This window comes from Syzygium oleosum, unplaced genomic scaffold (genome assembly GCF_021117445.2).
Source record: "Syzygium oleosum isolate NSW1041296 unplaced genomic scaffold, Sole_v2.1 Sole_v2.29, whole genome shotgun sequence".
Lineage (NCBI taxonomy): Eukaryota > Viridiplantae > Streptophyta > Magnoliopsida > Myrtales > Myrtaceae > Syzygium > Syzygium oleosum.
The window spans coordinates 3605015-3677103 of NW_026607513.1; the positions used below are offsets into that span (position 1 = coordinate 3605015).

At 39.1% G+C, this 72089-nt stretch overlaps 3 protein-coding genes and 3 pseudogenes across 5 annotated transcripts; 1 reads left to right on the forward strand and 5 right to left on the reverse strand.

The window, feature by feature from the left end:
- Nucleotides 1-436: 436 nt before the first annotated feature.
- Nucleotides 437-2244, reverse strand: LOC115693988 (uncharacterized). Its single transcript, XM_030621069.1, has 4 exons — nucleotides 1655-2244; nucleotides 1364-1482; nucleotides 642-1119; nucleotides 437-536 (listed from the first exon to the last, which is right to left on the reverse strand). The coding sequence occupies exons 1-4, from the start codon at nucleotides 2242-2244 to the stop codon at nucleotides 437-439; spliced, it is 1287 nt and encodes a 428-aa protein (XP_030476929.1).
- A 27670-nt stretch (nucleotides 2245-29914) lies between these two features.
- On the reverse strand, nucleotides 29915-32047 carry LOC115693993 (uncharacterized). The gene is made up of 4 exons (XM_030621082.2): nucleotides 31420-32047; nucleotides 31138-31256; nucleotides 30419-30905; nucleotides 29915-30318 (listed from the first exon to the last, which is right to left on the reverse strand). The coding sequence occupies exons 1-4, from the start codon at nucleotides 31956-31958 to the stop codon at nucleotides 30219-30221; spliced, it is 1245 nt and encodes a 414-aa protein (XP_030476942.2). The 5' UTR covers nucleotides 31959-32047; the 3' UTR covers nucleotides 29915-30218.
- Nucleotides 32048-34571: 2524 nt separating this feature from the next.
- On the forward strand, nucleotides 34572-40460 carry LOC115693991 (chaperonin 60 subunit alpha 2, chloroplastic-like). Of its 3 annotated transcripts, none has more exons than XM_030621071.2 (9): nucleotides 34572-34882; nucleotides 34966-35167; nucleotides 36792-36913; nucleotides 37009-37216; nucleotides 37310-37455; nucleotides 37708-38014; nucleotides 38165-38415; nucleotides 38653-38853; nucleotides 39633-40460. In XM_030621071.2, exons 1-9 carry the CDS (start codon nucleotides 34829-34831, stop codon nucleotides 39918-39920), a joined length of 1779 nt encoding a protein of 592 aa, XP_030476931.2. In that variant the 5' UTR covers nucleotides 34572-34828; the 3' UTR covers nucleotides 39921-40460. The 3 variants fall into 3 exon arrangements, with proteins under 3 accessions (XP_030476931.2, XP_030476932.2, XP_030476938.2); XM_030621072.2 differs by having other exon boundaries at nucleotides 34990-35167; XM_030621078.2 differs by lacking the exons at nucleotides 34572-34882; nucleotides 34966-35167 and having other exon boundaries at nucleotides 36790-36923.
- Nucleotides 40461-55356: 14896 nt separating this feature from the next.
- On the reverse strand, nucleotides 55357-57124 carry LOC115666620 (uncharacterized; annotated as a pseudogene).
- A 1796-nt stretch (nucleotides 57125-58920) lies between these two features.
- On the reverse strand, nucleotides 58921-60354 carry LOC115665420 (disease resistance protein Roq1-like; annotated as a pseudogene).
- Nucleotides 60355-63427: 3073 nt separating this feature from the next.
- On the reverse strand, nucleotides 63428-69744 carry LOC115693994 (uncharacterized; annotated as a pseudogene).
- Between the last annotated feature and the right edge of the window lie 2345 nt (nucleotides 69745-72089).

Genomic DNA, 72089 nt, shown 5'->3' on the forward strand with positions numbered 1-72089 from the left:
CGACTGGTTTGAAAGTTTGAGGATTTCGGTCGAGAAACTTGATCGGCTCTAGATTCCACGGTGCTCTAGGATTTGGAGGAAGGAAGCAAGGGCTTTCCAATAAGGTAGTGAATTATCATTTCCTCCGAACTTTCAGCAGTGTTTTGACTAAATTAGAATCACTATGAGGAATTTACCAACATTCTTCTTTTCATATTCTCTCTTTATTTGTAACATAATAGACTTGTCAAATCCAAACAAGAGATATTCGTTAATCGTGTCACATCTGAATCCAAAAATGACATTTTCATTGAACATATTATACAACATAACATGAGTAACATGTTACTTAACTCCAAAACAATTCCCCGCCAGTCTTTAGAAAGTCAATGCTAATGACCAATAATAAACGAGCACACGCTTAATCATCGAGGAAATTACTCTTGTAAAATAGGAATCACATACGGGAGATGTGCTTGGGGGTGGGACGTGTTTGGGGATCGTTCAACAACCTCGAAACCTCCTTGACGACCAATTTTACAAGTACCCCTTCATGCCTGTCAATTGCCAAATAAAATTAAAATAAGCTTTGAGTAGTATAAGAAGTTTCCAATAATAGGATCAGACTAAGGCTTTGGTGGGGGTTTGATGAAAGTGAGTACCCATTGTCGATATTCTGCGATACCCATACGTGGGAGGACTCAACCTCCTTGAGAGCTCGCTCCCACCCCTCATAAATATTTCCGTCGACCGACTCCTTATTTTGAGCCATGTCTTTTCGAAATTGATCTTTCACATGTGAGGTTGTCACTTTATAGAAGATGGGCAATATCTTTTGCCCCTTTCTTTTCTTGCAATCAACCAAGTGAGCTAGCTCGTCGAGGCACCATTTAGATTTGGCAAAATTTTCAGAGAGAATCGGAATGGATATCCTGCAGCAGTCGATGGCATTGCGAGTCTCATGATCAATATCTTTTCCTATGAGGAATGGATCATCATCGTTAAACACTCTGATTCCTGTAGCCATAAGGCTGATGTAGAGGTAAGCAGCCAAGCCAAATCGAGTATCAGAGCCACGAAAGGCCAAGAACACTTGCCATTTACTTTCTCTTCTTTTCTTCTGCAAAAAGTAATGACGCACTGCGATCCAACAAGACAAGCCAAAGTGATGATGATAAGATGAAGCCAATGCGAATCATAAGAACATCTAAAAAAACCAAGGTAACTTTTAAAAGACACGAAATCGTTCTAGATCACAAACCACGCGAACTTTACATGCCTTACTCTATGTGGGAATTGAAGCAAGGCCAAAACTCTCAGATGATGAACACGGAGAATGTCTACTAATGGTAGGCACTTTGTTCAAATTTGAATTGGGCGATACCTGATCTTACGCAATAATTAGACATCAATATAGGAAACATGGGGAGCCGTTCGATCCATGTCATCTTCAATTCACTCGAAACCTTTGCCACCACCATATTCACCAGTTCTCCTTCGTGCCTACCCAGATATATGTGTAAAACCAAAGTTAGGCGTACAGTTTTATCCTTTCTTCCCCTGACCCTGCGGTTCTGGATCAGTCATTCCCATCAAGCGCACAGGGGTTTGGATATAGAGTTTCCACAGATATAGATTTGTAAATACAAACATACATACATACATACAAACATACCCATTAGCAACGGTGTTTGATATCCATCCTCTAATCCTTGCTACAGCAGTCAACGCTTCCCGCCATTTTAGCACTTCTCTTGAGCTGAACCGCTCCTTATGTTTACGTAGAGCCTCTTCAAAGTTACCGCGTTGGAGTCTAACATGATCAACATCCACCTTATAGAATATAGGGTAGACTGATTTGCCATAATATGCGTGGCAATCCATAATCTCAGCAAGCTCGCGGAGGCACCATTTACTCTCCGCATATTGTTCGGAGAGGATTGGGATCGCGATCCCACAACTCCTGATGGCCCAGAAAAGCTCTGGGCCTAGCTGCTTTCCGACCGGGAGCGCGTTGTCATCCCTGAACACGTGGACCCCAGCGGCTACCAGGCTGTTGTAGAGGAAATCGGCGAAGCCGGTGCGAGTGTCTCCGCCTCTGAAGCTCAAGAACACGTCGTAGTTCCAACGGACCGCCCTTGCTGAGGCATCCATCTTCTTCTTTGTTCGAAACTTCTCTTTTCTTTCGATGTGTTCTTTGAATGCTCTCTTATTCAAGACTGTGATGCTTTCAAGACTCAAGTCAATGTTTTTGTTTATCCGCATATGCCAAGGGCCCCATCGTGAAAAGGTGGAGTATTTTAATTGGTCTTCTTGACTTTTCAAAGGGTGGATAGTATAATATTCTGCCCCTTAAATTTGAGGTTTGTCATAATTTGACTTGTGGTTTTAATTTTTCCTGATCTTTATCTTAAATGGAAAACAACACCGATAAGATCTTTCACAGTGTACGCATCTTGCTTACACCTCCTCATCAAAGCATTCGAAGATCTTTCAATTCAACATGATGAATCCACCTCAAACAAAATTCTCTCATCTTATACTTCATTGTGGTAACACCTGTTTTTTCCTGGATAGATTCATTTGCAATTTTATTCTTTATCTCGCATATACACAAATCAAATGAACCTTTCTCATCTCCGTTGTCTAAACTCATTTTTTGTGCATGTCAACATTTATTTGCCCCACAGTCAATGCCATAGCACTTCGCTGGCCTTATAGTCGTCCTACGAAATTTTTCCTTCATCTAATTAATTGGCATTCCATAGTCACTCAAACCCCCAATCATACTTCTCCACTTCACACATCCTGAACTCCACGATGAGATCTCCATCGATTTTCAATTTTTTTCTTTGGCAAAGTAAATTCGAGATATTGCTACCTATGTGTCGTTCGAGTTTCTTCAGTTATTGAACTTACTCATTATATATTTCATCTTGTATTGACTTAGACGAAAACCTTTGATTATGAGGGTGTACAGAACTTTTTAATGGAGGAAAATGTTTTCCGTGAAAATCATCTTCCAAGAAAATGACTTGTTTTCAGTTGTTTGATAGTGTACTGGAAAGTGACACGGAATTTTTTTTTTTGATATTTAGGTTCTGTTTGTTTTGCGGAAAATATTTTTCTCATTTTCCAGTGTTTGGATCCCTTAGTGTCGCGACCTACCTCATGAGGAGGGCCAAATTCGATGAAGTGGGTTTAGAGGTAAATGTTCATGAAACAGTCCGTACGGCACATAAAAGACGGCTTACTAAAACATCAATCTTTTGGTCATCCGTACAGCTCATTGATCATGAACATGGATCTTCCCTAATCCATGCCTCGTGCGACAGCGGATCAATTTTATCTTTTTTCAGGTGTCACCACTAGCCTAGGTTGGGGGTCTGGTAGAATACCCAACCAATATGCGGGGAATTTCGTATTGATTTCTACGAGAACCAGAGATCATGGATTCGAGGACTAGTTTACGTTAATATTTCTATTAACGCCCTTTCATTACCGCTAAACTTATCATGGTTGTTATCCAAATTGTCATGCATTTGTTCTTACCATTTTCATGCCAAAGTCTTAGTCCACTAGGTGATCATGCATCTTGTTTTTGTATTTTCATTTAAGATTCTAAACTAATCCTATTTTAGTCTAGAAAGGAAAGAAACAAACAATTGTATTGAAAAATATTGCGTAAAGTAAACACTCAAGGTATTAAAAGGACGAGCTAACTCTAAGTGCGAGAAAGTAAAACCGGCAACTCGTTAGGTGTTTATTACAACACAAATTGAAACCCGAGACATGATCGGGAACGAATGAATTGAATACAAATTGAAACCGAATCAGACATCGGTCTATCTCCACCGTTGAGTGAATACAAATTGAGATCGGATTGGACATCGGTCTATTGCCTTGGTCTTTTACAATTTTGGACTATCCTCTCCATGGACTGCCTCTCGGGTGTCAGTGTTTACATTCATGAGATACATTCACGACAAACAATGCACAAAGGAACAACCAAAGAAAGGCAATGATGCAAACAATTCACTAATCAAACACGGGCCTCGGGATTGGCCTTTGCTTTACATGCATTTCGATTCATCCACCCACTTAATCATCTAACATTGTTTGATTAATGGTTAACGATAACGAGCTACTATTTGCATTCGCAAAATGACAACTCATATCGATTAACCCCTAAAGTCGGGTTCTAAGTGACCATAATGGGCTACCCGCCGAACATGCACCGGGCCTAACATACATCTATCAAACACATGTATAGTAATGAGTAAAACATGCATTCAGGCTCATGGGCCTTGTTTCTCAACCAATCAAGCAATGGGAAGTGGGCCTCATAAGAGGACCACTTAATCAATTATTAGTTATTAAATTCGGATCCATTTTGTTTGAGTATGATTAATTAACCTAATAATGTCAAAATGAAGTGATTCAGGTGTCATTACAAAGCTTATGTCATGAGGATAAAAAGTCAAGAGACCACTTTTTCTAATTCCCCACCGATTTTTACGAAAAAAGACAATTCTACCCTTGGTGACAGTCTAGACCTGGTTTACATTTGAATTAAAAAAAAACGCGGAAAAAATAGTGACCTTTATCAAAATCTGACCAAAATTTTTAGACAGTTAGGATTCTCCGTGTGTGACAACTTTTATGTTTTGAGGTTTTGATAAAAAGTCCCCCAAATTTTTATGAAATTCGGTCTTCACCAAGGACTCGTTTGCAAATCATTTTTGAGGCCGGGAAGACCTTATCTGAGATTTTTAGTCAATTGACCCTCTAGACATTGCTATTAGGCCCCAAAAATTTTTAGTCTACATAATAAGACCCTAATGGACAACTTTGTAGTTTTGAGGTTTTGCAAAAAAGGACTCAAAGTTTATCAAATTCGGAGAAACATATTTTGGATTTTAGAGAAAGGAAAACCAGATCTGAACACAGATATTGAATAAATCATAAAAATTCCTTTGAAAATCAAAATGAACTCATATTTTGATAAAATTGGTGTCACTGGAAAGATATAGATCTCAATATGAACTTTTATGAAGAAATTTGTTTCATATTTTGAATATAAGAATTTATAAAAATCGAAGAACACATGAAGGTCATTCAGAAATTCATCTGTCACAAGAACTGAGCCTAGATGACGTTGCTAATCGTCCTAACCTAATATGATTATAATTTTATGAAATTTTTACAATGAACATATCTGAATGGGCTCGACAACTTTCATGGAGGAAGTTTTCTCAAATAATGAACACAGAAAATCAGAAAAATCATCCAATCGAGAAAGGTCATTCAGTCTCACAGAAGAATAGGACTCAACATTATCATTCCAGATTCTGATCTCGACTTTCAAAGGAGTTTTGACCTAGCAAACGAAGTCCAATTGGGGCATGCGACATATCAAATCGAAGCTCACGACATATCCTGTGACTTTCTAATTGATCACTTCTTCAGATTTCGACATTTACAAGATGAAATCAACATTTTAAAGCATGCAAACCTCTCTGTGCACGATTTCATCCAAGTATACTTACCTTGTTCAATGATATTGCTGAGCTCAAATGAGCTATTTTGGTCACCAATGAACTCCGGAATGGCGCCAAATATAGCTTCCGATATCTATGTCGCAAGGTAAGAAAATCGACGTAAGATTGCTATCCAAAGTAGAAGAAGTAAAATCAAGCTTAAAGTGAAACTCCGATGGCTTTTCCGATGGAAGCCGGCCACCACAACTTTGAGATGAAGTTGAGGATGCTGATCGCAAGCCTCGAACCGCCTAGGAAGAATGCCGGGATGCCGGAATCACCACGGAAGCTAGCTGGATCAATCACCGGCTCGGTTGCCAGTGATGTAACCGAGAGGAAGATGGAGCTGATCGGAGGTGTTTTGGCTACCAGTAGCCATGGCCAGCCTTGCAACTGGCTCTAGGATGTCCGGAGGACTGTCGGAGTGGCAGCGGTGTGCCGAAAATCAGCCGGCAAGTGGCCGGCATGAGCAAGGAAAGCTCACGGCCAAGAGAAGAAAGGGAGAGAACGTGAGATAGAGAGAGAGGGAGAGAGATGAGAGAGAAAATAGATCTAGAAAAATGAGAGTCCCTATCAAATTTTGGAGGGAAAAAGCTTATATACCCCCCTCAACTTTGAATCTTAGCCCTTAAATTGATTTAATGGCCTAGAATACATCATTAATGATTTAAAATATTCCTTAAGGGCTAAGGATATGTGACATGACATTATGGATGGCCATGATAAATTCTAAATGAATGGCCATGATTGATTTGCTTAATTCTTAAGTAATTTGCTTAATCCATAATGAAGGGCATTTTGGTAATTTCACTTAGGGGCATTTGTGTAATTTTTATTTAAGGGCATTTTTGTCATTTTGGGCTCAAAGGGATGTGGCCAACCTTGGCTGGTCGGAATGGACCGCTGGCCACCAGATTTTTGATCGGAAAATGGTCAGTCCAATCGGGCCGGTTCAATTCGGGTCAAACCGGGTTGAACCGGTAGGACCGGTTTAACCCGAGTTTGACCGGGTTGAACAGATTCAATTCTCGGCCCAATTTGTTCCAACTTTGTGCAATTTAATTCCTATCATGATTGATTGATCCAATTAATATTGAATTTGATTAAATTGGATCGAACCAATTTGAAATTCATGCACAAATTGATCCAATTTAACCTGTTTAGCCCAATTGTTCTTTGATTTGAGTTAAATTGCATGGCCAAGCTAAACTAACGAATTTAATTGAAGTCTAATTAGCCAAATTGAACCTCAATTCATCAAACTGGATGTTAGTCTAGATTGTGTCAAGTTGAATTTCACTAATTGGATCAATTACTCTTAGATTTCTCAATCATTGAATCACTAAATTGATCAAATTAGCTCAAATTCATGTGAATCTTCCAAAATTGATTTCGAATTTGGATTTCACATAAGAAATTAGGCTCATTCGTGTCTTAATTGCGCAAATCATGAAAAATTGATCAAAATCACTAATTAGGGCCTAAATTGAGGGTTTTTGCACTTGGCTTGGAATTACAAAATTGGTTCCAAAATTGAATGTAATACAACCTCTAGATCAAATGTCGTGAAGGAAACTAACCTAAAAAATGACTAGAAATGAAGTAATTTCATTTTTGGCCGATTTGAACCAAATTCCGCAAATTGAAAAAAAGTTGATTCTAAACCGATTTTTGTAAAATTTCAAATGCCAAAGTGAAATTAAGCTAAAAATGAGTTGATTTAGGGATTTTTAATTTTTTGAATTTTTTTAGACAAAGTGTTGACCAAAAGTCAACATTTTAGTATTTATGTACTAAAATGTCAATTAATGGGTCAAACTTTAAATTTTTTGAAAATTGAGGATGCAAAAGTGAAATTGACACTATTTTGGGGTTTTTCTAATGCAAAAAACCAAATTTTGACTGTGGGTTGACTTTTGGTCAAAGTTTAATAAAAAAGCCAACTCGAAAGTCAACTCGAAAGTCAACTCTTTGACTTTTTGAAATTGAAATGCAAAAAGCTAGAAAATAAGTGGCTAATACTAATTTAAATGCTAAATGACTCTTTTTGATTGAGGATTGGGTTCTATCACGATCAGAAACCCTAATCTCAAGTTTTTACCTTTACGATGTGTCGGTTAAAAATCAGGTGTCAACGCTTAGAAAAATGAGTAAACGGAAAATGTTTTCCTATCAAAGCTTAAATTCAGAAAAAATGATTACCTCTTTAAAAAATCGGAAATCATTTTCTAAATATGATTAGGTATTGGCGTTTGGACCAGAAACTCTGCACTTGAGCATGGGAACCCCAATGCTCGTTCTTGGGCCTTTGTCAGCGAGGCTAGGCCGAGTCCATCTAGGCAGCACCCAAGACCCTGGCTACCGCGGCCGAATCCATCAAGGTCAAGCTCGGGACACCGGCGCCCGTGCCCAGGGCGTCAGTGCCTAATAATATCGACGCCAAGCTTGGGTCCTCGACTAACGTGCCTTGGTCCATCGAGGCCAAATTTTATAAAGAAAATTTCAAATTTTTAATTTTATTCTTTTCGTTTCTTTTACATTTTCTTTTTTTCTTTTCTTTTTTTTTTCTTTTTCCTTCTTCCTCCGCTAGTCGCGGTCCTCGGTGACGGCCGGCGACCAACCAAAGGTGTGGGTCAGTGAGAGCCGACCTTGAGCAAGGCTCGAGCTTGCCCAAGGCTAGCAAGCTCCAGCCTCTCCATCCTCAGGCGAGGCTCGACCTCACTGGACCTCGCCTGTAGCCTGTCGCCAGCCGTCATTGAGGCCGGCGACTGGCGGAGGAGGGAGAATAAAAAAGAAAAAAATTAAAATTTAAAAAATTCGAGAGTAACAATTTCAGAAAGTGTTTTCATCTCTTTAGATATAGGAATTTACATTCCTAAATTAATGCATGAATATTTTCGTTGACCGGATAGTGTTTTCGGTTGGCTCGTCATTTTTCGCAACCCAAACAGGTGAAAGTTCAGAAAATCAATTCCCAGAAAACACTTTCTCCCAAACAAACGCACCCTTAGCTTTTAAAAATTGGTCTCTCCGCTATAATTGAATTTTGTACTCAATTAAAGATATTAAGATAATATCAAAACCCTTGTCTAAGATATTGCTGATATATGAATAGAATTTTAAGTTATTAATATCAAAATTTAGCAACACAAAAAAAGATTGTCATAAAATAGAAAATGCAAATAATTAACAAATATGATCTCTTCGTATTCATAAAACTTTAGGTGAGAGCGGTTCTCCATTCTGTCTGATCGTGCGTGTGGAAAAAGAACTTGGGAAGACGGTTTTTTATTTTTATGATGGAGCAATCATTTTCTTCAATTTTAACTACGATTATTTTCCTTGACCATAAAGTCTTTTCAGTCGATTATCCACTTTTAGGAAAACAAACACATTAAAGTTTGGAAAATCATTTCGTGAAAATCATTTTTATAAAATAAATACACCCTAAAATCTCTTACCAAATTAAAGTGTCTAGCTAACTCCCTCTTGGATTTAATCTCCGAGTACCATATCGTCCAAGACAAAAAGAAAAACATACACTAGTAGGGAAAATTTGTCACTTGCCCAAGAAAAAGCCAATTGATTCAGCCCAGGGCGTAGGGGCGAACTGTTACTAGTAGTATTGCCAGGATCAAGTTGATTCCTCGTACTTACCATTGTATCTCCTCGAATCAATGTTGACACTTGATTTTTAACTTATTTTTCTAATTTTTCCAAAAATCTCAAAATTAGGATTAGGAATCTTGGCCAAGCCTAGAAACTTATTTCTAGACCAATTTTTTTTTATAGAATTTTCCTGAATTTTTTCTCAATTTCTTTTAAACAAAATAAGAGAGAAAATCAAGAAAAATAGCAAATGGAATCCAAAAATTCCATAAAAATATTCATTAGTCTTCTTTTAAATCCAATTTCATTAATACATCATCAATTTTGGAAAATCTCATGTGGGAATGTGTTTTTCCCAAAATTGGTCAAAACTAAGCCTAAATTGAGTAAAAAATTCAATTGAGTCATTTCTATTCAATTTTAGTCCATAGTGTCTTCACAACAAATGATTTTGGGACCTTGAATTACATATTGGTCAGTCCAATTGCACAATTTACCAAAGAAATCAAAAATTTTCAAAATTCAATACCCAAAATTGGGGATCATAATCAATTTGAAATTGTTGAACCTTGAGACCATCATTTCTAAGGTTAATCAGGAGTGGGTAATCCAATTTTGGCACCAATTTTGCCCAATTAGGTCATCAAAGTATCGAATTAGACAAAAACCCCAATGACCCGAATTTGTAATTTGAAAATCTTGGGTCTAATTGTGATAAAAATTAGGGCAAATCACATATTTGGGTGTGAAATGTGATGGGGAATCCAATTTTGAAATTGTCGAACCTTGAGACCATCATTTCTAAGGTTAATCAGGAGTGGGTAATCCAATTTTGGCACCAATTTTGCCCAATTAGGTCATCAAAGTATCGAATTAGACAAAAACCCCAATGACCCGAATTTGTAATTTGAAAATCTTGGGTCTAATTGTGATAAAAATTAGGGCAAATCACATATTTGGGTGTGAAATGTGATGGGGAATCCAATTTTGGGGTTAAATTTGAAAATTTGGGTTAAAATTAGGTTGAATTTGTGAATTTGGACCAACCCGGGTCTGCTAGGTCGGTCAGATCGACCCGACTCGACCCGAGTCGGTCTTCTTCCTTACCCGGTTTGCCTAGAACGTTCCAAAACCCATAAAAAAAGTTTCCCGCACCCGTGACTTTGTCGACTTGCCCAAGCCGATTGAGCATGTGTTTAGCTTGACTAACAGTTGGAGAATCTCCAGCTGTCGTCGGAGAATCGTTACAACCGATTCGGAGGTCGGTGGCAACTGATTTTGGGCGGGAAATCGATCAATAAAAAGGAGAAAAACATTATGACTATGCATAGAAGGTGCTCGAGAGAATTTCAGAGAGAGAAGAGAGATAAAGTTGGAGGGAGAGAGTGATTTCTAGAGAGAGACAAAGTTGAGGCTTCCCGAACCGAGCGATCGGCGTTTTTCGGACAGAAAAGCATCGGCAAATCAGTCCAGATTGTAAGCCTCCTCACCTAAAACGATCAGTGTAGGTCTGATTGTCGTCGCCAGAAAACCGTGATCGGCCAGTGCGTCCAGAGCTCTTCTGGCGAAGCTGAGACCACTTGCTAGAAGTCCGAGTGTTGAAGAACAACTCCACGGCACGGATTAGTTTGACGATTTCTTCTGATTATCGAACGAAGCAGGTAAACTTCGATCCTCGTCATGGTTTAGATGAAATCCCAGAAAACGTGATTATGTTCAATCCTGTTGTTCATGCCATTTTAAACGTAATTTTGGCTTTCTAAATGTTCAAAACTTGTTTCTGATCACATTTTATGTTTTTTGATTGCATTTGGGTCATTAAATCTGCATAAACCACCTCGGCCGCCATTGTTGAACTTTGCCGGAGCTCGGGAAACTTCGCCGGAGTGTTCCCCGTGGACATAGGTCACCCAAGTTAGCATTTTCTGACCTTGCTTTGATGATTTGGAGCTTATTTGGAGCGATTTAGATGGCTAGGGTGATTAGAATTAGGATATGTATTCTGGAAAAGCTTGTCAAGAACAGTTTGCAAGTTAGGATATTTGGATCGGTTTTTTGCCAATCGGCGGTGGTCTGGCGGCGAACTAGTGAGGTTAGGCTAATAAAAAGTGATATCAACTTTTCATTAAACTAAACAGAATGGTAAAAAGCTCGTCGGAAGGTTGCCGGAGGAGGGCTTGAACAGGCGGCCTTAATAATGTTTGAATCGAAGCCATGCATACCATGTGCTCGGCGAAATGCCGAAGAGAAGAAGAGGAGGAAACGGCGCTGTTTGGCGTCGTACCCGTAGGAGCGCCGGCCGTACCCGTAGGAGCGCCGGCCGGCGCCAACGATGCCCGGTTCGGCTTGGCCGAACCGGGTTGAATCGGCCGATCCGGTTCGCTATCCAGGCAAGAAAATTTAAAAAAAAAATCAAAAAATAAAAAAAAATCAAAAAATTATAAAAAATTCTAAAAAACTCAGAAAATTTTAGAAAACTCTAAAAAATTTAAAAAATTGAAATATTCATTAAAAAATTCATATTTTTTAGAAATTCAAAAGATCCATAAAACCTTAAAAATTCAAAAAAATAAAAAAATTCAAAAAAATTCGAAAATTCGAAAATTCATAAAAATTCTAAAAAATTATAAAAATCAACTCTCGGAAAAGTTAATTCCTCAAAAATCAATTTCCAAAAAAAATAAAAAATTTCAAAAATTCACAGAATGATTCAAAAACACTGTGGCTAACCTTTGCAAGTGAAATTAGAATTTTTTTAAGTGCCCAAGTGATATTTTTAGAAAATCTTAAGTTTAGGGGTTTTAACCCCTAAAAAACCCTAAAAACCTAAAATGACATAAATCATGGAATGAACAAGCCTTTAAGGCTTTACTAGCGTTTAGGTATTTTAAATTGGCTTTCCTTAGTGACAACTTAGGATTGCTTTGCTTGAGTGACATTGATTATGTTATTATTGATTGGTTGATTGATTTGATTGATTTTCTAGGATTAGAATGGTTATGATTAGTGGATAGGCCTAGGAAACTTGTGTGACACGTTAGACACATCGTATCGTTTTAGGTAGCGAAAGGGCGTTAGGGATCTCGATTCGGGATCATTAGTGTAACCAAGTCCCTGTATTCAGAATATCTGGTTTGTAAAATCATGGTATTTCTCCCGTACCCCGACTTCAAATAGGAAGATAGGAAATTACTACCCGCTGTCAAGTGAGGTATGGTCCGGGAGAGACCTTTGTATGGAAATACCTCCTTAGCCCGCACCCCTCGAAGCAAAAGCGCGGCGCGACAGGCTTGGCGACTTCGTTAGGGACTCTTTAGGTTTCTAAGTGGACTTAGGCCTAGATAGAATGATACGCATGTGTTCTGTGCAAGCAAGGATCCCAAGTACGTCCCGCTAATGATCGTGTTAGATGGTTTTGCAGGTGGGAGATATAAGGGGTGTAGTCTTTGCTGACTTTTGTTTTACAGGATGGCATTGGGATTGAATGTGGTTTGATTGAACTTTAGAAGTGCTGTTTGGTTATTACTTGCTATGCATGCTTTTAAATTGCTTTAGCACTACACTATTCGTACACACCACTCATGGCCTAACCTTGGCTACATTTAGGATCACCCTTAGGAGGTGTGTGTTTAGGCGAAACTGTGAGCTGATTGCTTATGGGATCGTTTAAATGCAATACCGATCACTGAGGTGGAATAATATTTCATTACTTGAGGTTGATTGCTTATTAGAATGGAATCCCTTATCCATCAAGGTGGTAACCTTGAGCCTTTAGTATACCCTACCATTTTAGGCGTTAAAACCTCACTTGTTGCATCCGCTTGTCTTTGTGGTTGGTATACCTAAAACCAAACAAAAACGTTTTGGTAAGCAAGTATCGTTCCATTCCTTTCTTTTTCAATTATGCAAGTTAGTTGACACATTTCTAAAAAAATGCCTAAATAACAATCAATGCTTGGTCTAAATGCCCTTTCATATTAGAATGAATGATTAGGGTGTCATACTCCATTTGACCATTCTTTCATTTTTAGATGGAATGTATAGGTCCATGGCAGATTTTCGATGTAATTCAATTGGTTACATGCTCATTTTGATGTATTCAAAGTTGTAAATCATAGGTTAGGACTTTATGATCTAAATGGAGTATGACAAAATAGCATTTATATCAAACATTGGTGTCATCCTCATTTTCAAATATATGCTCTCTTAAGGCATAAATGGACTAAAGATGACACTTGTATCACTTTCTAAGTATGCAAATGTACTTTACCTCCATTTTACCATAAAAGGACATATAATTGAAATAGGGGCATTAAAATTGATTTGTAATACATGGTGATTAATGATAAATCTTGTTGCATGATTACACTCAATGGGAAAGCTAGGCATCCAAGTAATTTCCATTCCTCGGAAGGAGCTCGTTGCTTGGTGGAAGAGCATGTCTAAGAACAACCAAACTTATGTCTAAGAAAAGCTTGGATATCTTCTCGAGTTAATGCATTTAGAACATCAAATCAGCCTAGTCCAAGCTTTGGCGCATTTTTGAGAGGTTTCTACTGCCACCTTCCAATTTGGAGAACATGAATTGATACCAACTTTAGAGGAATATCAAGCTGCCATTGGAATCAATTCTAAACCTAGGATCGTAGAGCCACCCATTGGACTTAATCCTGTAAGCATTCTAGCTGAATTCCTTAACCTCAAAACTTTCAAAATCGAAAAGCTAATCAAGTCAAATACGGGTAGATTTCCATTATCTTTCCTAGTAGTCAACTTTTCAAAACTTCCTAGGGAAATGGGAAACACTTGAGCTCGGGTATTCATTTTAGCCTTCTTTGGCTTCATTCTATTCCATGTATCTAGAACAGGATTAGACCCTTTAGTTGCTGTGATTGCAAGACAAGCATGTCTCAAGTGGGACTTTTCAAATATACTTCTTGCCCAAACTATCCTTTCCTTAAACACAAACCAAAATCATGAGAGGGGTGTCTTCTAAGCTTCTACTAGTCTTCTTTTACTACGGTTCATCTCACACATTCGACCATGGTGTCGTTTCATGAACCTTCGTGAAATCTGTTTAGCGACAAATCCAATTGAGCGATACATTCGTCTTCAAAGCAAATTATCCAAACAATCTTTCTTAGATTGAGCCAATTTCATTAAGGCCCTAACTCTCGATTGAATCCAACGGCGGATCAATTGGCCAAAGATTGACAAGGCGAGGATTACAAGCCAAGAAGGGAATGTGATACCATTGCTCGATTTGAGTGGAGGAGCTGCTTATTGCCCTCTAAGAGTTGTTAGACAATTTGGGATGCTTCAGCAAGTTCTACCAACTTGGAATCCCGTAGAGTTTGCCTTTGACATCCCAAGTGGGACTATACCTGAAGAAGAGAAGAACAGCCTTCAAACCAAGATTCACAAGATCATCCTATCTTTGGATAACCCACTTAAACAAGTAATCGAGTGGCCGAAAAACTTAGAAGGGGATATGAAGATTTATATGGCATCCAAAGAATACATCACATGGATAGAAAGCAAACGTCCAATTAATGTCGAGCCATATGTCCCATTGAGCATCACACCGATCCTAAAGACGAGTATGTCTCGGAATATATTGTTCCAAATGTGCCTGAAGTGGAACCCCAAGTCCCCGAAGAGGTCGTGATCGATGTTGAAGAATAGGAATCTCGAGCCAAGGAATGAGAGGAATATCAAAAGGCGGAAGCTGCCTTAGCTAGCAAGAAGCCTAGGATTGGATGATTTAGATTCCCATTTGAGTTTATGATTATGATGTCAAACAATTACAAGTCTTATATGCAATGATGAATTGATCATTTTCTAGATGTACTTTGACAAGTTCAAAACATGATTTCAAAAATCTAAAAGAATCACCATGGATTACAATTCTTTGAATCGTATGATAGCTTGAAAAAGACATTGATGATGAATTTTATACAAGGCTAAGGCTTGTATAAAAGTTCTTATCATTGTCAATCATAAGAAGCCATACAATTGAAAGAATGTAGGGTTTCATGATTGTTTTACTATTCTAACCCTGAGTCTTTTTACGAAGCAGGTTTTCTAGCAACGGAAGGCAAAAGACTCCGAACTCGTTTACAAGTTAGAATGGCAAAAGAAGAAACCCGTGCTCGACTAGCTGAAGTTGAGAACCAAATGACCAAAATGGCCGCCAAGATGGCAGAAATGAAGGCTTTCATCCTTGCCTCTAGGGGATCTTATCCCACAGTTCCAAATGCGGGAACTTCAGATACTGCTGAAGCACCTACTGAAGAACCAACTAGAAACAAAGAACCAGTACAAGAAAACTCTCCAAAGGCTACACCTGAAGTAGTAAATTTGGAAGAAGATGATCAAGCCAAGAAAACATCCAAAGCAAATGATGAAGAAGAAGCCAAGAGATTGGCCAAAATTGAAAAATGCTTAGCCAGTCAGGGATATGAACTTCAGAGGTTCGATAAGTTCTCGTCATATGCAAAAGTGGTTGTTCCGAAAAATTATAAAGAACCAAAGTTCTTGAGCAAGTATGATAGAATTAGTGTTCCAAAAGCCATTTGAAGTATTATCTCCACAAGATGGCGAGGTATTCAGATAACACGCTACTTCTTATTAGCACATTTCAAGACAGTTTGAGAGGAGCGGCCCTGGCATGGTACACTACTCTCGACATAGAAGACTTCACGGAATGAGACCATTTGGCGGGAGAATTCCTCTATTAATACAAGTTTAATGTTGAGATACTCCCAACTAGAGAAGACCTCGTCAGAACTGAGAAACGGAAAAACGAAGGATTCCGAGCTTATGCTCAGAGGTGGAAAGCTGTCGCCTCACAAGTAAAACCCACCATAAATGAGGATGAGCTCATTGAGCTCTTCCTAAAATCATTGCCAATCGAATATTACGACAAGCTACATGTGTCAGGCTATCAAACATTCACCATGGTGGTAAAAGTTAGCGAGAGAATTGAATGGGGGTTGAAAGAGAAGAAAGCCCAAGAAGCAACAACATGGAGGCCTTATCCCGGGAGAAAAGACAAGGAGCCCATTCGTGAGGTGGCTATGGTGTCTAGCCCGAACACTCATCAGACGTCATTTCCAAAGTAATCCAACATTGCTTGAAAAAACCCGAGGCAGTTCGAACCAAAGAAAAGGCCTGTGAGGCAATACACGCCGTTGCCCCAACCTCTGTCAAAGTTATAACCAATGCCTTTAGAAAGGCATTTGGTGACCAAAGAAGTACCAAGAGATAATCCTGCAAGATTTCCATGGTACGATGAATCAAAAACCTGTGCGTACCACATGGGATAAAGGGGACATGATGTAGATAACTGTCCCACTCCAAAATATAAGGTTCAACACCTCATTGACAAGAAGATATTGAACTTCCAAGAGCCCGAGCCGAACATACATCATAATCCTCTCCCTGAGCACAATGTGGTAAATATGATCAAGGGTGAAGAAGGAATGATGGGGCCTGATGATGAAGATGAATACTAGGCCAAGCTGAAAGCTTCTCGATTAGAAGATGCTCGTTTTCGTCAAGAAGCACTTTTGAAGGGCGAAATTGTAGACAACTTGAGAGAAGATTCTGAAAAATATAATTTCCAAGTGAAGTATACCCCACCACCTTAGGCATCCAAGGATTAAGTAATTGTGCCCATTGGTTGGGGTAGTATGGATGATGAAGTTAGCTTAAAGGAGAAAATTTCGTCCGGAAAACAAATGTGCCAAGATGAGATGGATGAGGATGAAAAAGGGAAAGATAGAGTCCGACAGGGTGAAAGACATTTTACCCGAGAATCGTTCAAGCAGGGTGAAATCGTGGACCTACTCGGTCAAGATAGTGGTAAATATAATTACCGTGTCAAGTACACCCCTCCTCCATGGGCATTCAAAAATGAAGTTATCGTGCATGATGGATTTGGCGGCATGGATGAGATTCCAATTAACAAATTAAGTCTCGAGGAGAAAGAAGATCGAGAGGAAAAAAAGAAGAAAAAGACTCGCTGAGGCGATAGACGGTTCATTCGTAAAGCACAGAAACAAGGTGAAGTCGTTGATTTCTTGAGTCAGGATAGTAGCTGGTACAATTACTGTGTCAAATACACACCTCCCCCGTGGGCATTCAAGAATGAAATAATCACACCTGATAGATGGGGTGGAATGGATATTGATGAGGCTGATAGAAGCATGGTGTCTATGGTTACACCTTTTCTGATCGAGCTTGATGAAGTGGATAAGTATAAGGAGGAAGAAGGTCCCGTCGAACCAATTACCATTCAACTTCCAATTGATCAATTAAAAATTGAGGAAAAAGAGACAGCCTGTGATTATCACTCTCCCTTCAAAAGAAAAGTTTGACACTAAGTGCGTACCCTGGGATTATGCACCTAAAGAAGTTGATGCTATAACCCGATCGGGTAGATGTTATGTTCCAAAGGAGGGTGATCATGAAAAGAAGGGAGTGACCGAAGAAGATGTGAAACAGTTACTGTCAATTATGAAGACAATCGAATATGAGGTAATTGAACAGCTAGGAAAGATGCCGGCATAAGTTTCTTTGCTAGATCTTTTCAAGACATCAGAAAGCCACAAAATGATGCTTATGAAACTTCTCAATGAAGTGCACATCCTAGAAATAATCAATGAAGTGCAACTCGAGGATTTTGTTGGCGCTATTCTTTTCAAAGATTAGATTGTCTTCTCTGATGAAGATTTCCCAATTGACGGACGTTCACACAATAAGGCTCTATACATTGCCGTTAAATGCCGAGGCAAAGAAGTGTCACACGTGCTGATCGATAATGGCTCCGCGCTTAATTTGTGTCCGTTAGACACGCTACATCGCTTGGGGATCAGTGAAGAGCTCATTAAACCTTCTAAGGTGACTGTGCGTTCGTTCGACCAAATGAAGAAGGACATTATTGGCAATATCGAGCTCGAGGTAAACATAGGCCCTGTGCCTTTTTTAATTGACTTTCAAGTGGTGGATATTCCGAGGACTTTGAATTCACATGGCTGGTGCTATCCCTTCAAGCCTTCATTAGAAGGTTAGATTCATCATTAATAGCAAGATGATCACCGTACATGGAGAGATAGATTTCACCACTTACAAGGAGAGTGCAATACCATATATCGAACATGAGGTGAAAGAAGAACCAAGTTACCATTCCTTCGAGATGATCTCGTTGGTACAAATCTCCGCTGGTAACATAATGAAATCACCAGAATTCTCAACATCATCCATCATGTCTGGGAGGATATTATGCTAATATGGATTCACTCCCGATGGTGGACTTGGGTCAAAAGCCCAAGGAATCAAGGAATCCATTACTCCACTTTCCACAAAGAAAAGACATGGAGTAGGATATATCACAGAAAGCTGTAATAATCATCATGGAGGCCAAGGCTGAGGTTCAAAGAACTATGGAGGCTATGGAAGCTGAGGTGATCGCATCATTAACCCATCAGTGTGAAAGGGTAAAGCTAAAGAGCTTCCCTATCATCAGATTCACATCAAGGAAACCTTTCCTGGACCTTCCAAGCTACTGCAAGAAGAAGATCTACATATAAAGGAAGAACCTGTGTTACCTGGCTTATTCGAGGAGAATGCTATCAACGTCATCATAACTAAAGCAGAAGATATCTACACATTAGAGTAGGAAGATTCTCTCGAACTTTTGCTTGTCTTTTCCATTGCATTGTTGTTTTTACAGTTTCAAGTTTCTTGTTGATTTTGTTTGCAATTTCAATTTAGTTACAATTTCCATTTCTGTTGATATGGATGTAATCACATTTTTCAATTCAATAAAGGGGTTCAAATGTTTTGTTAAGGACATATAGAAACAAAATCAAATCTATGATGAACATTGCCCTCATTCGTGAGGCTTGAGGCTTTAGATTTTTATATTGCTCCTCGTTGCGAAAATGGTTTTAAGAATAAGAAAGTCCAAGGATATGAGGACTAGCTCTGTTTTTCTATTCTTTTAAAATTAATTTCAAAATGAATTCCCAAAAGGGCTTTTCATAAAACCACATGCATTGTTATACTTTGTATGCGGTCACTAACCATGTTTGTTGCATGTCAGGTATGAGCATTCGCATATTCATAATAAGTTCATATGTGGCCCAAATCTTTCCGAGGAGATCGCTTGTGATATCGAAGAGTATAACGAGGATAAAGAATGGGTCAAGAAAGAATGGATCCGTCACGAAGAATCAAAGCCACTTACATTAGAGAAAACGATTACCGTTAATCTAGGCGATAAGGAGAATCCCAAAGAAGTTAAGATCAGAGAAAGTTTTTCCTCAACAGAAGTAGAAAGAATTATTGATCTACTCAGAGAATATCAAGATATTTTCGCATGGTCCTACGTCGACATGCCAGGTCTTGATCCGAACATAGTTGAACATGCTTTACCCATCGATCCGAGCACCCCTCCGAAAAAATAGAAACTTCAGCGAACAAAACTGGAATTGGCAAAGAAGATAGAGGAGGAAGTCATGAAACTACTTAAAGTTGGATTTATTGAAGTGGTACCATATCCAGAATGGGTTGCCAACATTATACCCGTATTGAAGAAAGACGGGCGGGTTCGGGTTTGCATTGATTATCGTGACCTAAATAAAGCAAGCCTTAAAGATGACTTCCCGCTTCCACATATCAATGTTCTAGTGGACATCACTGCTGGATTCGAAACATTTTCATTCATGGATAGTTTCTTAGGATATAATCAAATCCTTATGAAGAAGGAGGATATGGTGAAGACATCCTTCATTACACCATAGGGCACATTCTGTTACAAAGTGATGCCTTTCGGTTTGAAAAATACTGGTGCCACATATCAGAGGGTAATAGTAACTTTGTTCCATGATATAATGCATAAAGAAATCGAAGTATATATAGATGACATGATTGCAAAATCCAGACAAGAAGAAGATCATGTTGAAGTGCTTCGCAAATTGTTTGAAAGACTCAAGAAATACAAATTGCGACTAAACCCCAATAAATGTGTATTTGGGGCAAAACTTGGCAAGTTGCTAGGATTTATGGTCAGTAGTAGGGGTATCGAAATAGATCCTACCAAGATGAAGGCAATATACGACTTGAAGACTCCCTCCATAGTAAAAGAGGTGAGAAGTCTATTGGGGAGATTGAACTACATTGCCCGGTTCATCTATCAGCTTTCTGAAACTGCTAAACCATTCTTTAAACTGCTGAAAAAAAAAGCCAAAGTGAAATAGGATGCCGAATGTCATCAAGTCTTTGACAGGATAAAAAAATATCTAGTATGCTCGCTAGTGTTGTTACCACCAGTCCCCGGGATCTCGCTGATCTTATACTTAACGATTCACCACAAGTCATCAGGAGCGGTGCTTGTCCAAAGAAGACCAAATGATGGTAAGGAGCAAGCCATTTATTACCTGAGCAAGAAGTTCACAATATTCGAGACGAATTACCCAGCAGTTGAGAAGACATGTGTTGCATTGATATGGGTATTGCACAAATTAAGACAATATACCCTTCATCACCAAATTTTGCTAGTAATCAAGAATGACCCGATCAAGTATCTCCTTGGTCGGGAAATTAGCAAAATGGCAGGTCCTGTTATCTAAATTTGATATTAGAAGTTTACCACAAAAGTCAGTCAAGGGACGAGCAATAGCAGATATGTTAGCGGAAAATTCACAGAACATCGCCAATCCTGAAGAGGAACAATTTGATGACTATATATCAACATTGGTCGATAATAAATGGACCATGTATTTTAATGGAGCAACCAACTTATCTGGATCAGGAACTGGAGCAGTATTGATTTTCCTGGAAGGTCAACATTATCCAGTATCTGTAAAAATGATATTTTCATGCACCAATAACATCGCTGAATATGAAGCATGCATTCTCGACTTACAATTAGCCCTCTCAATGAAGGTAAAAAGATTGTAAGTATATGAAAATTCTATGTTCATCATATTACAAACAACTGGTGCATGGCAAACTCGAGACGCCAAGTTGATACCCTATCACAGATACTTAGAAGCGATGGTGGAAGAGTTCGAAGAAAAAACATTTGATTATCTTCCAAGAGTTCAGAATCATTTTACAAATGCTCTTGCAACTTTGTCATCCCTACTGCAAGCAGAAGACGATATGGATGTAAAACCATTAAGAATTGACATTCTCGAACAACCGGCTCATTGTATGGTGATCCAAGCAGAGTTTCACAACGAACCATGGTTTCACGACATCAAAAAGTATCTTCAAACTGGGAAATTTCCTGAAGGAAGCCAATCAGGCGACAGAAAATTTGTAAGGAAGATAGCCAACAAATTCTTCCTCAGTGGTCAAGCCCTTTACAAGAAATCATTTGATTCAACCATATTAAGATATGTGGATGCTACAGAAGCTGAATAGATCATAAAAGAAATTCATGAGGGTGAGCGTGGGCCGCACATGAATGGGCATCTCCTAGCCTGAAAGATTATGAGGTTAGGATACTATTGGATGACAATGGAGACGGATTGCATCCAATATGTGCGATGTTGTCACCAATGTCAAGTTTATGGAGACAGAATCAACGCATCGCCAAACGAGCTGCATCAAATGTTAGAGCCATGGCCATTTTCAATGTGGGGCATTGATATGATCGGTCCAATCAATCCCAAGGCCTCAAATGGGTATCGCTTCTTCTTAGTTGCAATTGATTATTTCGCCAAGTGGATCGAAGCAAATTCCTACACAAATGTTACCGCTAAGAATGTTGCAAGTTTCATTAGGCGGGATATCATTGCTAGATATAGAGTCCCATAAGCAATAATTATAGATAACGGCTCAAATCTAAACAACAAAATTATGGATGATCTACTCAAACATTTCCACATTCGACATTTGAACTCGTCTCCATATCTCTCATAAATGAATGGAGCAGTGGAAGCAGCAAACAAAAATATTAAGAAGATTTTGGCCAAGACAGTTGAAAATTATTGTGACTGGCATGAAAGGTTGCCATATGCTCTAATGGTATATCGAACTTCAATTCGAACATCAACTAGGACAACTCCATTTTCCTTGATTTATGGAAGGGAAGCGGTGTTACCTGTTGAAGTAGAAATTCCTTCATTAAGGATACTATCTCAATTGAAGCTTTCAGAAGCTGAACGGATTCAACAAAGATATGAACAACACAATATGATTGATGAGAAGAAATAAAGGGCAACATGTCATGGGTAAGCCTATCAGAAAAGAGTTGCTAAATCCTTTAACCGAAAAGTGAAACCAAGGCATTTCAAGGCAGAAGATTTGGTGGTGAAGAAAGTCATTCCTAATAATTCAGATTCTCGTGAGAAATTCACTCCGAACTATGAAGGTCCATGATAACTCTATAAAAATAGAGTTATTTTATCTACTCTAGGCAATAAATAATGCAATATTTGTTAGAATATATTTGGATTTCCTTTTATTTACTTAATTTTCCTTGTTTATGCAGAATATTGAGATTTGGAGAAAATAAAGAAAATATGGCAAAAAGAAGGAAAGGAATATGCGACCCAGAGAAGAGTTAGAAGGTGGATATCACATTGGGAATTCTACGATTTATTCACTAATTTTATGCGAAAAGAAGCAATTGCCTTGTGAAATGAGTCTTGGATGTTATCATATAAATAGGATAATTTGGGGGAACATGGAGTTTTTCTTCCTTTTAGATCGTTTTTATTTTCAGTGTTATGAGAGTTTTTTAAGTATTTTGAAGAGAAGACAAAAGTGGTGACAGAATTCTTGTTCTTTGATTCAAGATGTGTGACATTCTGAAATCCGACCCATTTGGAATTTATGAAATGAGTAGTTTATGGATGTGCTTGTAGTTAGATCTCGCCCGGAATTGATCACTTAGGGAATACTAACTATTAGGGAAAGGCTAATTAGGGATTTAAATTCGCGCGACCAAAGAACTCGATCGTGAACCGACTTTCGACCATGAAAATTGTCGAGGTGACATTTTGAGCCACTGTAGGCCGATCCAAGGATAGCCAGGGATCAGTTCGCCACTGTCATATTAGTGGATCGCGGGTGATTCCGCTGGACCACGAAATGAATTGACGAATGACCCTAAACCTATACCAAACGATCGTGCCCGTCGGATCTAGCGATCGATCCTCGCGATTAAGTGACAATCGAAGTCGGCACAACCCGAGTAAACTTGTACGTGGCATGATTCAATATCGGCCACGGGTCAAATGTGCGAATTTCCCTAAAAGCCACCCGTTAGTTTGAGATTTGCTCAAGTTGAGTTATGTAAAATTTAGTCATTAAATTAGAGACCGAGTTGGGCATTGGAAATTTAGAAAGTCACGACAGGGCATTTGGACGATGTTGTCATTTACTCGGGTAGCCTCGGTTTTGTCCGAATCCTTCAAAAAAATTGAATTTTGACGAGAAATGAAAAATGACCATTTTACCCCTGGACATTTGTTAAGGCCAATGTAATTTGAGAAGGACATTTTGGTAATTTTGCCCTAGCCTTAGAATTAGAGATTTTTGGACAATTTTGCCCTTGGACTTTTTGAGAAATTCTCAAATTGCCCTTGGATATTTTAGAAAAGATTCGATCCGGACCGTCGATCTCAAGATAAGAACAAATCTCGGCCGTTGATTGGATTTGTGAGAGAAGGGCGAGATGGTCATTGGGACATCAATTATTGGCCTTAGGTTATTTAAACCCAATTTCTCTCTCTCTCTCTCTCTCTCTCTCTCTCTCTCTCTCTCTCTCTCTCTCTCTCTCTCTCTCTCCTCACTCTCTCTACTCACGGCAAACCCCCCTCTCTCACTCCTCACTCTCTCTACTCACGGCAAACCCCCCTCTCTCACCGACCGATCGCCACTCCCCCCTTGCCGCGCCGCTACTCGCTGGCCACCGTCCGCCCGATCGCCGCCGCTCGGTCACTGAGCCACGCCCTCACGCCACCGTCCCTCTCTCTCTCTTCCTCTCGGTGATCTCTCTCTCCCCTTGTGGCCGTGAACGACGGCCAAGGAAGCCGCTCGCCGCTACCCGCCGTTCAGCCGCTCACCGCCGCCGAGTGCCACCGTGAGGCCGTCGATCAGCCGCCCCCTTCCCACTCTAGCCGAGCCAGTCTAGAGTTCGGGTAAGTCGCGCCCTAAACTCTACTTAGGATTTCAGGTATCGACGGACGAGTTAGGGCTGAATCAGGTTAATTAGGGGCCTTTTAGGGGTTATTAGGGGCTGTTTAGGGATTAATTGAGTGGACTGATTTAGGGGCTGATATTGACTGATTTTAGATGGTGAAATGATGATGTTTCGGGGCTGAGATGATGTGAAATTGGGTGCTGGAAATTGGGCTCGTAGTGACGAGCGTATGGTTCGATTTCGGGGCAAACGGTATCGATTTGGTGCGTTGATTTATGGCTGAATTGTGGTGACGATTCGGGCTAAAAGTGGATGAGGAAATGTTGAATTTCGTGCCTATGTAGTGGCTGTGCTTGTAGGCCCGTTAATGGCCTTGTATGTTTGTTGTACCGTGACTTGATTGATTGAAATGTGCTTCGTTATGTGCACGCTTGGGCTGAATTGAAATTGACTGTTAATTGGACGTGTTGGGTGTTTATTGAGCTTGAGAAATGTGTGGGTTGATGCGTGCACGGGCCAAGTGTGATTGGCCAATATGTTGGCATGTGGGTGTTGAATGTGTGAATGAGTGCGTAAGCGAATGTGATACGATACGTGTGATAATGGAAATCCCTGAGGCGGTATCATTACGCGGGGAATTGATTCGTCTTGATGCGGTACGACTACGCGGGACGATGCTCGGTATTACCGGAGGACGACCAACCTAAGGCGGTACTATTACGCGGGTTGTGTCGTAGGTGGTAGGTGTTGAGCTTGAGGCGGTACCACTACGCGGGCAAGATGCACGGCCTGAGGCGGTACCATTACGTGGGCCCTAAAGTGTTGTTATGAGGTAGTCGTAGTGAACCTTTAGCAATTTTACAAAAGGCTGAAACCGTTGCTACAACCTAGACCTGTGAGATGATACTTGTTGATGAATGTAATTTACCTAATACTGTGGCGTCTAGTCGCATATTCCAAACCTGTGGGGTGTGATACCTATCGGTAGAAGTAATTTGCCTAATATTGTAGCTTCTGTTGGTACAATCTAGACCTGTGGGGTGATACTTGTCGGTGGAAGTAATTTGCCTAATGCTGCGGGTTCCGTTGGTACAACCCATACCTATGGGGTGATACCTATCGATGTAAGTAACTTGTCCCATATTGCGGCTTCCAAGTATGTTTTTCTAACTCTTAATCAATTGAACGGTGGAAATAATTTAGGCCAAGTAATCCCACCACCAGTGAGTATTTTACAAAGGCCTGAAAATCCTATCTACCCTGAACTTAGGGGGCAAGAAATGTGTCAACTTGCGAATCCTTATCAAGTGGCTGAACTTGTAGAGCTCATAATGTATATTTGATAAAGTGTTCGATCACGTCCATCTTTCATTTTATGCAGGTACAAAAGGCTTCACACACGTAAGAAACTTCAAGACTTGAAAGCATGAATTCGGGCATGTCTCTTTAGATACGATACGTGCCGCCATGAAATTGGAGCTTCCACCAATTCACATTTTTCCTAATTATTTTGGATAAAGTTATACATGTATTAGATATATTTATTTATGTATGGATTAACTGAGAATCCTCAAAGCCTCCAAAACTCCTTTTCCACAACTTCTTTGTGCACTGTGATCGATTGGCTTCATTCATCTTCTTTTATTCTTTTATTCTGTCCTTTCTGTCTTTTTTATCTTGGAATTATTCGGTTATTTGATTATTCATATACTTCGGGGGGGTTCCGATGGAATTGGATTAATGTAGTGGCCTTTTTCCTTTGTCAAAGAAATATTTTATTCATTTCCACGGATATACAATAGGATACGCAGTCCAACTGCAAATCAAGACAACAACACAAGTTCCAGATAAGAAGATGAATCATCAGAACAAGGTTATGGATCACACGCTCAAAGAGCAGATATGAGACTTCTCCGACTTTGGTTTGTAGTGGCCGTTTGGACAGAGTGAGAAATGTTGTGTTTTTTTTAGGGATAAATGCACTAAAAATCCTAAAACTTTTCATGAAAGTATAATTGAGTCATAAAACTTTCAAAAAAATGCAATCAAGTTTTAAAACTTGTCACAAAAGTGCAATCAAGTCTTAAAACTTTCAAAAAGTTTAATCAACGGAAGGACTTGATTGAATAAATTCGACAAGTTTTAAGACTCGATTACACTTTTTAAAAGTTTTAGGACTCAATTGTACCTTTATGATAAGTTTTAGGACTTAATTGCTCTTTTTAAAAATTTTAAAACTTAATTGCACTTTCATAACAAGTTTCAAAACTTCCAATGTACTTATTTTTTTTTATTAGTTACAAGGGAGGTGGCTAATCTAGTTTTGTGCAACATTGAAGTTGAGAGTTATCTTGAGCGCGAATCTGCAAAGCTAGGCTCTTTTAGCTTGAATTTTGCGTATTGAGCTTTTCCTTTATGTAGATGATCCGTCTAATTTCGAGCTACATCCACCGGGTATCGTAGTTCGGAAAGTGTGAAGAACCCGAGTTCACATGCCTCCACTGACAGCTGTTTTACTCAGGGCCCAAGTTATCTTTGGGTTAAATGAACTTAATGGACAAACCATACCGCGACTACATGGGCCTGTAGTGGGTACTTGGGGCTCTAAGAATGCTGAATCTTTCGTACTTCATACCGTTGGCAAGAAATACACAACTCTTGGTTGGGAATTTGGCAATTAGGAATTACATTCTTTACTCTGATTCTAGTGCTATGTATAGTGACTTCAGAACCGCTTCCTCCTCCAATTATGTTGCAGCCATTTATTTCATACACATTTGGAACCACTAAGAGTCAATTTGAATTTTTTTTTTTGCTACGTCCTCTATGCTTATTTCCAATGATACAACACTGAAGTGAGTTATCAGTATTATTTCCAATGATATATATGAGCGATCTGACTTTATGCGGATGAGAGGCTTATACTGTGGGTGATAATTCTGTGGGTACACATTTGGACATTGTGACCGTTGCTGTTCGGGGAATGAATTGGATGGGAGTGGATTTGGTACAAGAGTGGCAGCGAGTCAGTACACGTCCGATACCATTCATCTGAGGAACTTATAGTTGCACATTTACAAGAGTATCAAAGCCAAGCTTCATCCTAGCACCAGGAGGAAGCTATAATGCACTTCATTCAAGGAATACTTGGACAAGACCAAAAATCCTCAGATGCAATTACACTTCACATCTACAATCACGGTTCAGTTACCTTTTTTAGTTACTTTTCGACTACTTAATCATCTTGGATCTGAGACAATTTTTCCTGCTTGTAGGGGCATGATCAGCACCTTGTCGAAAGGATACTTAATCTGAAATATCCGACGGCATAGCTAAGACATTTACAAAGCTGCAAAACACAATTAAGTGTTCTTCTTGAAGCAGGAGGAGCTATCAACAAAAGTCCGATACCTTCATTTGAGAATATCGCTGAGAGGAAGTCCAAGTCTGAGCTCGTCAACATATGTAATTGAACCCACATTTACTCAAAAACTTAAGTCAATGAATTATGAGCCTAAAGTTCTACTAATTTCTTTGGTAAATTCAAAATATACCATTGGTAATTTTGTAATGTCTTGACATTATCTGGAATCGTTCATTGAGCGAGTTAATAAATTAACAACTACTGAGCCTTAGTAACCTTCTCTAACTTTTTTCACATTTTGTGCAATCGGTTTCTAGGAGACACATAAATGTTTGCATCAATCTCTGAAAGTATCTTAGGTTAGGCTAAAATTATCCTTCCCACGATACTTTTGTTTTAGGGTGACTACAACTCGAGCACGTGCTAATCTTGCACGTTTTAAGCACCTATAGAAAACCAAACCTCATCAGGCTAAATGGAGTTGGTTATCTGGATTTCATTACATCATTATTTTCCTGGCGTGCCCATCACATATTAGATCCTCAATGGGCTAAATGGAGTTAGTTTAGCAAATGATTGGAAACATGAATGCAGATTGACAAATTTGCCTTGGATGCCTTGCATGATGATGCCGAAATTCATCTGCAAAATTTGGAACCATGGATTCAGGTCGGACATCTTTATATTTCATTTTACGTTTGTGTCCAAAATTGGGAAGATAAAGATGTTTTTCTTATTGTAACTATGATAGTTTTTATACCCACGATGCCTTATGCTTTATCCATAGTGTATGCCATCTCTAAGAGTCGGCACTTCTCTACACCGAGTCTGTTAAGCTTGTTTACCTAATCTCTCCATTGAACCATGACACAAGGTCTTGCCACTGTGCATTGTTCTGTGAAGAGCTCGAGCTCTATCATTGATAGCTGTGGAATTCCTACTAAAACACTGTCGAAAGATCTGTTAGTTTGTTATTAGAGATAGCTTACACGGCAATTTTTGTTATTTAGCTCCTTTTGGACTTGATGGCATATCAAGAACAAGCCCTGCGACTTATTCTGGATCTCAGCAGTGCAGCCATTACCCTGCCAGTATGGTGCTGAGCTGGTTTTTCCTTCCAATTATCACAAATCAATTGTTGGGTTTTGTTCAATAGTGGTCTTTTGCAGTCTCATCCAGAGTTTGTATGGAGTAAAAAAAATTACAAGACTAAAAAGTAACAATTGCTGCTGACATTAGATACGGAAGGTGTTGCGGAAGTCAAGCGATCGAACAATAAATTTAACAGAACAAGAAAATAAATCGGACACCGGATTTATGTGATTCGGTCGTACTGACTTATGTCCACGGGGAGAGCAATACGGAATTTCACTGTAGATCAAGCGATACAACGAAGATTACAACCACACTCGAGTCACTCAAACACTCTAAGTATTTTCCAAGCCTCAATTACGCCCAATAGCTCACGCAGTGTTTAGCCCCATAATTCTTCACGAAATAATCTCTCAATCTCACGAAGGAATTGTATACAAATCTTACCATAAAATTTAATCGCTACTAACACTTGAATTCTTGATGTAATTCCACGAACAAAATCATGAACTCAATGCCAAGCACCCAGCACCTATGAATGATCCATGGCACTCAGAGAGAAAACGGCACTTCAAGAGGACTTATTCGTCAACAACGACGCACCCCCTCTGTGCGGCCAAAAACAGAACAGCCCGTATTTATGCTTAGGTTCCACGATCAATGTAGACTCCATGCAAATATACTTATTTCCTTTTTCGAATCCAACTTTCTCTGACGCACACGGCAAGAAGTCCCACAATTCCCTCTTTCACAGTCAAAGTCTTCCAGGCCAACGTTGGACTCAATTCTGCTGATTTCTTCCCGACTTCTACGGATAATCGTTGACCTTTTATTTTGCACTCATGTTGACCGAGACAAAGAAGAAGACTCTCTTAGACTTTCCTTTTTCAGTGGACAAATACTCCAACTCACGTTCGGAAAGCTAATTTCCAAAACTTGCCTTGAATTCTTCTTTTTTTTCATTTCTAAAATTTAGATTTTCGCTTCGAGCTCAAACTCGAGACATATTTTATCAGAAAGTCTCTTCAAAAAAGAGAAAGATGAGTGCGTATGGAGTAAAATGCATATTCAGACCTTCGAATTGACTCCGCAGCTCTGCATTCTGTGACTTTTGTAAAGCCAGTTTCATCGATAATTTGTGCATCTGCAAGCCGGATAACGGTGGACAAACAAGTAAATTAGCCTGAACATCTTATTCTCGAAATAGTTCGACAGAACCCGTATGCCCCATAGCTTCTCACAGGCGAGTGTTTACAGCTTTTGTGAACATTTTCATTGAACAGGTTACACAACACAACATCACATGCGTGACATGTTTGTTAACTCCAAAAGAATTCCTTGCCAGTCTCTAGAAAAGTAATGCAAACGATGAACAATATATAATTACATTGTTTGATTGTCAAGGAAAATTCTCTTGTAAAACAGGAATCATAGATGCTAAAAATGAGTTGTTACTAACTCCAGGATTGAGTCAATATTCAGTGGATGGGAATGGGGGATCATGCGTTTGGGTATTCCTCAACAACCTCGAAACCTCCTTGACGACCTGTTTCACAAGTACCCCTTCATGCCTGCCAGTTTCCAAATAACATTGAAGTAAGCTATGAGTAGTATGAGTTTCCAGTAATGGGATCAAATTAAGATTCTGATGGGAATGATGGAAGTAAGTACCCATTGGCGATTTTCTCCGATACCCATCCTTTGGAGCACCCAACCTCCTTGAGAGCATGCTCCCACCGCTCATAAGTACTTCCGTCGACAAGATCCCTATGCCGAAGCATCTTCTCACCAAAACAACCTGAGACGTGTTGCACAAGCGAGGGCTCCACTTTATAGAAGATGGGCAATATCTTTTGCCCCTTTGTTCTCTTGCATGCAACCATTTGAGCTAGCTCCTCCAGGCACCAAGGAGAGAAGGCAAAATTTTCAGAGAAAATTGGAATCGATATCTTACAGTGGTCAATAGCGTTGCTAATCTCGTCAGCAACACCTTTACCTACGAGGGACTGATCATCATCGTTAAACACTCTAATTCCGGCAGCCGCAAGGCTGATGTAGAGGTAAGCAGCGAGGCCGTATCGAGTATCAGGGCCACGAAAAGCCATGAACACTTGGCATTTATTTTCTCTTCTTTTCTCCACTAAATACTTAAAATACACTGCGATTCAACAAGACAAACCAAGTGATGATGATGAGATGTAACCAATACAAATCATATGAAATTTTCAAAAGACCAAGGTAAATTTTAAAAGCCACGAAGTCGATCTAGTTCATAAAACATGCGAACCTGACGTGCCTCCCCTTTAAAGGGAGGCGAAAGCTCTCACAGGATGAACATAGAGAATAATTATATACGAGAGGCGCTGAGCTCAAATGGAATGAGGACATACCTGATCTTATGGGGTAATTAGACGCCAATATAGGAGATAGAGGGAGCCATTCGATCCACGTCGTCTTCAATTCACTCGAAACCTTTGCGACCACCAATTTCACAAGCTCTCCTTCATGCCTGCCCGCATATATGTAAAACCAAAGTTAGGTATACAATTCGATTCCTTCTTCCCCTAACTCTGCTATCATTCCCATCCAAGTGCACAGAGGGTCAAATTCAGATTTGTGATGGATATCGATTCATAGATTCGTAACTAATTGCATATCACATACATACTTACCCATTAGCAATGGCGTAGGATATCCATCCTCTAATCCACGTAACAAAAAACAGCGATGTCACCCATTTCTGCAATTCTTCCGAGCTGCACTGCCTCTCGTGTTCGCTTAGAGCCTTTTTAAAGTTACCAAGTTGGCGACGTACGTCATAAACATTTACCTTATAGAATACAGGGAAGACTGATTGGCCTTGCTTTCTGTGGCATTCCATAATCTCGGCGAGCTCACGGAGGCACGATTTACTCTGCGCATACTGTTCGGAGATGATGGGGATCGCAATCCTACAACTCCTGATGGCCCGGAGAAGCTCCGGGCCTATCTCCTCGCCGACAGGGAGCGCATCGTCGTCCCTGAACACGTGGACCCCAGCAGCAACCAGACTGTTGTAGAGGAAATCGGTGAAGCCGGTGCGAGTGTCTCCGCCTCTGAAGCTCAAGAACACATCGTAGCTCCGAGGGGCTTCCCTTGCTTTCTCCTGCAGGAATCTGAAAGCGTACACGGCCAGAAGGGCTAGAAGTAGAACAATTGCTAAGTCATACATTTTCTCTCAGTTCGTAACGTTCCTAACTATGTCTTCTTTCAGAGCTTTATCTCATTCAGGACTCGATGCTTTCAATATTCAAGTCATTGCTTTCGTCCACCTTCACAAATCTCAAAAGAGCCTCACCGTCAAAGTTGACCATATCGCACAATTTTTTTTAATTCGTCTTCTTGACTATTTCAAAGGCTGTATATACTATTCTTCCCTAGAATTTGAGGCTTGTCATAAGTTGACTTGGTTTAAATTTTCCCTGATCGTTTTGTTTAAAAGAAAACAACGATGATAAGGGCAACTTTTGAGAGCAAAAATGAATTTGCATGAGATAAGCTAACTGGATATATAATTATCCAAAAAGGATACCACAGTGAGCTGGTTTTGGTGGCTAAAATGGTTTTGCTAGTGATGCTCTGATCATACTAAGTTGATTTGATGGATAAATTTGTATAGGTCATGGTGATTTTCTGAATGTGGTTGTAATTTCTTTAGTAAATTCAAAATCATTTCATTAGTAACTTCGTAAATGTCCTAACGACTCGCGGATTACTTAAAATCGTCCATTGAGCAAGTTAATATTCAATCAAAACACCTATAGCTCACGAGCCATAGTAACATTCTGTAACTTCGTCAATATGTATCCTTCTTCTTAACCGGTGAGGCATTGAAAAATGATATAAAAAATAAATGTTTGCATCAACTTCTGAAAACATCCTAAGTTAGACTGAAATCATCCTTCCCACATTTTCTTTGTTTCCTGATACATAATTTATTATTGCCTTAAAAGAAATGCTTGCACGTCCCCTGATTGCATAATGGTGATTATAATATATAGTGCATTAGAGTTCAATTGAATAATGCCACGACCTTTGCGTTACCCTTATCTTACAAAACCATGAATGCACCACATTCCCATCAATGGTATTCTACTTCCTTGTTAAATTCACCAAATGGGTACTATCTTAGTGAATTTCATTTATAATTGGATAACTGAGAGTCATAGGAGCACATGATCTTGAAAGTCATCTCTATTCGAGGATGACTTGAGAATATTGGCTTCGGTTTCTTTTTTCCCTTTTTTTGTGGATTTTGTTGGATATGTTCGATTTAGGATGTATCCGACAAAAGAGTGATTATATGATGCGGACGGAAAAGAGTGAATATATGTTTAGGAGCATATTATACTAATGTTGCTATGAAATGCAAGAATATTTACTAAATCGGTCCTAAATCTATTATATAAATGTCAATTCGATATTAAAATTTTCAATTTTGTCAATGTAGTCTTCAACATTTACGTAAAATTTTAATGTAATCCTCTTAGACAATTGCAGTTGGAATTGGACTGGGTGTCTAGCTATCGCCGGCCATCTTACGTGGCAACTGACATGGACAACTTTACTTGAAATGACATTCTGCGTGGATAGCTGTGTCAGCGATTTCTAGCGGTAAGTTACGAGGACTACATTGGTAAATTGGATAGCTAAGAATTAAATTGATATTCAACGGTCCCTAAACTTTTGCCCGATGTATAATGTGATTCTTGAACTTTTAATTTGTTTAATGTCATCGCTGAAATTTTGATACATGTTCAATGTAGTCCCTCAACTATGTATCAAAAGTCTAGAGACAACAATGATCATTAGTGTAAAGTTCAGGGACTACATTGAACAAATTAAAAGTTCATAGATCAAATTAAAATTCATGGATTATTTGTGTCATTATTTCTAATTTAATCAAGAGTGAGAGGTGAAATTCGGGAAAGTTGGGAAAAAAATTTGGTCAAAAGAAATTTGAAAATTGAGTTCAGAAAATTTTGGACAAAAAATGCTCCTGTTCGTGAGAGGTGAAATTCGGGAAAGTTGGGAAAAAAAATTGGTCAAAAGAAATTTGAAAATTGAGCTCAGAAAATTTTGGACCAAAAATGCTCCTATTTATGGCACGGCACATGCACGCGGTCTTGTACGGTGAAGATTTGTATCCACGGATTAATTGAGACGAAATCACCAACATCAGGCGCTTATTTGAGACGCATACTATTCTCGAAGTTATTTTGCGAAAAATGTCCTGATTGATTATGTTGCCCCTCTTTTTTTGTTTTTAAGATGGTCTTCTTGACTATTCAAAGGGTGGATGCTCGTCATAATTTGACTCATGATTTTTTAAGAGCAACTCTTGAGAGCAAAATTAATTTGCACGAAGTAAAGTCAAAATTATAATGTCAGTAACTCTATAAATGTCATAACAACTCATTGATTATTTGAAATCAGTCTTATTGAGCAAGTCAACGTTGGATCGAAACAACTTACAACTAACGAGTCCTAGTAACATTTTCAAAATTTATCAACAACGCTTTTGCATCATTCTGCCTGATCGGATTCTACTTCTTAATTGGAGAGACATCGAAACATGACGTAGAAAATAAATGTCTATATCGATTTTTTTAAAAAAATATCCCTGAGTTAAACCAAATCTTACCACACTAAATAATGTTGGCTACATGAATCTAACCCTCATATTGATTGAACCGGCGCATCTCGTGTGTCTTTTTCTCCGGTCCATCTTGATTGAACCGGCGGTTGTTATGAACATCCAAGTGGGTCCCCACTTCTCTGTTTCCCCGCATTACGCCGGCATAAACTCCGCCTGTCTCTCCCTCTCTCCTCCTCGCCGCCGGCCGGTCCTCGGAGCGCTTCATCATCCTCCTCGCCGGAGCTTGCTTCGCCGGCCACGCGATCATTCTCCGCCTCGCGGCTTATCCTCTCGGTGGGGGGCGACGGCGACGGCGGCTGTAAGCAGATGGAGGGGTGGAAATAGCGGCCCCGACAGTAAAGTCTAAACCCCTCGAAAAACCCAGGAAGGAGCCGCCCCTGAGAATGTCTGCCTCCTTCACAGCATCTTCAATCCTCCCTCAGAATCTGCTCTTTCCGGTAAAGTTCCTCTTTTTCTTTTGTTTTCCCTCAATTTCTTCATGCCCTTTTACGAATTATACCTCTTTGGATTGAGATTTAAGAATTGGGCGCTGCTCACTGCTCAGAATCTGAGTGGAAATAGGAGGAGGGAGTTGGGTCTATGGAGAAACGGGCAAACAGTTGGGAACTTTGTGGTAAGAGCAGGTCCAAAGAAGATATCTTTTGGCAAGGAATGCAGAGAGGCTCTTCAATCTGGGATTGATAAATTAGCTGATGCTGTTTCTGTTACTATCGGACCTAGAGGTGTGTGGACTCTTCTCTTTCTTCTTCTTCCGAAACTCCTGTTTCAGTCATTTTAATCTTGGAACTATTTGTTCATCTGATTAGTTATGTATTATGGGGATTGAGATGGAATTGGTCTTAATGTAGTGGCCGTTTGGACAGAGTGAGAGATATTGTGTTTTTGCTTATTAGTAGTGAGGGTGCTGGCTGGTCTAGTTTTGTGCAACATTGGAGTTGAGAACTATCTTGAAGGCGTATGTGCAGAATTGTGCTCATCCAGCTCGAGTTTAGCGTATGAACTTTTCCTTTTGTCAAGGGGGCAATGCTAGATGCTCCGAACTTTTCATTCCTACATTCGAAGCTGACTGACCTGTCTTGCTTTCCAGATTCCATTGTAATTCTTTTCTTCATTTTCCTTTTTGTTGCTTCAGTGCTTATTCTTCACCATGATCTATTATATATCCTATTCACAGAAGATAGTTATTTGACAAAGCACGCACACAATTGAGTTGTTTTGATTGTGATGGGAAATAATTATAGATAGAACGCAGTCCCCTTGTTAGAAAATGTAATTTCTTGAATATATGGATACTTTACAGTACCATACATAAGATCTATGAAAATTACTTTTAGGGCATGCTAATCTAGAGGCACAACAAGTGTTTCTATAATCTTTTTCTGGAAGTACACTTACAAACTCATGCATATTTAATATGCATTTAGGGTCAATTTGACATAGTCTATTTACTTATTTTTACTGTCCAAAATGTTGAACCCAGCAATATAACTAATTAGACAAGCTCTGTTGATTGTTCTATAGCATGTCGTGGAAAACAGTTTTTAGGAAAATATTTCAGCATTTAGCATTTGTACTCATTAAAATAATTGACAACTCTCATGTTCATGGCATAATAGTGTGATGCTACATATAATCCTATTGCAACTTTGAAACTCGAAGATGACATGTTTTTAAGCATGAACCATGACATGTTTGACAAGTTTTGAAAATAGGTTCTTGTAAATAAATTTGTAAAATTTTTTATTATGTGCATCAATATGTCACACATCAATATGTAAATGTGTATAATGTGTCATGTTGATAGTAGATTATTGACTTTTTCACCAACATTCCCAAATGTGTTTAAATGGGTTGGCCCACTATGACACTCATTCTTTTGTCTAATCCAACCCCATTTGACATAATGCATTTTAAACACTTTGTAGTATGGAGGAGAAAGTTCAAAATGAAGAGAGACAATGGATGCCAAAAAGTAGAAGTCTGATGTTAGTCTTCCATAGGACAACCAAGGTTACACTTATAAAAGTGCTTAGTCAGTTTCGGCTTATGGAGCCAGATGATTTATCAATTTTCTTCTCAATGAAATATGCTTAGTCAAGAATTATAAAGAATATCAATACAATTCTGGTGGATTTTGTTTTTCTTTTATGTTATTGATATATTTAGTGGTACAAGAAAGCGCTTTTAAAGGAAAATTCCTCACAACGAAAAAATATAAATTTGTCTGATCAGTTATTCCTCTACCAACTGGAGTATAGATTTACGTTTTTTCCAGTTATGTTCAGATTAGTGGATCGATTCTACTATTATGGCCTAATTGATTTATTTAATTTCTCTTTACTTCAGGACGTAATGTTGTCCTCTCGGAGTCCGAATCTCTGAAAGTAATAAATGACGGTGTCACGATTGCCCGAGCAATAGAACTTTCAGATGCAACCGAGAATGCCGGGGCAATGTTAGTCCAAGAGGTCATTCATGGTTGATATTTAATTCTCTCCAGAAGCTTGCTCTCATGCTTAACTCTTCAAATTCTGTTTTTATGCTCAAATGTATATATTTCCAGGTAGCTGGCCGCATGAATGACTTGGCTGGTGATGGCACAACCACCGCAATCATCTTGGCTCGAGCAATGATTAAATCTGGGTTGTTGGCAGTTTCATTTGGGGCTAATCCAATCTCTATAAGGAAAGGAATGGATAAGACTGTAAAAGAATTGGTCAGGATTTTGAAGGAAAAGAGCTTTCCTGTAAGAGGGAGTGATCATATTAAAGGTTAGTGATGATTTTTATTTTTATTTTTTTGTGCTTTGTCCAATACATGAGCTATTCATGATGAAATTCTGAAATTTTCTCACCGTTTTGCAGCTGTGGCGTCAATCTCTGCTGGAAACGATGACTTTGTTGGAAGGATAATTGCTGATGCTATAGAAAGGATTGGACATGATGGAGTAATCTCTATCGAGTCATCCTCATCTTCTGAAACCTTTGTTCTAGTCGAAGAAGGAATGAAGGTGGTGAATTTTGCTTTAGGTTTGAAATATTAAGGAGGTGGATGATTGTCTCCTTGCAAAAATTGGACTGAGTTATTCATTTCTTATGCTCTTTCGTGAGCTCTCTATGTTCTAAACTCTGTCTCGTAAAGGGATAAAGTCTTCCAATTGGATGCATCAATAGATCCTGAGCTTATTGAATGCATACACAACTTTCAATAATAAATTCCCCTTTGATGATTTTTTCACTTAAGTCACATTTTTTTCTGCCAGATTGATAAGGGCTATATGTCGCCTCATTTCATTACAAACCAGGATAGATCTCTCGTGGAGTTTGAGAATGCCAAAGTCCTCGTAACTGATCAGAAGATCTCAGATGTCAAGGAAATGATTCCTTTGCTGGAGAAGGCAACTCAATTAAGTGTCCCCTTGCTAATTATTGCTGAGGATATTTCAAGTCAAGTACTGGAAACACTTCTTGTGAACAAAATGCAAGGCTTGCTTAATGTAGCTGTCGTGCAATGTCCAGGATTTGGAGAAGGAAAGAAAGGTGTCTTGCAGGACATTGCTTTATTGACAGGTGAACTTGTATGGTGTGGCAACCTTTGTTTGTATGCTGTCTTAAGTTCCTTAAAGAAGTTCTCTTATTCAAACCGCATGAGTATTCCCATCATTACAGCACATTTTCTGCTATTTTTTCGTTCCATTAACATTGTAATAACAACATCAGGTGCTGATTTCCTCTCTGGAGACTTGGGTCTAACTCTCAATGGTGTGACATCCGATCAGCTTGGCATTGCTAGAAAAATAACCATCAGTAGTAACTCAACAATCATTGTTGCTGATCTTTCTACTAAAGCTGAAATCCAGGCAAGGATTTCACAGATTAAGAAGGATTTAGCTGAAACTGACAGTGCATACCATTCCCGAAAGCTTGCAGAAAGAATTGCCAAACTCACTGGTGGGGTTGCTGTAATTAAGGTTTGCAAGATACCACATTCTTTTGGAGGCAATTTCCACTCACACATAGTCCATTTAAGCTCCTTGTTTGAAGAACTAAAGATGTGCAAAGCTCATGGATTTGAGATCCCCTCAAATGTCCTCAAAGACAAAATAATTGCACTTATTCATCAGACTCGTAATTCTGCATTGCCTATGAGTCTGAAAGCGATTTAGTGTTGTCTCTATTTCATATTAAGCAATGTGCATTCAATTTAGGTGGGAGCACACACCGAGGTGGAACTTGAAGACCGGAAACTTAGAATAGAGGATGCAAAGCAGGCTACATTTGCTGCAATGGATGAGGGAATGGTACCTGGTGGTGGTGCAGCTTATATACATCTTTCTGAGTATATTTCTGTGATAAAGAGCAAGATGGAAGATCAAGAGGAGCAGATTGGTTCTGACGTCGTAGCAACAGTATGATTCCTACTTTTTTGCTTCATCTCTTTGTGCACATCGTTTTGCGTGTAATTTAAATTTCAGCAAGTAGTTTAAAGGAAACTGAGGTGGTTGATGCTTGACCAAATGTTGTTCATGCATACCTAGTTTGGTCAACGAGCATCTTCTGGTGCCTTTGTTCTCTTGCAAATCGTCACTCCTGCGCGGTGATAATGGCGGCTTTGAGTATATACAGGGACAAACCATGGCCAAGTTAATTAAGCTGATTGTGCTCTATATATTTGTAATAGAACATGCGCAGGCAGATCTATCGATTAGTCTATACTTTATTTATCAATAGCTCGAGACAACATTGTGCCTTGAAAATAAACATGTCTTAATTTTCTAATGTTCAGTAAGACTTGGGAATGGTGGTGTTGCATGTCGAATGGAAATTTTAAATTGGCAGGAGTAGTTGCCCTTGCCAAATCAATAAATGGGAGACAAAATAGACAAGGCCGGAAGCTGGCATTACCTGATATAGGGGTGTGTGCAATGGTTCTGGAGTGGATATGCTTTCTCTCTGTTGATCATCGAATTCTTTACATCTCAGTTGACCAGTGTAACAACCTCTCATGTGGGCTTGAGGAAACTATGTTCTACTTTTTCTTTTGAATGATAACCTGCCTTATGTCTTCAATAATTGCTTGGGCATTCTAAGTGGAATGCATCAAGTGGAAGATAGTTTCTAGCATCTTGCTGTTGTTCTGGAGGTGTCTTTGTTCTTATAGGTGGCTAACTGTGGATTGCGATTGCAGGCACTCCTTGCTCCAGCGAAAGCCATTGCAACTAATGCAGGAGCAGATGGCGATGCTGTAGTGGAGAAAACCCGAACATGTGGTTGGGAAATCGGTTACAATGCAATGACGGGCAAATATGAAGATCTTCTCAGTGCTGGAGTCATAGATCCATGTAAGGTTTCAAGGTGCGCACTACAAAGCGCAGTCTCCATTGCGGGCACAGTCCTGACAACCCAAGCGATATTGGTGGAGAAAACAAAGAAGCCCAAGCCACCCATTCCACTTGTGCCTGGAATCTCCCCTTAAAGTAAAAAGAACGAGTGGATGCTTCATTGCTTGGGATAAATGCCGAGTCAGAGCTCTCCTTGATTAAAAAATATCCGTGCTTCAAGGATTCGTACTTTTCTAAATGAAGATGGGTATTACATGTTTCGAGGAACTAGAGAGGTGTAATCTCACTTATCTGGCGGGTCTTCAAGTTCGGGCACCGCCATAATTGAAGAAACTGAGGTTGGATATCGAAAGCTGGATAGTTTCTCCGATTTGCTTAATGGCGGTCACATTTCTGCAATCTGTGCAACATGTGAAAAAATCTCTCGCACACATATTGTTCGAACAAGCATTGTTCAGCCGATTGTCTCCGGTGTCTAATACCTTGCTACTTTCTTTTAGACTGAACAATGCAATGCCTTGTACTTTGGGATGGCATTTTCCTTTCTCTCAAGAAAGTTAATCAAAGGTTGACCAGCGGGAAAAAGTTTCTCTGTAAGGTTTAACATTCACTTTCATCTCAAGAAGGTGAAAACTTGGTAAGTTGGTATCATTCGATGCACGCATTTGTTTTCACCCACTTTGTCACCACGCCAATTTGCAATTGATGCAAGAGGGATGTCATCAGTTGCATGAGATCAGTAATCAATTTAACTTTCTTCATTAAGGCAATTGATATCTTGAGGCTCAACTCTGAGATTACACATTAAAAGAAAACAGATAAATGAAACAGGTTCCCTAGGACAGAAAGAACAAATGGAACAAGTAAGCCTTTGGTTGATGCAGCAGACTTCTGCGGCATTATCCCCATTGAAGATTAGATTGGGCGGCTCCTTACAATACAAGGTCTCATATGCCACCGACCGTCTTAAACAACCCTGCACTCAACTTGCTAAAGACCCCAAACTAATGTTTGGATTCACGGAGGACTGCCTTGTTATGGCTTAATGGGATCAATTCAATGCGTTTTTCACGCAGACCGGGTATAAATTAGCGTCTAAATTAATCACAAGAATTTTACTGTATTCATGCTTATGGTGATCTGTTTCCACTATTCAGATGCAGAGGGGCAAGCAGACCGGTTTCTTCAAGATTCTGAATGCTTGAGAAATAGAAGATACTAAGAACACCTGAAATTTTTTATTTCCAGATCATGGCAGAAGAAGATATAAAGAGCTGACTCTTCTATTGGTAGATCACACTAATAGAAATTTTCTGCTATGAACAGGATAACAAGCTGAGAAATGCAAATATGAGTCATGGATCATGATTGAACAGGTTTAAAAAAACAAAGCGGATCTCGTGGACTGATGAGGATAGCTCATCTTTTGTGGGTTCAAGAGAGAGTGCATAGAATAGTTGTAGTGCAGTTAAGTGGCATTGGCTTGAAGAATTTGAAACAGAAAAGTGAAAAAATCAAGTTCCTGTACAATTAAGGACAAAATTTAATTTCACACCCAAACCAAACTTGGACGGAATATGCCGAGTCAACTCCAGCAAATAGACACGTGACGCTACATGTACGAGTTTCTATAAAAAAAAAATTACAACTTTAGGCTTGTAATTTGTTTTTTTTTTTTTTTTTAAAACTAGTCGTTATACTATCTTTCAACGGAAACTTAATTTCCTTTATCATTTTTTTATCTGAAACTTTACGAAGATGTCTAATTAAATCAAGTATTAATATGCAATTCCTATATTTTACAAACGTGCTCGATCATATCAGAAGTCCTGTTAAGATTAATCTCATCGTACGCAATAACCTAACATCTCATCTTAAACATAGATCTACATAAATAAGACAATTATTAGATAAAAAAAAAGCAAATAATTTTTTTACATGTTTTAACTAGAGCCTTAACTCACTACTTTATGCTCCAAATATTTTAGACAAATTATAAAGAATCCTCAAATTATAGTATTATTTACAAGTCCCCATCGTATTGATTGTAAGACATGTTCAAGTTATGGGGAGGCTGTTGGTATCGAGTGCCAATCTCAAATCTCGTTATTAAGCAATTTTAAAAAATTTCATTTAATTATTATTATTAACAAAGCCATCAACATCGACTCTAAAACCCAACACATACATACAATCTAAATTGCACACGTTTGATAGACTCGATCTCCTCCGTTAGATCAAATGGCAATGATCGATATCCATCGCGGTTAGATCAAGCCGATCTCTACCGTCGGATCGATTATACGGGGATTGACATTATCTACCGTTGGATCACATGGAAATCAACGGCTGTCGTAACGAAGAGGACAATACAATAACAACAGACCACACTCCATCGTCCATTTTCATCACTCACACACACACACAAACAAACTCACACTCTCTCTCTCTACAGTTTCCACGGTCGCCGCCGCTCTAGTGTCTCCGGCGACCACCATTCGTGTGCCCGCTTGGCCACTGCTCGCCTCTGTTCAGCACACTTCGCTCAGCTGAGTGAGCAAGTGCAGTTCGTCTCTCTCAGCGTCCCATCTCGCAGTTCGACGAGCTGTGGTTGCGCTAAGGAAAAACCCCTGCCTCTTTTTCTTTTGGTCTTTTCTGCTTAGTGCTGTGGTGGCCGGTGCGCGTCTCTCCCGGCGCGCCGCCGCCGGCGTCTCCTCCGCAGCGCCCCATGTCCACTGTCACCAGATTCCCTCTCTCTCTTGTCTGCTCAACACGGCCCCCTCTCGCCTCGCCGTGACCGCTCGTGCCGCCGTCTGCCGCCGCCCGCCGCTGGTCGGTCGGTCGGTCTTCCCTCGCGCTCTCTCTTTTTGACGGACATCTCTCTCTTGGTCCTCAGCCCTGCCTGCTCGTCGGGCTCATCGTTTGCCAAGCTGGCCTACGCTGCCCTGACCACTGTTTGGCTGTGCCAGACAGTGGCCAAGCCGGCCACCAGCTCGGCCATCGATGAGTGACCTGCGAGTACTGCAAGGATGAGGGATGAACTGAGAGGAATTCGTCAAAAACAGGGGTGGGGAGGGGAGAGACAGGCCCTTACCTGAGACGGGCTGTGCAATGGCGGGCAGCGAGTGGTTGCCGCAAGGGTAGAGCAGCGGGTGAGTGCTGAGCTGACAGCAGTCTATGACTTCCGGTGGCACGGGACATGGATCGCAAGGGACGGCGTGGGAAGCGAGAAATGTACGCTGACCACAGTTTTAGGGGAGAGAAAAAGGGGCAGAGATCTCCCTTAGCGGAGCCAGTTTGGCAAACAAGGAGGACTGCTAGAACGGGAGCTTAAGAGAAACGTCCCTTACTGGACGGACGCAAGCAGTGGCAGGCGGAACACAACACCTCAAAAAACCCAGAAAGAATCTCCTGAGAAGTGAGAGTGCCTGCCTCCTTCAGTCCAAGTTCCTCCTTTTCTTTACTTTTAGCTCCATTTCTTGATACCCTTTCACGAACTATACTCTTTGGTTTGAGATTTAAGGATTGGGTGCTTTTCAGTGTTCAGAATCTGAGTGGAAATAGTGTAGTGTATTGGATCTGTGGAGAAACGGGCAAAAAGTTGGAAACTTTGTAGTAAAGGCAGGTCTAAAAAAGATATCTTTTGACAAAAGTATGCAGAGAGGGTCTTCAATCTGGGATTTTGATAAATTAGCTGATTCTGTTTCTTATAAGATTCCTGTTTCTGTCATTATTATAATCTTGGAACTATCTGTTTGTTTGATTATTTATTTGTTGTGGAGGGTTGACTGGAATTAGATAATAGATTTTGTTGTTTTGCTTATTAGTTATGAGGGAGTTGGCTGGTCTAACTTTGTGCAACATTGGGGCTGAGAGTTTATCTTGAAGGCGCATGTGCAGAGCTATGCTCTTTTAGCTTGAGTTTTTCAAATTCTTCATTTTGGTCAAGAGGACAATGCTTAAGATGTTCCAAACTTTTTATTCCGGCATTCCAAGCCGACTGGCGTGTCTTGGTTTCCTGATTCGATTGTTCTTTATTTCGTTTTCTGTTTTGTTGCTTCAGTCTTTACTCTTCACCATGGACCTGATGTAATTCATGGAGTAATTCCTCGTTATCTTACTCACAGAAGGTAGTTATTTGACATGGCACACGCACGGTGGAGTTTTTGTTTGCGATGGGAAATGATTACAGACAGGAGAAGAAATTTCTTTAGTATATGAACGTTTTGAAGTACCATGCATAAGATCTATACAAATTATGTTTAGGGTACACGCTAATCTAGAGGCATGAAAAGTGTTTCTCAAATGCTTTTCTGGAAGTACACTTACAAACTTGCACTCATTTAACATGCGTTTGTGGTCATTTTGAACGGCAACCGCTTCTTGAAGGAGCTTAAGACAGCAGATCAACGAAGGTTGCCACGCTTTACAAGTTCACCTGTCGATAAAGCAATGTCCTGCACGACACCCTTTCTTTCCTTCTCCAAATCCTGAACATTGCACGACGGCTACATTAAGCAAAGCCTTGCATTTTGTCCAGGGACAGTATTTCCAGGATTAGCAAGGGGACACATAATTGAGTTGCCTTCTCATTTCCTTGTCATCTGAAATCTTCTCAACAGTTACAAGGACTTTGGCCTTCTTGACCTCCGCGAGAGAGATTTATTAGAATTGAATGACGCTCTTTCCACATTTTGAATGAGTTGATCATCCAACTCCAAATTATCTCAAACATAAAGCAAAATTCGCCGCCTTCAATTAGATCAACGGTTTCAGAAGATGGGAGTAAATTCACCAGCTACGACTCTAAATTATCTCCAACCTAAAGCAAAATAGACCATGACTTTGTTGGTCTGCTGTCTTAAGCTTCTTCAACAAGAACATTTTCTGCTTTTTACCCTTTGGGTCCATAAACTTTGTAATAATATCATCAAATGCTGATGTTCTCTCTCGAGACTTGGGTCTAGCTCTCGATTGTGTGACCTCCGATCTGCTTGGCATTGCTAGAAAAGTAACCATCTGTTGCAGCTCAACTACCATTGTTACTGTTCCTTATGCTAAAGCTGAAATCCAGGCAAGGATTTCACAGATTTAAACCAACAAAGCAAACCATTCACGAAAGCATGCGGAAAGAAATCCCAATCTCTCCCTGGTGGAGTTGCTATAATCAAGGTTTGCAAGATCCCAAAATCTTTTGTGTTCATCACCTTGTTTGAAGAGCTAAAGATGTACAAAGCCCTTGAAATTTGAGATCCCCCAATGTCGTCGGAGATACGATAATTGTACTCATTCATCGAAATCAAAATTCTGTAGTGTCCGCTAGTCCATCAGAAAGTTCTACGAAAGCGACTCACTTTTGTCGTTACATATAAATATCTTAGAATAGAGGATGCAAAGTATGGTTAAGGGAATTGTGCCTGTTGGTGTTGCAGCTTATGTACATTATTTCTGAGTATATCCCTGTGATGAGGAGCAAGATGGAAGATCAAGAGGAGCAGATTGGTTTTAATGTCATAGCAAAAGCATGATGTCTACTCTTTTTCATTTCTTTGTGCGCATCATGTTGTGTGTAATTTAAATTCCAAGTATTTTGAAGGAAACTGGGGTCATGGGCGCTCGACCAAATGTTGTTCCTGCATACCTATTTTGGTCGCATAAGGATCCTCTGGCAATTGTCAATATAGGTGTGCAGTGATATTTATGCCTTTGAGGATGTACTGTGACAAGCCATGCCGAGTTAACTAAGTTGATTGTGCTCTATATACTTGTAAGAGAACAGGAGCAGATAGGTCTATCTATTAGGCTTCATTTGTTTTGTAAAAAATGTGACATTATTGGAAAATGTCTGGAAAGTTATTTTCCAGGAAAAAGAGGTGTTTTGGCTCAAACTTGAGAATAAACTAGAAAATATTTTATGTTATTTCGTCAAAAAAATATGCCGAGTGGGAAGCAGATGCATGTTGAATTCCACAAATAAAAAAGCTGACATATTATGTCTCTATGTTCTTGGAAATTGCTGAGAAAGGCAACCGACACAAATTCACCAAGTCTTTATAGAATACCTTCAGCTTTTCTAACGTTGAACAAGTCAGTCTAGAGAATATCCAGGTAATTTACGTGATTTGTGATGGTTTTGGTATAGCGTGATTTGAGGTTTTTGTAAGCCTCCCTTCGTTTCGCGAAAAAGTGGCAATTTTGGAAAATGTTTTCAGGAAAATGACTCAATATTTCGTTGTTTGGCTGAAATTTGAAAAAGATCTAGAAAATATCTCTTCGTTTGGTATGGATAATTTGACTTAATTTTCCTCCATGCATTGCTTTTGATATTCTTTATTTTTATTTTTATTTTTATTTTTATTTTTTAAATTGACTTTTTTAATTATTTTTAATTTTCTTTTCCTTTTCTTCCTTTTCTTTTTCTTTTTTTCCCTTCTTTTTCGGCCAGTCGCTAGCCACGGCAACGGTCGGTGATCGGCCACGGTTGAGCTCGAGCCTCGCCATAGGCCAGCCAGGTCCAGCGAGCTCGCGAGTTGTGATCAGGCGAGCTCGCTTGTCTCACCAAATCTGGCAAGGCTCCACCTAGTCTGAGGCTGGCGAGAGAAAGAAGAAAAGAAAAATAAAAAATAAAAAATTCAAAAAAGAATGGAAAAATAAAAAGAAAAGAAATGTAAAGGAGTGTAGGGAGGAAAGAGAAAGGAAAATGATTTCCTCTTTCTACTTTTGAAGGTGTTTTTTTCCATTGAGGGAAAATATTTTCCTTGACTAATTCATTTTTTGTGAACCGAAGGCCGGAGAACATTTTCTTAGAAGTTATTTTCTACGAGACGAACGAAGCCTAAGTGTTGTATAACTACATTTCGGTCGTTAGTTTAGTGGAATCTATTATAGGAGGACTTTTTCATACGACGATGGTAAAATTTAAGAGAAGTTGGTAGTTTACATGTAACAATGACAAAATTTAAGAAGAGTTATTAATTTATTATTTCATTGGATTATCGGTAAAAAAATTTATAGTGTTGGTAATTTACTACCAATTTTACCTGACAAGCAAATAATTGGTCATGTTTTCATTTTACCAACACGATTGGAATATTATCGGTCCCCTAAAATTTGATGCTCGTGATAGTTTGACTCGGTTTGAATTTTCCCTAATCGTTCGGTTAAAAAGAAAACATCACTGAGAAGAGCAACGCAGGCTTAATGTTGGGACTCAGACGGTTCATCCACCGAAGTGGGCCACTCTTTGCGGTTCTTGCCAAGCCTGATGATAATCACTAGGGTTAAGGATTATGTCATGAAATTTTCAATAAAATCTTGATTCACCACCGCTCTAGGGTTTCTATCCATATACACGCCACTCAATTACTTGACTCTTAGGCTGCGTTTGGTCGACCGGATAAAAGTCAGGATATGATATGTTTTATCCTATCCTGTGTTTGGTGGTGGTCCTGATAAGATAAGGTCGGATATAGGACAGGATATAACCAGGATAAAAAAATCCTAGGGGGTGGAATAGGACTGAATAGGATTTTAATGCCTATTTTTCCGAAACCCTACGCTCCACTCGCCGTCATCTTCATCCCCACACCTTGTGCGCTTTCACCAAAAAAATTTCTCAGCTTTTTTTCCTTCACCGACTCCTCCGGACCCGTGAATAGCAAAAAAAAAAAAAAATTATCCTATCCGACTTTAAATCCGTAGTCCACCAAACAGTGGATAGGATATGAAGAAATCTTAGGATTTCTTATCCTATCATATCCAGTCCTATCCTGTTTAGAAATCCGGACAACCAAACGCAGCCTTAAAGATGATGAAGTCTTGAATCAAGAAGATCCAATTACACATAAAACTCGCTTATTGAAAAGAAATTAGATCGAGAAAATAAAATATTTTAATACATCGCGAACATGCCCGGCGGGTTTTGCCATGTGGGAAAATAAAATAGCGAATTCAGGAAAATGCTTTTAATTGAAAGGAGTGATTTAGCATGAAAATAAATTATCATACAACTTGTTTTTGCATGAACAATAAATAAGCAGATAATTTTAAGGGAAATTGGGTACTTGCTCTTCGTGGAAGCACCATAACTTGTTCATGTTTAGCATTCAATAAAAACCTCGGATGAGTCCAATTGTTTAAAGAGTAGGTTTAACATCACGAAAAATCATAAACTGGTACATCTGTGATAAATTACCCAAAATTAATCTTTTGACCACCAAACACCACAAACTAGTACACCCGTGATAAATTTATCACAAACTAATTTTTTTACCACCAAAAACCCCAAACTGGTACATTTGTGACAAATTTACCCTCCGTTAAATTAGTTAAAACCAAGAAAAACCAAAAATTGGTATACATGTGACAAACGGAGCGTAAATCCCCAAATTGGTATACCCATCAACTGTCACGTGTCATTTAACTCAGAAATTTGATAGTAAAAAATTTAACAGAAACTAACGGAGGGTAAAATTGTCATAAGTGTACCAGTTTAAGATTTTATGTGATCAAAAAATTAATTCGGGATAAATTTATCACGAATATACTAATTTGAAGTTTTTCGTGGTATCAACTCTAAAGAATATGTCCACTGAGAAACAGATGTATGTTGAATTGGACAAATAACAAAGCTGACATATTATGTCTCTATGTTCTTGGAAATTGCTGAGAAAGGCAACCGACACAAATTCACCAAGTCTTTATGCGGTGTGACAAAGAACTTTTCCGATGGGGTCGGCCAATAATAAAAAAAAATTGATTAAATGAAGTAAATGGAAATCGAAAAGGAAAAGAAATGAAGTGAACGGAAAGGTAGCAGCGAAGTCAATAGCGCATCGTGCAAAGTAATGCCTGAATAAGAGGGCTATACAACTTCGTAGAATACCTTTAGCTTTTCTAACGTTGAACAAGTCGGCCTGGAGATTATCCAGGTAATTTACGTGATTTGTGATGGGTTTGGTATAGCGTGATTTGAGGTTATTTAAGTGTTCTATTACTATTATTCGTTCGTTATTTTAGTGGAATCTATGATAGGAGGACTTCCTCGCACAACAATGAAATAATAAATTAAGACTCTTCTTATTAATTTATTATTTCATTGGATTATTGGTCAATTTTTTTTATAGTGTTGGTATTTTGCTACCAATTTACCCGACAAGCAAATTACTAGTCATGTTTTTATTTTACCTATGAAATTTTGTGGGGCCACTGTCAACTATTTTAAAAATTTAAGCTATTAGATGAAGGTATTGTTTAATATTTAACTATTCTAATATTACCAACATGATTGAAAAATTGCCAGCAACTTTTCTACCAACACAGAATTTTTGCAGTTTTTGACCGGACAAGATGCCAAGATGGTAGAATAATCCGCATAACCGAATTCCCGGTGGGCCGCATAGCCCACTCCCTTTTTAAGACTCTGATTTTTTAGAAATTCGAGTAGAGATTTCTTTTTTCCATGACATTGGTGTCATTTTTCAGATCCAGATTTCTCAATCTATATCTATACTAATTGAAAATAGGGTATTGGTGAAGTGAGTCAGGTATGTAAAACTCGTGTCTCCTGTAGTCTGTCATCTAAGGTTTGGCATTGCAGTAAATAGTTTTGCTTCGCACACCGGCTTGGTTGTCTTGAATGCATATGCCACATTCCTTTCTTGTGAAATTCTTCAGACTACTGAAAGCCTTGAGGACATGGTTCAGCGATAAAGTAGAAGATGAAGATGGGCAAAGGTCTAATTTCACCATCGAGCGTTTCTGTGATTCCTCTAGCACTTGAATATTTCTCACCTGTTCGTTTTCGTTTTCTTGTGATGGTGCGCTTCTAAGGCAAGAGTGCAGATGATGGAACCGCTTGGAGTGCTTGCTTTCGATCCAGGGCCAGCGATTGCTTGTCCACCATCTGGGATTTCCCTTAGCTAAAAGGCTAAACAAAGGAGATGTTCTCTTACAGTGATCGAGCACATTGTAGAATTTCTCAAGCTATGGTAATGCAAATTGCAACTGTCTTATTTTCAATTTCCCATCTTGTTTTACGCCGGAACTGGCTGAGTTTTCAACTAGTTATAGAAAGGAAGACGTGCTAGATTTGATTTGAAGGCAACGTGTATTTCGGGAGATCACATTTTACTTCAACTCCACAGCAACTCCTTTAAAATCGCCACTTCAATGTACCAAATAAAAGTCCATAAAATTAGAGGAAAAAAGTCGAAAGTAAGGGGGGGCGTATCACCCAAAGAGAGGACCAAAACAAGTCAGTCAGAGGAAAAAAGTTGAAATTAGGGGGGACGTATCACCCAAAGGGAGGACTAAACAAGTCAGCTCTTCTTAGACTTCTCCCAAGTGCATCGAAATATATATGTTGTTACTTATAGCATGTTTGGTAAGTTGCCAAATAGTGAAAATTTCTATTCTTTTATTTTCAGAATCAGTTTGGGAACAGAAATCTGTTTGTTAAATTTTTTGTTCCTAGGCACAAATTTGCAAAAAATTGTTCCCAAAATCAGTTTGGGAACAATATTTCCATTTTTGATTCTTCTTGGTTTTTTTCTTCCTTCTTGGATTGTTTTTCTTCCTTCTTGGTTTGTTCTTCTTCTTCTTCCTAGCCTGCTGTTGGTCGGCCGACGGCCGCCGACCACCGGCCATAGGCTAGGGCCGGCAAGGGCGTTGCGGCCGCGACGGCAAGGCCTCGCCCAGCCATGGCGAGGCCGACCTTGTTGTCGCGACCGGCGAGGCCCAGTGGCGAGGGCTGCGAGGCCCTCGCCGACCCTGGGCGCCGGCGACCGGCCATGGCTAAAGGAGGGAAGGGAAAGAAAGAAAAAAAAAAGAAATATTAAAAAATTTAAAATATTATTAATAAAAAAAATTTGTGTAGTTACCAAACGCATTTCTGTTCTTTTTCTATTCCAAGAATAGAAATTTTGGGCAATTACCAAATATTTTCGAATGCTTAGAAATTATTTCCGAGCACGAAATAAAAAAAAATTATTTCTAAGGAGAATCAGTTTTTCGATACAAAATCATTGTCACGGGCGCCCTTAGATTACAAGTTAGATGGTTAAGTGAGGTTGCTTGCTATGATTATACTCATCCTCGAAGGTGGTTTTATTAGTCTAGACGTCAATGTCGACGTCAATATTGAGAGCCAATATAATGAAACTGCGCTTTCTGACAAGTGAGCCTGTTTATATCAGTGCTCCTTAGATTCTTATATGGTGTAGACGAAGGCTTTTGGCTGGCTCTTGCCAATGATAAATGAGCTTACTCATCATTTAATACTTTATTAAGACTTTATTTTTTATAAGTTGACCTGGAAAGTGATGGTCTTTTTTTTTTTTTTTTTTTGGTCAGCTAAAGTGATGGTCTTCGTCTGTCGCGTTTCGACGAAGATACTTATTTACATGCTGGCTCTAATATTGATAGCCTTAAATGATCCAGTGGCCATTTTAAAAGCAAAACCCAATTGCTTAACCGATCGACGGATTCCTTGATAGTAACTTCCATCTTTTCTCTAAGACTTTACCAACCTATAATTCATCTATAGAATCATAATTTATATGATTTATAATAGAGACTATCAAACGTTGGTGATTATACTTAATTACCAATACCAATGTAAACATACTATCAATAAATTTATATACAGATTTTGTAGCTTTAGCCTTTCCCATATATGACATAGTCAGCTTATAAATTCTTCGAGAGTTACTGCAAATGGTTGCGATGACATTTTTTCACATGTCGAGTTACGAATTCATTATAATAATAAATACCGTGATGTACATTATTATTCCAATTACCACCATGACGGATTAAGTTTCCAAGTTTTTAGGCATTGCCGGTGATAGTTCATATATATATATATATATTTCACTATTACCTCATATATATATTGAACTAAGAAGAACATATTTCTTGCATAAAACTGGATTGAGTGTTTAATACTTTTTAATTATTGTGAGATGGTTTGATAAACTTTTCTTGAAAGATTATTTGTACTACTTTGTTAATCTAATTTATAAGATAACTTCTAAAAAGATTCAAAAAATACTTTACAAATGGGGATTCTGCCTAGTGAACTGAATTCCAAAAGATTATATGTTTTAATTTATGAAACTGATTTGTGAAATAGACTATGGATTCACTTTGTGGATTTTGAAGGATGGTGTTGTGGGTTTGTGGGTATGCAAACTACTTTTAGGATATCTTTGTGGGCCGGCCACCGGTAACATAGGTAATGACCTAGCCAAGGGGGAATCTTGATTGCCTTTGTCATGGGACGTTAAGCATGATCATGATTAGATATTTGAGTGTGAGATTGACCAATAGAATGGACTATTGATTTCTGATTTGATGAGATTGATCAGTGGACTAGGCCATTGATAATTGTTTAGATATTAATGATAAAATAGGTAATTTTGATATGATATAGTTATGTTAAAGTAATATTTAACTCATTTTGATATGTAAGTTTGTTATCTTCTAGATTTGGTGTAAATGAGTTCCGTTTTTTTTTTTCTTTTTGTTTTAATCGCACATAGTTGATGTTCAATCTGCTTAGAAGAGATTTGTGCTATTCACTAGATGTGGTTGTTCATTTTATTCGTCTTACTTGTTTTTTAGGTTCTTCAGGTAACCGCAAATAAGACGAGAGCATTTACATTTTCAGGAGGACTTTTTAATAGTGGGATTTTTTAGTATAAGTTGTTTACTCCTAAGATTAGTTGTATATATCTCTTTTATGGATTATAGAAACTCTGATCCTATAATCATATGACTTTTTATCAAATATATGGATGTATATAGTTCGATATCAAGTTGAGTTATATTTACGTTTAAGGCCGTGTCCTTTAGGAGAATGACAACCGTGTCATTCCCTATTTTTATTGGAGTTGGGATGTGACAGTTACTTAGATCATTATCGTACTATTGTTAACTTACCAATCTTTTGACCTTGCTAGCAATGGTTCAATCACATGTACTCATTAATAGATGGAGCTAGTAACTCCATACAACAATTACTACCAACCCCTCCTAAAATTACTACCCATCAACGATTATTAACTTCTTCCTAAATTATAGGGAAAATGACATAAACAGTCCATAAACTTTGATCTAATGTGCAATTTGGTCACTGAACTTTTAATATGTTCATAGTATAGTTTACTATGATTGAATAAAAATGTGCTAGTGAGTATCAATAACTGAGTTATGATATAGCTAATTTAAGGTGAGATCGGTGATAAATGATCTTTCTAGGGCCGTGGTGAGGTCGCTCAATTTGGAAGAGAACAGATTCATGAACCAGTTCGAAGACCGGCCGGTGATGCTAGTGAGTTTCATCTCCTGACCGCTCTGTTCCAGGACTGAAGTCTCTGGTGTCAAATCTCATTCAGACAGATCGCATGAAAAGCTGGAAACTTTCCGATTGTAGGTAAATTTATGAAGCAAATGGTAAATTTCAAATAAAATTGGTAACTTATTACGAACTTACCAACGAGTAGTAAATTCCAATTCCTGTGAAATTTAATAGGTGTTGTAAGTCTAATCCCCCTAAAAATAAAGTGTTGTAAGTAAATCACTAGCACTATCATAAATTTACCAATATTTTAATGGAGTAGTAAATCATCAACTCTTTTTAAATTTTCTCAGTGCGGTAAGTAAATTATCGACGCCGTTTTAAATTTTCCAACATTCCAACAAGTATTAGTTTATCAACTCCTCTACAATATTACCAATGAGTCAAGTAAATTCAAAGCAATATCACAAATTTTACCAACATTCCAATGGAGTAGTAAATCACCAACTATTTTGAAATTTTACTGAGTAAATTACCAACACCATTGGGAATTTGCCAGCATTCAAATAAAGTAGTATATTATCAATTCCTTCAAAATTTTACCAAGTGTTATATGTAATTTGCAATCACTATGAGGAATTTGCCAACATTCTTCTTTTCATATCCTCTCTTTATCTGAAACAAAACAGACTTCTCAATACGAACACAAGATATCCATTAATCGTGTCGGGTTTGAATCCAGAAACAACATTTTTATTGAGCAAGTTACTCAACACAACATAACATGTGTGACATGTTTGTCAACTCCAAAAGAATTCCTTGGCAGTCATTAGAAAAGTAATGCAAATGACGAACAAAATATAATTACATTGATCGTCGAGGAAAATCCTCTTGTAAAACAAGAATCACAGATGCTAGGGCGCGCATGATAACTTGCCAAATAGTGATAATTTCTATTTTTCTGTTCTCAAAAATAGGTTTGGAACAGAAATCCGTTTGTTAACGCAATTTCATTTTTCTATTTCTAGAACAAATTTATATTCCAGAAATAGATTTGGAACAGAAATAAGTCAAAAAAATCTACTTTTCTATTTCTGGAACAAAAATGAGAAATAAAAATTCTTCTCTTCGCTCGCCCTCGCTACTAGCCAGCCACCCCCGCCGCTGCTCCCTATTGCCGCCGGCCGCCTCCCACCACCGCCAACCACCGGCCACCGGCTGCCTCCCGCCACCGTCGGCCGCCCACCACTGGCCGCCTCCCATCCTCGGCGGCCGGCCGCCGCCCAAAAAAAAATTCCGAAAAAGCCATAAAAATTGAAAATTTTCAGAAAAATTCTTAAAAATCTCCGGAAAATAAAAAAAAAAAGTCAGATTTCAGGAAAATAGGAAATTTGTTGAATTTTTTCCAAAAAAATCAAAAAAGTTCAAAACTTCACAAAATAGCTTAGAATACATGTGACCACCCACTTTGAGTGAAATTTAAATTTTTCGAGGTGCCCAAAAAAAATTAAAAAATAAAAAATTTCAAAACTTCACATAATGGCTTAGAATACTTGTGGCCACCCGCTTTGAGTAAAATTTAAATTTTTTGAGGTGCCCAAAAAAAAGTAAAAAACTTCAAAACTTCATATAATGACTTAGAATACATGTGCCCATCCACTTTGAGTGAAATTTAAATTTTTTGGGTGCCCAAAAAAAATTTAAAAATCAAAAATTTCAAAACCTCACAGAATGGCTTAGAATACATGTGGCCATCCACTTTGAGTGAAATTTAAATATTTTGAGATGCCCAAAAAAAATCAAAAAATCAAAAAATTTAAATTTCACTCAAAGTGGGTAACCACAGGTATTCTAAGCCATTCTGCAAAGTTTTGAAATTTTTTATTTTTTATTTTTAAAAAAATTCAACAAATTTCCTAATTTTCCGAAATCTGACTTTTTTATTTTCTGGAAATTTTTGTGAATTTTTCTGAAATTTTTCAATTTTTATGGATTTTCTGAAATTTTTTTAGATTTTTATGAATTTTCCAAATTTTCTAATTTTTTGTATTCCATTTCTAAAAGAATAGATTTATGTTCCGGAAAATAGAAATTTGTATTGTTATCAAACGGATTTCTGTTTCAGAAATAAAAAATTTTTATCGTTATCAAATGGGTTTCTTTTATCAGAAACTCGTCCTGAAAACAGAAATAGAAAAATCAATTTTTGGTCAGAAATTTTATCATTCGCGCCCTAAAGTGAGTTGTTACTGAGTCCGGGATTGAGTCAATCAATATTCAGTGGATGAGGATGGGGGATCATGCGTTTGGGTATTCTTCAACAACCTCGAAACCTCCTTGACAACCTATTTCACAAGCATCCCTTCATGCGTGCCAGTTGCCAAATAACATTGAAGTAAGCTTTGTGTAGTATAAGGATTTTCCAGTAATGGGATCAAATTAAGGTTCTGATGGGAATGATGTAAGTAAGTACCCATGGAGGACCCAACCTCCTTGAAAGCGTGCTCCCCCACTCATAAGTACTTTCGTCAAAGAGATCCTTATGCTGAAGCATCTTCTCACCAAAACAATCCGAGACATGTCGCACGTGCGAGGGCTCCACTTTATAGAAAATGGGCAATATCTTTTGCCCTTTTGCTCTCTTGCATTCAACCATTTGAGCTAGCTCCTCTAGGCACCAAAGAGAGGAGGCATAATTTTCAGAGATGATTGGAATCGCTATCTTGCAGTGGTCGATAGCATTCCAAATCTTATGAGCAACACCTTTACCAACGAGGGACAGATCATCACCGTCAAACACTCTAATTCCGGCAGCCACAAGGCTGATGTAGAGGTAAGCAGCAAGGTTGTATCGAGTATGGGGGTCACGAAAGGCCACGAACGCTAGGCATTTACCCTCCCTTCTTTTCTTCTCTGAAAAGTTAAGATAAACCGCTATGCAGCAAGACAAATCAAAGTGATTATGATGACATGTACCCAATGCGAATCATATGAAATTTTCAAAAGACGAAGGTAATTTTAAAAGCCACGAAATCGATCTAGGTCATAAAACACGCGAACCTTACATGCCTTCGGTTTAAAGGGAGGCAAAAGCTCTCACATGATGAACATAGGGAATACTTACGTACGATAAATGATAGGTGCTTGGCTCAAATGGAACTAGGAGACACCTGATCTTATGGGGTAATTAGACCTCAATATAGGAAAAAGAGGGAGCCATTCAATCCATGTCGTCTTCAATTCACTCGAAACCTTTGTGACCACCAATTTCACCAGCTCTCCTTCATTTCTGCCCACACACACACACACACACACATATATATATATGTGTGTGTGTGTGTGTGTGTGTGTGTAAAACGAAAGTTAGGCATACAATTTGATATTTTCCTGCCCCTAACTCTGCAATTCCGGATCAGTCATTCCCATCCAATTGCACAGGGTTTCAAATCAAATTTGTGACGGATGTTGATTCATAGATTCGTAAATAAATACAAATTACATACATACCTACCCATTAGCAATGGCGTAGGATATCCATCCTCTAATCCACGCAACATCGCCCATTTTTGCAATTCTTCCGAGCTGCACTGCCTGTCGTGTTCACTTAGAGCCTTTTTTGAAGTTACCGCGTTGGTGACGTACATCATCAACATTTACGTTATAGAACACATGAAAGACCGATTGGCCTTGCTTTCTGTGGCATTCCATAATCTCTGTGAGATCGCGGAGGCACGATTTACTCTGTGCATATTGTTCGGAGATGATGGGGATCGCAATCCTACAACTCCTGATGGCCTGGAGAAGCGCTGGGGCGATCTCCTCGCCGACCCGGAGTGCGTTGTCGTCCGTGAACACCTGGACCCCAGCAGCAACCAGACTGTTGTAGAGGAAATCGGTGAAGCCGGTGCGAGTGTCTCCGCCTCTGAAGCTCAAGAACACATCGTACTTACGAGGAACCGCTCTTGCTTTCTCCTGCAAGAATCTGAAAGCGTACGCGGCCAGAAAGGCTAGTAGTAGAACAATTGCTAAGTCATACATTTTCTTCTTAGTTCGTAACTTGGCTTTCTCTTTTCAAATCTAACCATGTCTTCTTTCAAAGCTTTCTCTCATTCAGGACTTGATGCTTTCAATATTCAAGTCATTGCATTTCTTTTCTTATTTCTTCTTCTTGACTATTTCAAAGGGTAAATATACTACTCTTCCCTAAAATTTGAGGCTTGTCATAATTTAACTTGGTTTAAATTTTCCCCGATCATTCTGTTTAAAAGAAAATAGCGATGATAAGAGCAACTTTTGAGAGCAAAAATGAATTCGCATGAGATAAGCTAACTGGACATATAGTTATCCAAAATGGATACTGCAGTCAATATTCAGTGGGTGGGGGATGGGGCGGGGGTGTGGGGTACCTCGAAACCTCCTTGACGACCTGTTTTCACAAGTACCCCTTTATGCCTGCAAGTTGTCAACAAAATTGAAGTAAGCTTTGAGTAGTGTAAAAAGTTTTTCAATAATAGAATCAAATTAAGGCTCTGGTGGGAACGCGAGTACCCATTGGCGCTTTTCTTTAATTCCCATCCTTTGGAGGATCACCTCCCGGAGAGCTCACTCCCAACGCTCGTAGTTGACTAGTTTCTTATTATTGACAATAACTCACAATATGTTTTGAAAATTGACAAAACATTCCATAATATCTATTGAGTCTGACGAAAGTATTTTCAGGTGATGAAGAAACAATACTCAGACTCTGGTTATTGCTATCTAACTATTGTGTCTGAAGTTCTATTACTTCGCGAAGATCAAATAAGCTCTGGAGTTATATGCAGACATCGGCGAGTCTTGGACTTGAATATTGTCAAAATGTTCGAATCTTCAGATTCTATACAAAGTTTGTTCAGACTTAGGGAATATTCAGACTCAAACTCAAACTATAACATCTGATCTAGAAGTCTATTCAGACTCATAATACAGCTTATATAAATATTGCAACGGCTAGTAATTTTGCTTGGATTTTTCTTTTTTGAGAACATATCGATCTGCAATCCTAAATAATGTTTTGCAACGAACTTTTTAAAAGCAAAACATCGGTGATTGTTTGACATTCGATCAGAGACTATTCTTATGAAACGAAGAACTCTACTTATGGAAACTCCGATTTGGTTGTATGGGCGACTAAATTAAATGAGAGATTCCAATCTTATTATTCAGCGGCTACTCAATCTTCTTATAGCATTCTTATCCAATGAGTTGATTGGAGAATGATCATCTGAAGATTGTCCAATGGGTAGATTGAAAGTGAAGGAGTATAAAAGGAGATTCTAGTACTAAAGAAAGTAAGGTCGTGAATCTAAAATTCCAAAGTTCAAAGAGAGCGTTTACCTTATACACTTATCTTAGTGAGCTTCAAAAGTATAATCCCAGAGAGGTGTGAATGGAGTGACTCTGAGATAGTAAGACCTATCAAGATTGGATGTTATCACTTTCTTCTATAACCTTTGATTGATTAACTAGTGAAATTTAGCCAGTAGGATGTCTGTGTAGAGAGTGGACGTAGGCTTGCAATAAATCGAACAACTATAACCTTTATGTGCAATTTTCTTTATCCCTTAACTCTCAATTATATTTAATAGTACATCGCACGCAAGTGAATCTGATTATAGCTTAGTCACATTGCAGGCTTTGTTTGAACATGATATCAATCTTGATTGTTTTAATTTCGCTTTAATTTGTCAAGTTTGGTTATAATGACCTATTCACCCCTCTAAGTGATGGTGCTAGCCACAACACTTATGCCATGCATGTATTTTTTTTAAGTGATGCAATACATCTCGCACGTCCTAGGGCTTCACTTTATAGAAGATGGGCAATATCTCTTGCTCCTTTGTTCTATTGCATTCAACCATGTAGGCTAGCTCATTGAGGCACCAATGAGAGGAGGCATAATTTTCAAAGAGAATCAGAATGGATATCTTGTTGTGGCTAATGGCATTGTGAATCTCATGAGCAATTTTTTTACCTATGAGGGACGGATCATCAATGCTAAATACTTTGATTCCAGCAGCCACAAGGTTGATATAGAGGTAAGCAACAAAGCCGCGTCGGGTATCCGGACCACGAAAAGAACAAGAACACTTCACTTCTTTTCTTCTCCAAAAAGTAAAGATACGCTGCAATGCAGAAAAGTGATGATGATAAGAGGTAGCCAATACGAATCATACGAAAAGTCGAAAAGACCAAGTTAACTTTTGAAAGCCATAAAGTTGGTCCAGGTCAGAAGCCCCACAACCATACATGCAGTCTCTATGTGAAAGTTGAAGGGAGGCCAAACTCTTACATGATGATCGCAGCGAATACTTATGGATGGTAGGCACTTGGCTCAAATGGAATTGGGAGAAACCTGATTTTTTGTGGTAATTAGACATCATTATGGGAAACATGGGGAGCTGCTCGATCCACACCGTCCTCAATTCACTTGAAACCTTTGCGACCACCATATTCAGCAGCTCTCCTTCATTCCTGCCTACATATGAATGTGTAAAACCAAAGTTAGGTGTACAGTTTAATTCCTTCCTTCCCCTAACTCCGAGATTCCGGATCGGTCATTCCCATCCAAGTGCACAGGGGCTCGGATTCAGATTGGTTGATTCCTGAATACGTACGTACGCACATGCATACCCATTAGCAATCGTCTGTGATATCCATCCTCTAATCCTCACCACAGAAGTCAGCGCACACTCCCACTTTAGCACTTCTTCTGAGCTGCACTGCCTTTCATGTTTACATAGATCCTTTCTAAAGTTAAAGTATATCACCAACATTCACCTTATAGAATACAGGAAAGACTGATTTGCAATGCTTTGTGTGACAATCCATAATCTCGGTAAGCTCGGGGAGGCACAATGTACTCTCCGCATACCCAATAGAGATGATGGGGATCGCAATCCTAGAACTCCTTATTGCCCGGAGAAGCTCCAGGTCTACATTCTTGCTGACCCGGAGCGTAGGGTCGTCCCTGAAAATGTGGATACCTGCATCTACCAGCCTGTTGTGGAGGAAATCAGTGAAACCGGTGCGAGTGTCTTCATCTTTGAAGCTCAAGAACACGTCGTTGTTTTGAGGGATTATCCTCAATTGCGGTAACACCTCAAACAACAAGTCTTATCTTATCCTCAATTCCGGTAACACCTATTTTTTCATGATTAAATTTTTCTTCTATTATTTGCTCTTTTGCCATGTACTTACAAATCAAATGAAGGATTCTCATTTTCCATCGTCCATACTCATTTTGTGTGCATGTCACTATTTGCCACGCGGTCCGTGCCATAACATTTTGCTGGCCTTATTGTTGTCCTATAAAATTTTTCCTCAAGCTATTTAAGTTGCATTCCATTGTCGGCGAAAGCCCAAACCTCACTTCTGCTTTGTCTCCATCCGAGATTATTGTGCTCGGCCCAAGAACTAAAGATGTACAAAGCTCATGAAATTTGAGATCCCCCTGCGAGTCCAGTTCTGTGAAAGCAACGCAGTGTCGTTGTTATGTATAAATATCTTAAGGATCTCTATTTCGTCTTAAGCAATGTGGATTCAAGTTCGGTAAGAGCACACACTGAGGTGGAATTTGAAGACTGTAAACTTAGAATAGAGGACGCAAAGCAGGCCACAGTTGCTGCGATAGACGAGTGAATTGTACCTGGTGGTGCTGCAGCTTATGTACATCTTTCTGATCCACCTCGGTGGGTGGTTTGCATAGAATTAATCAAGTCAAAAGATTCGAAAATCCTGTGTAATAGGGGAAAAACATATTCAAGCAACAAAGGAAGGACAAAAATAGATTTTGGTAGAATTATTATTCATGTATTGGTCGAGCTCCAAATACCTAAGTTTTCTGCAAACTACTTGTTGGAATTTGAATTACACTCAAAATGATGCGCACGAAGAGATGAAGAGAAGTAGAAATCATACTATTGCTATGATGCACACGTACTTTGGTCCAATGAGCATCGTCTGGCGCCTTTGCTGATTGTCAATCTTGGTGTGCAGTGATAATGGCGGCTTTGAGGATGGTTTCTTGGACATTCTAAGTTGAATGCATCGAGTCGAGGATCATCTCTATCACTTTGCTGATGTTCTGGAGGTGTCTTTGTTCTTATTGTTGGTCAATGACGGATTGCAATTGCCGGCACTCCTAGCTCCAGCAAAAGCCATTGCAACTAATGCAGGAGCAGATGGCCATACTGAAGTGGAGAAAAGCCAAACATGCGGTTAGGATATTGGTTACAATGCAATGACCCACATCATTTAACGCTTACAATGCAATGATGGGCATGACATATTCCGTGCTTCATAAATGTTGATTCCGCACCGATTCTCAGAGTCTTCTTCTCACCTGGATCTTCGAACAAGAGATTGGTCTCCTTTTAACTTCTGGTAAGTCGGCGTGAACATTTGCTTGAAGCTCGCTCTTGGAAATGATAATATTGCGATTGATAACGAAGTAGATTTACTAATTTAAATTGACTAGGAGAATGTGGCTTCTTGTGATCATTCGTCTGCTATGTTTCGTAATGATAATGCATGGAATGCTCAGATGTTGATACTTTCTGTATTTGGCAGTTTAATTCTCATAATTTGAGGACGTCTTCCCTGTCTATGCTGGATCGATTCCAGCACTTACGGTTAATTCAGGAGCAGAGATACTGAATTTAGCTAGATCATAGGAATGTCGCTTTTGGTAATGGTCGTCTTTCATGCTTGGTGTGGATTATGCACGAACAGACAGCTAAAATATTGAAACTTAGTCGTTCACTTCCAAGTATTTCCACTTTTTTATTCCCATGATGCAAATTTTGAAATTTAGAGCCAACTCTGTTAAGGTAGTACTATAAGTTGCTTGTTATATTTAAGCAAGTGTGTTCTCTTTTCTAACCCATGGCATTTATGCTTCAAAAATCTCTCTCTCTCTCTCTCTCTGCATGCCCACACGGACACGTGTTTTGAGCACTCTCTCGAGTATTTCCAGTTATACTGACTTTGTGCTGCAAGAACAGTGGTATTTTGTCTTGCTTGCTTCTGTACCCAGTATGCTTGGTTTCTGATTCATAGCATCATGACCACAATCATCGGAAGAGTTTACATTTTACTTGCTCATTGAGTTCCTTCTCCTTCTAGTACTGCATTTGTCACAACTTTTTACCTATAAAATTTTTAGCTACCTTTCCTTTGCAAAATGATTGAATTGCCCACAAGTGCCACTAAAGTTTAGCAAATGATTGGAGAACATGAATGCAGGTTGACGGAGCTGCCTTGGATGCCTTGCATGATGATGCCGAAGTTCATCTGCAAAATTTGGAACCATGGATTCAGGTCGGACATCTTTATATATCATTTTCTGTTCGGGTCCAGTACATGGAAGATAAAGATGTTTTTCTTATCGTAACTATGATAGTTTTCATATTCACTATGCCTAATGCTTTATCCATATAGTGTCTGTCATTTCTAAGAATTAGCACTTCTCTGCACTGAGTCTGTTAAGCTTGTTTACCTAATCTCTCCACTGAACCATGACACAAGGTCTTGCTACTGTGCATTGTTCTGTGAAGAGCTCGAGCTCTATCATTGATAGCTGTGGAATTGCTACTAAAACAATGTCGAAAAATCTGTTAGTTTGTTATTCGACTGTGACTTACAGATAGCTTACATGGCAATTTTTGTGAGTTGGCTCCTTCTGGACTTGATGGCATATCAAGAACAAGCTCTGCGACTTATTCTGGATCTCAGCAGTGCAGCCATTACCCTGCCAGTATGGTGCTGAGTTGGTTTTTCCTTCCATTTATCACAAATCTATTGTTGGGTTTTGTTCAATAGTGGCCTTTGCAGTCTCATCCAGAGTCTGCATGAAGTAAAAAAGTTGCAAGACTAAAAAGTAACAATTGCTCATGACATTAGACACGTGAAGTTCTCTTCAAAAAAGAGAAGGATGAGTGTGTATGGAGTAAAATGCATATGCAGACCTTCGAATCGACTCTGCAGCTCTGCGTTCTGCGGCTTTTGTAAAGCTAGTTTCATCAATAATTTGTGCATCTACAAGCCGGATAATGGTGGACAAACAAGTAAATCAGCCTGAACATCTTATTCTCAAAATAGTTCGACAGAACCTGTACACCTCATAGCTTCTCAGAGGCGGGTGTTTACAGCTTTGGTGAACATTTTCATTGAACAGGTTGCACAACACAACATCACACGCGTGACATATTTGTTAACTTCATAAGAATTCTTCGCGAGTCTTTAGAAAAGTAATGAAATGATGAACAATACATAATTAAATTGTTTGATCATCAAGGAAAATCCTCTTCTAAAACAGTAATCGTAGATGTTAAAAATGAGTTATTACTAACTCCAGGATTGAGTCAATATTCAGTAGATGGGAATGGGGGATCATGCGTTTGGGTATTCTTCAACAACCTCGAAACCTCCTTGACGACCTGTTTCACAAGTACCCCTTCATGCCTGCCAGTTGCCAAATAACATTGAAGTAAACTACGAGTAGTATGAGTTTTCAGTAATGGGATCAAATTAAGGTTCTGATGGGAATGACGGAAGTAAGTACCCATTGGCAATTTTCTCTGATATCCATCCTTTGGAAGACCCAACCTCCTTGAGAGCTTGCTCCCACCGCTCATAAGTATCTCCATCGACAAGATCCCTATGCCGAAGCATCTTCTCACCAAAACAATCTGAGACGTATCGCACATGCGAGGGCTCCACTTTATAGAAGATGGGCAATATCTTTTGCCCCTTTGTTCTCTTGCATTCAACCATTTGAGCTAGCTCCTCTAGGCACCAAGGAGAGAAGGCATAATTTTCAGAGATAATCGTAATCGATAACTTACAGTGGTCAATAGTGTTGAGTTTTTAAAGATGAAAAACAGAGGATTGAAGAAAAGAAGTATACGGATATCCAGCCAACCAGGAAAACTACAACTTTTATTTCTCAATCTTAAATTTAAAGTTGAGAACAAACTAAAAGTGAGAGAATCGTGGATGAAAATCCCAACAACATATCTAACTACTTTCTAAAGATTAGGATAACATGATTTTATTGACTGAAACAAACTAAAGAAACGTATTCAAAGAACACGTGCAGTACTGAAGCAATTTTATAACACTCCTCCTTGCTTTAGGTGCTGCAAATCCCGAGCTTCTTCCTTAGATCTTCAAATTTGCTTATAGGCAATGGCTTCGTGAAAATATCTGTCAACTGATTTTCTGACTTCCAGTAAACAAGTGCAATTTCGCCTTCTTTCTGCACTTCCCTTAGAAAGAAAAACTTGATTTTGAAATGCTTAGTCTTCCCATGAAAAACTGGATTGTGAGAAATTGCAATTGCTACCTGATTATCAACAAGAATTTCCGTGTTGTTCCACTGCTTCAGGTTCAAATCACATAAAATTTTTCTTCGCCAAATTGCCTGATTAACTGCTGTTGTGGCTGCTATGAACTCAGCTTCTGCTTTAGATTGTGCTACAACTTCCTGCTTCTTAGAACACCATGAGAAAATTCCCGAGCCAAGACTAAAACAATAACCAGAGGTACTTTTCATATCATCCACCGAACCTCCCCAATCACTATCAGAAAATCCCAACAGCTTGAAATCTTGGCTTTTCTTAAACTTCACACCAAATTTAATTGTTCCTTGAATGTATCTCACTACTCTTTTTGCTACTCTTAAGTGCATTTCAGTAGCACAATGCATAAAACGGGATAAGAGACTTACAGAAAATAAAATGTCTGGTCTTGATGCCGTGAGATACATTAGACAACCAATCAGACTTCGAAAGTAACCCTCTTCAACTCTGTCAGTCCCGTCCTCTTTGCTCAAGCTCTCCTTTTGATTCATTGGAGTGGCCATTGCCTTGCAATCCTCCATACAAAACTTCTTGAGAATTTCCTTGGCATACTTCTTTTGACAGATGAAAACTTCATCTTCCAACTGCTTAATCTCCATTCCCAGAAAGTATGTCATTAGTCCAAGGTCTGTCATTTCAAAGATCTGCATCATTTCTATTTTGAACTCTTCAACAAGCTTGGCATTACCACCTGTGATTAAGAGATCATCAACATAAAGAGAGATTATAAGCAGATCATCTCCCTTATGTTTCACATAAAGAGTAGCCTCTGACATGCTTTTTTCAAATCCGAGACTTGACAGATGCTCATCTATCTTGCTATACCATGCTCTAGGTGCTTGTTTCAAGCCGTATAGAGCCTTCTTGAGCAAGTAGACCTTCTCCTCTTCACCTTGTTCCACGAATCCCTCGGGCTGTTCAACATAGATCTCCTCCTGCAAAAAACCATTCAAGAATGCAGATTTTACATCTAGTTGAAACACCTTCCAACCCTTTTGAGCTGCAATTGCTAGTAAGAGTCTTATGGTGTCCAATCTAGCCACGGGTGCAAAGGTGTCTGAATAATCAACACCAAAAATCTGTGCATAACCCTTAACTACAAGTCTAGCCTTGTACTTGTTGATGGAACCATTTGCATTTAACTTGGTTCTGAACACCCACTTTACTCCAATAACCTTTCTATCCTTCGGTTTGTCGACAAGCTCCCAAGTCTTATTTTTTTTAATCATCGACAACTCCTCTTCCATTGCCTTCTTCCAGTTCTGGTCTTTAATAGCTTCTTCATACCCTGTAGGTTCACAAATGGCCACATTGCATCTCTGATAGATATCAGAGAGCAGTCTTGTTCCATGGATTGGTGGATCATCTTCCAACTCTTCTTGCCACTGTTCTGTTGCTCGCTCTTCTATTGTTTGGAAGGGAAGACTTGATTTCTGCTTGCTCGTGGATGTCTCTTGTGTCTGTTTCCAGTTCCACTTCTCATCTTCCTTAAAGAACACATCTGTACTGACAATTATCTTCCCTGTTTGAGGTTGATACACTTTGTAGGCCTTGGAGGATGAACTATAACCCATGAAGATGCCCGGATCTGACTTCTTGTCAAGTTTATCACGCTTGACCTGTGGAACGTGAGAGAAACACATACAACCGAACACTCTAAGGAAATTGAGTGAAGGTTTATAGCCATACCATGCCTCGAATGGAGTTTTGTCCTCTAATGCCTTGGTAGGCAATCTATTCTGCAAGAAAACCGCAGTGCTTGCTGCCTCAGCCCAGAAATTCTTTGGCAACTCCTTGTCGTGAAGCATGCATCGAGTCATTTCCATTATATATCTGTTTCTCCGCTCACTGACTCCATTCTGCTGTGGAGTGTAGGGAGCGGTGAGTTGGTGCTCAATGCCAGATTCTTCGCAAAACTTGTTAAACTGCTCTGAAGTATACTCTCTTCCATTGTCAGACCTAATGCATTGAATGTTGCTGCCACTCTACTTCTCCACCATTTTCTTGAACTTCAAGAACGTGCCAGCCACTTCTGATTTATGCTTCATGAAAAATATCCAACACATTCTACTGAAATCATCTATGAAAATAACGTAGTACCAACTACCTGAGAGTGATTGAGTTCTTTGAGGACCAGCAACATCTGTGTGGATTAGTTGCAACTTGTGAGAGGCTCTCCAAGTTGACTTAGGAAATGGTTTTCTATCTTGTTTACTGAATTGACAGGCATGACAATTCGATAAATGGTCTACAAAGACTGGTAAACCATTTGACAACTCATTTTTCTTCATCAGTAACATTCTTGAAAGGTGACAATGGCCTAGTCTCTTGTGCCAGGTCTCAGTCACATTCTCCTCCATGGAATAAGCAGCTTGCTCCTCCTTGGTTGGTTCAAAGGAGAAGCTCTTGCATCTCATTTTTGCTTTGACGATTTCCTTTCCATTTGCATCTTGTACGAGGCAAAGTTTATCTTCAAAAAACACCTTGAATCCTTTTTCAATGAGCTGACCAACACTCAACAAATTTTGGTCAATATCAGGTACAAAGAGAACATCTGAGATTGACTTTGTACCTGAATTTGTTGAGATGACAATGGTTCCCTTTCCCTTCACCGGAATATGGTTACCATTTCCTATTTTGACCTTTGTGATTGTCGTGGGCTTCAACTCTTTGAAAAGACCTCGATCGTGAGTCATGTGATTTGTACAACCACTATCTATCAGCCAACTCACATTTGATTCTCTGCTTGAGAAGCAAGTGGCTACAAACAATTGATCCTCCTCTTCTTGGTCTGCAACTTGAGCATCTGCTTCCTGCACCTGATTTTTATTCCTGCATATCATTGCCTCGTGTCCGAGCTGATTGCATTTGGAACATTTGGCGTAAGGTCTTCTCCAACATTTGAATGGAGGGTGACCTTTCTTCCCACAATGATGGCAAGGAGGGTATTTACCCTTGAAATTTCCATTTCTGCTTTTGTTGCTACTCAAAGTAGGTAGGACCGAATTTCCCTCTTGGCTTTTCTTTTTTTTTCTTCTTGTTTTTGTCAGCTTCATGATGTTTTGCAGGTAAGGCTCCTTCAATTTCACCTTCCTACCTCATAGCTCTTCTTTGTTCCTGCGCTTGTAAAGCATTCAACAGTTCTGCCAGAGTGATTTTTGACATATCCTTAGTGTTTTCTAAGGATGTAATCGTGGCCTCAAATTTTTCAGGCATCGTTACAAGGATTTTTTCAACAATCCTTGATTCTGGCAGAGAAGAGCCTAGTAGTCTGACTCGGCTTGCAATGTTAAGCAACCTGTCAGAATACTCTTTGATGGATTCAGTCTGCTTCATCTTCTGCAACTCAAAGTCACATACCAAATTCAGCACTTGCATCCCTCGGATCCTTTCATCTCCTTCGTATTCGGTCTTGAGATAATCCCATATCTCATTTGCTGACTTTAGAGACATGATACGAGTGAAGATGGTGGATGAGACTGCAGCAAACAAGCAGGCCTTTGCCTTTGATTTCTTCGTCTTCTTCTCCTTCTGCGCTTTGATCTGTGCCATGGTGGGATTGTTTGGAAGAGCAGGAATTTCATAGTCTTCTTCCACTGCTTCCCAAAGATCCAAGGCATCCAAGTATGTCTCCATGCGTACTGCCCAAATCCGATAGTTGTCTCTGTCGAACACCAGCGGAGCAATTGATGAGAAACTGGCTTCGGCTTCCATGACGCGTCAAACTCACACACAGATCCCTCAAGAAGATGGCTCTGATACCAATTTGTTGAGTTTTTAAAGATGAAAAACAGAGGATTGAAGAAAAGAAGTATACGGATATCCAACCAACCAAGAAAACTACAACTTTTATTTCGCAATCTTAAATTTAAAGTTGAGAACAAACTGAAAGTGAGAGAATCGTGGATGAAAATCCCAACAACATATCTAACTACTTCCTAAAGATTAGGATAACATGATTTTATTGACTGAAACAAACTAAAGAAACGTATTCAAAGAAAGAACACGTGCAGTACTGAAGCAATTTTATAACAAATAGCGTTGCTAATCTCATCAGCAACACCTTTGCCTATGAGGGACTGATCATCATCGTTAAACACTCTAATTCCGGCAGCCACTAGGTTGATGTAGAGGAAGCAGCGAGGCCGTATCGAGTATCAGGGCCACGAAAAGCCATGAAAACTTGGCATCTACTGTTTCTTCTTTTCTTCTCTGAAAAGTTAAGATACACTGAGATTCAGCAAAATAAACCAAAGCCATGAACAATGTGAAATTTTCAAAAGGCCAAGATAATTTGAAAAGCCGCGAAATCGATCTCGGTCATAAAACACGTGAACCTTCCTTGCCTTCCCTTAAAGGGAGGCGAAAGCTCTCACATGATGAACATAGAGAATACTTACATATGACTGGCGCTTAGCTCAAATGGAATGAGGACATACCTGACGTCAATATAGGAGAGAGGGAGCCGTTCGATCCACTTCGTCTTCAAATCACTCGAAACCTTTGCGACCACCAATTTCACCAGCTCTCCTTCATGCCTGCCCACATATATATGTGCAAAACCAAAGTTAGGCATACAGTTTGATTCCATCCTGCCCCTAACTCTGCGATTCCGGATCAGTCATTCCCATCCAAGTGCACAGGGGTTCATATTCAGATTTGTGACGGATATAGATTCATAGATTCGTAAATAATTACATACTACATACGTACCTACCCATTAGCAATGGAGAGGGATATCCATCCTCTAATCCACGCAACAGAAAACAGCGCTGTCGCCCATTTTTGCAGTTCTTCTGAGCTGCACTGTCCCTCATGTTCACTTAGAGCCTTTTTAAAGTCACCGCGTTGGTGACGTACATCAACAACATTTACCTTATAGAATACAGGGAAGACTGATTGGCCGTGATTTCTGTGGCATTCCATAATCTCGGCGAGCTCGCAGAGGCACGATTTACTCTGCGCATACTGTTCGGAGATGATGGGGATCGCAATCCTACAACTCCGGATGGCCTGGAGAAGCTCCTGGCCTATCTCCTCGCCAACCGGGAGCGCGTCATCGTCCCTGAATACATGGACTCCGGCAGTAACCAGGCTGTTGTAGAGGAAATCGGTGAAGCCGGTGCGAGTGTCTCCTCCTCTGAAACTCATAAACACATCGTAGTTGCTCGGGGCTTCTCTTGCTTTCTCCTGCAGGAATCTGAAAGCGTACACGGCCAGAAGGGCTAGTAGTAGAACAATTGCTAAGTCATACATTTTCCCTTAGTTCGTAACTTTCCTCTTTTCAGATCTAACTATGTCTTCTTTGAAAGCTTTATCTTTATGCTTTCAATATTCAAGTCATTGTTTTCGTCTACCTTGGCAGATCTAAAAAGGGCCTCACCGTCAAAGTTGACTATATTGCACACTTTTTCTTAATTCCGCTTCTTGACTATTTCAAAGGGTGAATATACTATTCTTCCCTAGAATTTGAGGCTCGTCATAAGTTGACTTGGTTTAAATTTTCCCGGAGCGTTCTGTTTAAAAGAAAACGGCGATGATAAGAGCAACTTTTGAGAGCAAAAATGAATTTGCATGAGATAAGCTAACTGGACATATAATTATCCAATAAGTATACCACAGTGAGCTGGTTTTGGTGGCTAAAATGGATTTGCTAGTGATACTCCGTTCATACTAAGTTGATTTTGATGGGTACATTTTTACAGGTCCCGGTGATTTTCCGAATGGGTTGGTAATTTCTTTAGTAAATTCAAAATCATCTCAACAGTAACTTCGTAAATATCCTAACGACTCGCGGATTACTTAAAATCGTCCATTGAGCCAGTCAATATTCAAGCAAAACACCTATAACTCACGAGCCTTAGTAACATTCTGTAACTTCTTCATGATGATGGTGATTATAATATATAGTGCATTAGAGTTCAATGAATAATGCCATGACTTTGCGTTACTCTTATCTCACTCAACCATGGATGCCCCACATTCCCATCAATATTATCCTACTTCCTTTTTAACTTCACCAAATGAGTACTATCTTAATGAATTTCATTTATAATTGGATATCTGAGAGTCATATGAGCACATGATTTTGAAAGCCATCTATTCGAGGATGACCTGAGATAATTGGCTTTGGTTTCTTTTTGGGTTAATACCATAAAAAACCTCAAACTGATACATCTATGAAAAATTTATCCCAGACTAATTTTTTTACCACCAAAAACCCCAAATTGATACACTTATGACAAGTTTACCCTAAACTAATTTTTTGACAACCAAAAACCTCTCAAAATGATATATTTGTGACAAATTTACCCTATGTTAAATTTGATTAATATCACGAAAAATCATAGATTGGTAAATCTGTAAGAAACAAAGGGGTAAAACCCTAAATTGGTATAACCAACAATTGTCGCGTCTCATCCAACTCAGCAATTTGATGGTAAAATTTAACGGAAATTGCGAACAGTAAAATTGTCATAAATATACAAGTTTGAGGTTTTTTATGGTTAAAAAATTAGTTTTAGGTAAATTTGTCACATGTGTACCAATTTTAGAATTTTTTGTGGTATTAACCCTTTTTTTTTCCTTTTTTTCGTAAATTTTGATGGATATGTTCGATTTATGATGTGTCTGACAAAAGAGTGATTATATGATGTGGACAGAAAAGAGTGAATATATGTTTAGGAGCATATTATACTAATGTTGCTATGAAATGCAAGAATATTTTCTAAATCGGTCTTAAATCTATTATACGAATGTCAATTCAATCTTAAATTTTTCAATTTTATCAATGTATTTCTAAACTTTTGACCCAAAAATAAACGTAGTCCTCAACCTTTACACGAGATTTTAATGTAATCCTCTTAGCCAATTGCAATCGGAATTGGACATGGCGTCAAGTCATTGCCGACCGTCACAACTTTACTTGAAATGAAACTCTACATGGATAGCTACGTTAGCAATTTTTGGCGATAAGTTACGAGAAGGACTACATTGACATAATTGGAAAGCTAAGAATTAAATTGACATTTATACAATATAAATTTAAAAAATAATTGGTCAGAAGAAATTTGAAAATTGAGTTCAGACAATTTTGGACAAAAAATGCTCCTATTCATGGCATGACTCAGGCACGTGGTCTTGTACGGCAAAGATTTGTATCCCCGGATTAACTGAGACTAAATCACCGACATCAGGAGCTTATTTGAGACGCATATTACTCTCGGAGTTAATTTGCGAAAAAATGTCCTAATTGATTATGTTGGCCCTCTTTTTTGTTTTTAAGTTCGTCTTCTCGAGTCCTTGGGAGTGTCAATGGTCGGGTCGTGTACCTAACCCTACCCGAAAACAATAGGGACGCACTTGACCCGCCCAGACCCGGCCCAAGACCCTATTCAGCATACGCCCCAAGGATCGGGTCGGACGGTCCGGGCTGGGCAACGCCAGAGGATCGGTGAACGGAAAGGTTGATACCTAACCCGACCCAAGAAGATCGGTGAACGGAAAGGTTGAAGACGGCGGCGGCGACGGAGGAGGGAACAGGAACAGGGTAAGCAGCGTGAGGACAAGATGGGCATCGCCAGAAAAGGGGCGCCTGTGCT

Excerpts from the sequence above, each read along its gene's own strand:
- LOC115693988 (XM_030621069.1), bottom strand. The coding sequence starts at position 2,244 with ATGCGGATAAACAAAAACATTGACTTGAGTCTTGAAAGCATCACAGTC. Across the intron at positions 1,120-1,363 it reads TAATTATTGCGTAAGATCAG|TGCGTCATTACTTTTTGCAG; the intron begins GTATCGCCCAAT and ends GTTGGATCGCAG. Across the intron at positions 537-641 it reads TCGCAGAATATCGACAATGG|GCATGAAGGGGTACTTGTAA; the intron begins GTACTCACTTTC and ends GGCAATTGACAG.
- LOC115693993 (XM_030621082.2), bottom strand. The coding sequence starts at position 31,958 with ATGTATGACTTAGCAATTGTTCTACTTCTAGCCCTTCTGGCCGTGTAC. Across the intron at positions 31,257-31,419 it reads TCCTACGCCATTGCTAATGG|GCATGAAGGAGAGCTTGTGA; the intron begins GTAAGTATGTAT and ends ATATGCGGGCAG. Across the intron at positions 30,319-30,418 it reads TCGGAGAAAATCGCCAATGG|GCATGAAGGGGTACTTGTGA; the intron begins GTACTTACTTCC and ends GGAAACTGGCAG.
- LOC115693991 (XM_030621071.2), top strand. The coding sequence starts at position 34,829 with ATGTCTGCCTCCTTCACAGCATCTTCAATCCTCCCTCAGAATCTGCTC. Across the intron at positions 35,168-36,791 it reads TGTTACTATCGGACCTAGAG|GACGTAATGTTGTCCTCTCG; the intron begins GTGTGTGGACTC and ends TCTTTACTTCAG. Across the intron at positions 37,456-37,707 it reads TAGTCGAAGAAGGAATGAAG|ATTGATAAGGGCTATATGTC; the intron begins GTGGTGAATTTT and ends TTTTTCTGCCAG.